At 47.1% G+C, this 58,289-nt stretch overlaps 1 protein-coding gene across 4 annotated transcripts; it reads left to right on the top strand.

The window, feature by feature from the left end:
* Positions 1 to 900: 900 nt before the first annotated feature.
* CCDC50 (coiled-coil domain containing 50) lies at positions 901 to 45,898 on the top strand. 4 transcript variants are annotated; one of them, XM_054205945.1, is made up of 12 exons: positions 901 to 1,106; positions 18,565 to 18,627; positions 19,937 to 20,066; positions 24,935 to 25,025; positions 28,016 to 28,133; positions 31,774 to 32,478; positions 35,527 to 35,633; positions 36,234 to 36,278; positions 36,770 to 36,874; positions 37,801 to 37,880; positions 38,910 to 39,007; positions 40,039 to 45,898. In XM_054205945.1, the coding sequence occupies exons 1-12, from the start codon at positions 1,058 to 1,060 to the stop codon at positions 40,056 to 40,058; spliced, it is 1,611 nt and encodes a 536-aa protein (XP_054061920.1). In that variant the 5' UTR covers positions 901 to 1,057; the 3' UTR covers positions 40,059 to 45,898. The 4 variants fall into 4 exon arrangements, with proteins under 4 accessions (XP_054061920.1, XP_054061923.1, XP_054061921.1 ...); XM_054205946.1 differs by lacking the exon at positions 901 to 1,106 and adding an exon at positions 2,894 to 3,437; XM_054205947.1 differs by lacking the exon at positions 901 to 1,106 and adding an exon at positions 16,379 to 18,198.
* Positions 45,899 to 58,289: the final 12,391 nt, after the last annotated feature.

Here is a 58,289-nt window from a genome sequence, read left to right as displayed (position 1 = left end):
AGCCTGTGAGAGAGGGGGAGAAGGAGATGGGCTCAGCCCCCCTTTCACCCCTGCTTCCCTGTACCCACCAGTGCCACAGGGGCCATGGGACATTAGAATAGAAGCTGGAGGCCACTCATTTCAAGTGTGCTAATAGTGACTTCATCCGCTGCTTGCATAGTCCTGAGATAGATGTTTATTTGTGATCAAAACGCTAAACAGTCATCATGAGTGACTGGCTGCGCTGAGCGCAGTCCAGAGAAGCTCAGACATCCCTAAACCCCAAATCCTCTTCCTCTTATCTCCTCCTCTTTGCCCAGAAGTCATCATCTCACACTGTTTCTTTTCTGCTGGAAAACAAAGGTGGACCACAGCTGTTAAGTCCTCCCTGTCTCTGCTGACCATATGTGGCAGAGTGCTGCTGGGGTTCAAAGGCCTCGCAAGGTGCTCCTTGGCCAGAAATCTCCTGATGACACTGCCTTGCTCGACATGTGCCCATCCCAACAGACAAACTCATCACACCCCGCCTTAGTGTGTGTCCCCCCCCCCCCCCCGTGAAGGGCAAGGTGCACCGTGCAGTGGCTGTGGCAGTTGTCTCCTTCGAGGCTCAGGGACACACGGAGGCACTGGGATGGGAGGGGGGTTAGGAGCAGAGGCACCGGGATCCGGCTCGGGGGAGCCGAGCTGTCCGGGCGCTTTGAAAAGCCGCTCGGGCGGCAGTAGGGGATCTCTAGGCCCCCCCCAAAAAAAACAAACAACAAACAAAAAAAAGTAAAATTAACTATAAAGAAACACGCCCGGGGGCTGCCCGCCTCTCTGAACAACACTGAAGAAGGGGAGAGGGAGGGTAAAACACGCCGGGACCCCCCCGCCCACCTGCGGGGGGTGCGGAGGGGCGGTGAGCGGCCGCCCCGCCCCGCCGCTTTCTGTCCCCTCTCCCGCGCCGTACGGCCGGGCGCGCGCCGGCTCCATCCGCTGGCAACTTTGTGGCGCGGGCGGCGGTGCCGCCGCGGCTCTGCCCTCAGCTGAGGCGGCAGCGGGGGGCGACGGTTGACCCCCCGCCCGGGCCCACCCCGCCATGGCCGGCATCGGCATCGACCATTCCAAGCTGCCCGGAGTCAAAGAAGGTAGCCGTCACCCCCACGGGGAGGGCGGCGTGGGGCGGGGGGGCGCGAAGCCCGGCCCCGGGCGTGGAGAGCTGGACGGGACGGGGCGGTTCGGGGTTGTGGTGGTGGTGGTGGTGGTGGGGGTGGTGGGAATTGCGGGAAGGAAGGGGAGAAACTCTTCTTTTAAACGAAAAATTGCAGCGCCGGGATGTGCCGGAGCCCTCCCCGCTTCCCCCTGCGTTGTCCCCGGCTGTGCGGGTTGGAAGGAGGGCAGGGGAGGGGAGGACAGGCCGGAGGGGGAGCAGCAGCCTCAGCTTGGCCGCCAGCCGCGGCCGCCCCTCCGAGCTCGGCCGAGGGCTCGGCTCCTCGGAGGCGGGGGGCGGCGGGGAAGCGCCGGTTTTCCCCGGGAGAAGGCGAGGAGAGGCGCTGGGGGAGGGGGACAGCCCTTTGTCTGCGCCGGGGCCGCTCCTGGCGCTTCTGCTCGGCTCCCCCCCACCCGCCCCTACTCCTCTCCCGGCTGGGGGGGCCGGGGAGGGCTCCCACGGCAGATGAGCCCTGCTGTGAAATAGCCCGGGGAGCCTTTGGGCTACTGACACGGAGGTGCGGCTCGGCTGGGTTCAGAGGCTCCGCTCGGGGCACTGGGAAAATGGGAGCGGAACTGTGAATATCCACAAATGTGGTGATTTGAGGGGACTGGCCCAGTTAAAAAATACTTCAGCCTACGGGTTGTTTTTTTGTTTGTTTGTTTGGGGTTTTTTTGTGTGAGGGCTTTGCCCTGCGCTGAGCTTTGGAGCACCAAGCAGCCTTCTCCGCTCTGCAGAATCCTTTGGGCACCCCAAGAACTCAGGGGAAGGGTGCCCTGCTCGCTTTCTGCAAAATCTCTGTGCGCCCCAAAAGTGCAGGGGAAGCGTCCCTGCTCACTTTCTGGGTGTCCAACTGCAGCAGCTGCCGCTGGCCACGGGTTTAGCCTGTGCTCAGTACACGGAGTCACCTTCAGTTGGGCCAGGTTGGCCTCGGCTTCCCTCCTAGCAGAGAGGATCTGCTTAACGTCTGTGCCTTTAAGCTTAATTAAAGGTGCCCTAGAGCTGCTTTGAGCTTGAAAAGCTTTGTACGAGGTAGAGTCTCTTCTTTCTGACACTGACATACATCTGTAGAAGCTCTGTCAAAATCAAATTGTTTCAGATTTATGCCGTAGTAATGAGAATACTGCATGCCTGTCTAAATGCAACCAAAATTCCTGAAACTTGTTTTCCTTGCTGCTGGCCATTTATTTTTCTTTTTTTAAATTTCAATTCTTGCAAAACAGCAAGTGTGAATTTGATGATTCAGCTAGGCAAGGGTAGAAGAGTCCACACAGGGAGCTGGAGGTTCCTTTGAACGTCTTGTCATCCTTTTGTGTTTCACTTCTTACTGCTACTGGAAGAAAAGTAATACCCGTGGGCTGAAGTTTTAGGGGTTAATGTTGGTCACATTAAGTCATTAGCAAAATTGTTATTGGTCATTTTAGTGTGGCCAAGATCTCATCCTTAGAGTCTGTCCAGACATGGTTACTTAAGAAAATTAATCCAATTAACCTTTCCAGTGGGTTGATTAAAGTGAATTAAATCCCTGTGTAGATGCTCTTACTCAGAATTTAAGTAGCCTTGATTTGATTTAGTTTGATTTGTTTTTGAAGTGAACTAACTGGACTAAGGTCACTTACATAGTGAATGAAAGTATGTTTATGGGGTTCTAATGAAGCTCAACCAGTCCTTGGTAAATTTGCACCTACAGTTACTGTGGATTAAGTTTCAAGAGTGTCCTGGTACGATGCTCTGTTGTTACCTGATAGCGATTGGATTAAAGCAACGTCCAAGGGCAGCTCCAACGTGCAAAGTACGTGAGGCCCGAGCCATGTTCTGCAAAGCCTCTGGCATGTTTCACGCTTTTAGTTTAGTGACATCATTTGTTTTTATTGTGCTAAGTGTTGAAACTGAGCTATGCTTTGGATTAGATCTTTTCATGCTTGGCGTTAATGCCAACCAAGGAAAGAAATGCATTGCCTTCCATACCTAGGGAAATATTTATTGTTCTGATACAGAAATCACTGTTGATCCTTCTGGAAAAACATTCCCTTTCTTCATTTCGGGGTAAAGGTCAGTTTAGTCATTCATTAACAATGAAAAACATTGTTTTGGTTTGGCTACTTTGTTCTTTACCAGCTGTCCACTGGGAGAAGAGGTGCTGTGTCCAGGTTCTCCCTTGCCACAGGGATTGCTGTGAGACAGTGTCATCCTCCTCTTCTGGTGGGGTCTCGGAAACTCTTCTACAAGCGAGGTCACTTCTGTGTAATGGTGGCAGAAAAAAAATCTGGTAACTGTAGCTTGGTGCTGCAGGAAGTCTTGCTTCTTGTGTTTACTTTCTTTTTTTATCTTTAAAAACATTTATATTAGCTGGAGGCCTGATACAGGTGGCATTTTGCTGGTGAAAACTGCTTCAGCCAGTACAGTTTATTTTGTAGGCAGGGGTTTACTGGTGTAAAATACACCCTCAAAACACTCTCTTTCTAGTATAAACTAGACCTTAGTGCTGCAGCCTGGTGTTACAGAGCCATTTTTCCATGGGCAGTAAAGTGGATGTTCTGACCACTGTGGTCAGTAAAGCTCTTGTAAGTTATTTACTGAAGGTTTTGGTGTTAGTTGCAATCTCTGGGCTGAGTTTCTCTCCCTGTGTTTCTATTCTCCTCTCAAGTGTCTGTGACATTTTCTCTTTTCACAAAGCAGCTTTTGCTGTGTGCTCTTTTGACTCGCCCCAGGGGATTGCTCGGCTCTGTGTGTGTAGATCTCTCTTACTTGAGGTCTCATTTGTGAGCCTTTTGGGAACAAAAGCATCCTGGAAATATTATTTTAATTAGTTACTTAAAAGCAAATAAAAGGGCTCTGCTTGATTTCTAACCATTTGTTTCTCATCTCTTGTGATCTGATGCTTTTTTGTTTTTATCAGCTAAAATTGGGAAGGGCTACACCCTCTCCCTGGCTGCCAGTTTTAAATGAGCTCTTCGGTGCAGCTCCCCCTGCCATGTCCAAGCTCTGGGTATTGCCTCTTGGACCTGGGAGCATCCCTGCCTGGGAGCTGCACGGGGCACGTTCCTGAGGAGGTATCTTAGAGCTGCGCAGACCTTGCCCCTCTCTGGAGGACGTACTTGTCCCTCTGCTGTTGCTGCCTTTGCCAAAGGGGTGAGGTCTGTGGCAATGGCTTTGTGAAGGGGATGCCTGTCTTCTAAGACTGAGGCTCAGTCCCTCATCCAGTGCAGACCCTGAGAGCCGTCAGTTGTTAGTGGTGGCAGGTAGAACCCAGGTATGGGCTTCCTCACCAGGGAATCCTGATCTTTGTGTCTGTTTGAATCCTCTGTGAGGAGAAAAAAGGGAGGGGTTGGGAGGAAGAGGGACCCTGTGCTCTGCTCCAGCAGTGTACTGCTCTTTGGAACTGTGGAAAATTGCAGTGGCTTAAGTGTTTTTGTTTAATCTTATTTTTAGTAGCACTATAAAGATGTATAAGGGCAGTATGTCTGTGCCAATTGTTGGAGCCAACCCTGCCACGCTGCTGTCTCTTGAGCTCTAGTCTTGACAAAGGTTGATTGTGCCACTTGTACTTGGAGAGGCACAGCAACAATGCTCGCACTATGGTTTCCACTCTTCATTAAGCATCTGATTTGACTTTCTGAAGCTCCTGATGTGTACATTCAAATGCTGCTAGTTGTAGTCTGCTGCCAGAGAGGCTACTTTCCCAAATGTGGCAGTAAAAGATAACCTCTGACTGTGGCCTTGGGGAAACAGGAAGGGCTTGAATCTTCATTTTCTGTCTTGGCAAGGCGTTCTCTGGGGCAGGCAGCCTGGCTGACTCTCTTTTGCCATAAATTGAATAAAAGTTTGCTGTAAGCATCGGTCTTCCTCCCAACCACAGCACCTTCCCTCTGACCTCTGCAGCTTGATGTGACCTGTGCTGAGACTCCTGCAATAAAAACCTCCTGGCTGCTGACACTCCCCAGGGGACAGGGGAAGGGGGTCAGCTCTGAGCTGCAGTGTCTCAGGGTCTCCTAGAACAGACTGATTGATGTTACCTGCTTATTTCAGGGCTTTTGGTGCCTGTGTGTGCTCAGCAACACGATGGTGGAGGAGGGGAACTTGCTGTCTGTCAAAGGTGGAAGCGGGTTCAGAAAGTGTTGATGGCTGGCATGATGTCTGTTGAGGAGGTTTGCTTTGGAATTTTTCAGGGACTGGTGTTGAGGGATGAGATGTCAGCTGTACTCATGTGAAGGAAGGGTTGGCCTTTAACTAGATTAATATAATCAGGGCAACAATGTTGAGAGCAGCTGGGGGTCAGCCAGGTCACTGTGAAGCCACCTGCACCATGCCCTTTGGCTCCAACTGAGATTTTTTCCTTGCAGCGTGATGTGCATTGTCACGGTTTTCTGCTTTGTGACTTCCTCGGAGAAGGGCTCTGAAAAATTCAGGCAAGCTGGATGGCTTGGGGGCAGTGAGGAGCTGGAGGGTGGTGGGACATAGATGCAGGCTTTTCTTTCTAGGTCACTGGTTCATGTCCAGCTCTTCTGAGTAATAGGAGGTCTGTTTTTCCAGCATGCATGAATTCAGTAGCTGAGGCTGTCGTACTCATTTCACTTCTGGTTAAAGCTGGGTGAAAGTTTTATTATGCATTCAGTTGTTCTGGGTCTGCAGTGCTTGGCAGAGGAGATGGGCAGGATTAGCATATTTCATGCTCTTGGCTCCAAAACACAACTGAGCAAGCAGGTCTGCCTCCTCCCAACCCTTAAATCCTTAGCACTGTCCTCTGCGAGCTGCCGTGGAGGTTGTACTGAGGCAAAAAGATTTCTCAAAAAGCAGTCTTTGGCAGAGAGGAGCTTCCAGACTCATGTTGATGCCTTCTACAGAGATGTTTCCTTAGTTACTGACAAATTTTTGGGCTGGGATAAGAGGGGGGACAGTCTGTTTTGCCTTGATTCCGGGGGGGTGGGGGTGGGGGGGGAGTTGGTGGCTTCCTCCATTTGTCATACTAGGACTCTGGCCATCACCCATTGCTCCTCTCCAAGTAATGATCCCAGCCAAGGGCTGTGTTGCAGACAGCATTGTGTTTGCTGTGACCATGGGCCCCTGTTTACTCTTCAATTTCCTGTGGCCATGAGCACTGTCAGAGGGTGTGTGTGTGCCAGGCAGGAGTTGGAGATGGCTGCTGCAAGGAGCAGGAGAGGCCAGTTGTGCTCTCTCTGGGCACAGGAAAAACCCCACTTGGAGAAGCAATGGGACATCCCTGGGGGCTGTGTGAAGCTTCTCTGTTTTGCTGGAAAAAGCTTTCTTTTTCTTGCTCAGAGACATCCAGTTCACATGATTTATAGATGAAGTGACATGTTCCCTCCCTGCTTCCTTGTCCACTTCCCAGAGTGTCCCCAGCTGGCTGGCTTCCCCCTCACTTGCTGCTGCTCCTCTGCATAGTGCTGGTTTGAAGGCTGAAGGACTGAGGAAGGGGGCCGATCTGTGGGTAAAACTGCCTTAAAACTCGAGAAGCTTAGGTCCAGTTTCTAGCGTGGCACTCACTGCTGGTTTGTCTTGTTTGTCTTTCTCCAAAAAGATGATAAAGATATTTGCCACTTTGCTGCTGCTGGCTTGCACTGCAGGAAGCAAAGGGCGTTTGCTGAGCATTTCCACTGGGAAAGCAGGGCTGCCATCTCCCCAGAGGCTGCTGTGTGTTGGGAATACTCCATGTTCACCTTACAGTGCTGGCTTCTCCACAGGACACAGGATGGGACCTTGTGGAAGTCCATTGACACTTCATTTGTATTTCCTTTTTAAAAATAGAAATTGGAGCTTTCCCACTGTGTTCTTTCTCAGTACCTGAAGATACCACACAGCTCGTTGAATGAGTGCTATATGGCCTTGGCACTGTATGGCAGCTGGGAGAGACTTTATCAGGGCTGGAAAGAGAGGTCCCACACAGATCCATAATCAAGGACAACTGAAATGACACATGAAGGAAACCATGATTAAACTAGGCTTTCATCTGCTCTGTTTCTTCATGTACCCTTACGGTATGATTCTGGCTCTGATAAATGATTGAGAAGTTGAAAAAGGAGAGTGCACCATCACACTATATGTATAACAGTTGCAAGGCAGGGCTGTCCTGAACTTTGCACTGAACAGAGGAGACCAGTTATGCCTGGGTGCTCATAAAATCTACGCTGTAACCCTGGGTGCCTTGTAAATTAGGCTTGCCAGGAGTGTTACTTTCCCTGGGAAGAAAGGTGTGGATGAAAGCCTGCTCAGAAGCTCGGCACAGCCTTTCTGCCCCTGCCCAAGGATTTTGTGTCAGGCTCCGGAAGCTCAACTGATGATTATTTTAATTGCACGCCAGCCCACGGTGCTACCGCTATGATGCTCTGTCAGCCAAATAAAAATAGTGAGATCTTTTTGACTGGGGCTGGTAGCGGCTTGGTCCGTGCGCTCTTCACAGCTCTGCCTGCGGTGAGTGCTGTTCAGGACAGAAAGTTGAAGTGGGTTTGCAGTTGAGTCACTCTTCTTCACTTCTCTTTTCAAAGGAGGTGTAAAAAGCTGCGTGCAGTAAAACTTTGAGTTCCTGTGTGCATGTGGGTATGATTTGCTCTCTTCCCAGTCCTGCTGAACCAGGACTGCGTGGCTGGAGGAATTGGCTTTAGAGGAAATGCTATGTGGGCTCAATACGTGGTGTTCATTAAGTGATGACAAAGGGGAAGAGGACATGAATGAGCAAATATTTGAAGGCACTGAGAGACAGGCATACCTTAAGGACACCGACAGGGCTGACCAAGAAGTAATGGGACAAAAGGGGGGAAGGAAGTTTATGAAAACAGGAATATTTCCTGGCAGTGAGAGGTGTATTTTTTTCTTTCTGCAGAAACCTCTCCAAATGATACAGTGCATATAGCTTTGTCCCTTTACAACCAGACAGACCAAAAGACTGGAGCATGCCCTGGCAGGGGATGTTCCTCACAGAGGAACTGTCACCACTGACCGGGCAGGTGGGCTGGGAAGGCGTTGGCCTGGCTCAGGGCAGCCTTCCCTGGTGTGGATGGAAAACTTCTGCCCTGTCCACTCATCAGAACAGCTCTGCACTGCAAAAGCATCTGAGCTTATTGTATATGTCTGTTATGGATATGGCAAACCTTACTTGTGAGGAGAAATTTTTTTTTCCTCCCTCTATTCTGAAGTTAGTTTTATTATTGGGTTGCTGGCTGGTGGAACAGGGAGGATTTATGTCTTAAATTCACCGACACCTCCTGGCTCGTTTGGTAGTACAGCTGGGGTGAGGTGATGGAGGGCAGCAGGGAAGGGCCTGGGAATTCTCCAAGCTGCCAGGGTGTTGGCTGTTTTGGTGGCACGCAGAGAGCACTGCTGTTCACAGGGCTGTGCTCTCCTGCAGGCGCGTCAGTCGGCGCCAGGTTTCTAAAGGAAGTTGGTGTTGGGAAGAGGCTGGGCTCTCCTGAGCTTGTTTGCAGTGCTGGAGAGACTGGTTCCTTGGCTAGGGCTGCATAGCCCTGCCTGCGTTCCTCACATCCCTGATGCTACAAGGCGGAAAAGGCAGGTTTGCCTCCAGCTCCGATTGCCGTGCTTAGTTACGTGGTACTCCAGGCTGTTGGCATTGCCCAGAGCATGAGCATCACCGAACAGGTGAACTTGTTAGGTCCTGATTTCTGTTGTCTTTTCTTTTACTTTGTTTAAAGCTATAAGTATACAATAACACCTAAGGGTGATTTAGCCCCCAAAGCAAAAATTTTACTTCTGACTGACTTGCAGCTCATTTTGTGCTTTCAGTGAGGAGGCATTTAAAAGGCTGCCAGCCTGCTTCTTCCTCGTGCTTGCCAACGCATGTGAGCTGTGGGCACAGCTGCCACAAAGCGGTTTGCTCCAGGTTGATGCTGGGAGTTCTGCCTCCCTGCCCATCTGGTCCCAGAGACCATAGACTTATTCGTACTCTCTTATGCCACTGTTTTAAATCTGTAGTTGTTCTAAGGGCAGTATGCCAACACAAGGCTGTGACAGGAAGGGCGACGTGTATAGCTGTAAGTCTACTGACTGGTGACTGTTATTAGATGGATGTGAAGGTTTGACTGATCTGGGGCCAGCTTTGGTACTTTGTGTTCTCCAGAGCTGACTAATAAACCTGGAGAACTTAAATGTGGGAAGCAAGGAGGGGAGAGGAGAGAGTACCCCCAAGGAACTGGCGGAGCAAAGAAAAGGGGATTTGAAACAAAGCAGAGCATCCTTGGTTGGTTTGGTAGAGGAAGGTTTTTCTCACGGAGCATATTTACAGTGCTGGCAGCAGCTGAACGGGTGGCAGACAGGAGTCCTCGCAGCCTAGCAGCCGCCTTTCTAGGAAAAAGGAAGCTGATAGGAATCTGTGCAAGAATCAGAGCTGATTGCAGGATCAGTTCAGACACCTACAGCTTTGAACGCAGCAGCTGGCCAGGTTTCCAGCAAGCCTGGGAGGCTGCCCTGAGGCCCACCCTGCTGGAGCTTTGCTTCTCGTGGTGTCTGATCTGGATGAATAGAACCTGGCTTGTTCTCCTGTGCACTGATGCTGTGGTCCCTCCTCCCAGCCGCAGCTCTGGTTTAGCTACAAGCCCCAGAGCAGTTTCAGGCTTGGCTCTAGTTACCTGAAGGGTGAGAAGAAAGTGGCATCTCTGAGGAAGTCTTTCTGCTACTTGTTCTCTCCAGAGATGCTTTTCCTCCATATGACTGTGGGTCCTTGTGGTGTAAAACCACACTGTGGGGTTTTGAGAGGAACTAGAACCTTTTTTTGGCACTTGGCACCTTCTGCGTAGGCGTCCTCAGTCAGCCTTGCGTAAACAGTCACCAAACAGAGTCACTGCATGAACTTGCACCAGAGAGGCACTGAGAGCTCCCTTTCTGAATCCTGTCTCGCTTGTATTTTGCTACATTATCTTTTAGGATTAAGCTGGAGGAGAAGCCTGTGAAAGCTGACACTTTGAATTATCTCCGCTCCCGGCTGCCTGCCTGCCTGCCTCTCTGGAGCTGCTGTGTGAGCTTATTCACCACAGCCTGAAACTGAGGGCATAGAAATGCTAGTGAAGCATCTGAGATTCAGGATGCCATGGCTCCTGAAAGGCACCCTGAACCACAAAGTGGACCTGCCAACTCTCCGCTGAGAAACTACTGAACTGAGCAAGGGATTTAGGCATGCATTTAGCAGAGAACAGAAGTTTTGCCTATCTGGGAAATGCAGCGTGTCCGTCCAAGAGTTTTGTATAGTATAAAATTGCCTAAAATGCTGAAATAAAAGCTGAAATAAACAGATCAAAGCAAAAGATGGTGATCACTGTTTAGATGGGTGTGGGGGAAGGGAGCATATATAGTGCAAATCTCTTGAGATGCAAACTCCATGCCTGAGCGGTTTTCTGAGTGGGTGTCTGTTTTGAGTTGTGCATGAAGGGAGACTGTTTTTCTTTTCCCCCTCCCTTACCCTAGTTTAAATGAGTGGTGTGGGGCATAAAACTAAAACTGCCATGACATCCTGTCTGCAAAAGAAACAAAAAAAAGAAACCCTCCAGAAAAGGGCAGTGTCATATGATCCATGGGGCACTGCTGAAGGCATGTTTTGCAACTACAGTAGTGCTTGTGGGGACATCTGTGTGAGCCAGGGATTTTGGCCTCTCCTGGTAAAGGTAACTCCTGTCCCACTCTCCACTGACCTGTGTGGTGGTTTGCCCTTGGGCAAAGTGAGGGTAAAACACAGCTGTTGGAGGTGGTGTTGTTTGTTTTGCTGTGATCCATGATTTGAGGCAGTGGTGAAAGTTGACTGCCAGGAAGACTTCTCCCTGTCTTTATTGTTGGTTGTTCATTTTGCACATGTGGTGTTAGCTGAGTCAACTGAAGCTGGAGAGGATGACTACAGGAGCAACTTTTGTTCTCATTGATGATTATGATTAACTTCCTTCATGCACAGACCCAGTTATGTCTCAAATATTGTGAGTGAAGTGTGTGTTTGGCTGCCTGGGATCTACTACTTGGCTGTGGTGTCAAACTAGCCAAACCATCCCTGACCAATATATCTACCTTGAGGTTTTTATACCTGTCCACCTGGATGTTACTGATGGGTCTACAGTGTGATGGCTGAGCGCACTGGTGACCTTTTGGGTCTGGGCAATCTTGTATGGGCTGATGGACACTGTGGCACACAAGAAAAAGCTACGGAGTCTGAGCCTGGCAGGTAATGGCTTACGTATTGTGGCTTACGTATTTGCTTTCTGCTTTAGAGTGGCAAAATACTGTATGCATTCAGCCCCTCAATGCACAAAATTTCTGGAATAGGAGGCAGCAGCTGTAGCAGCAATGTTGGCTATAGGACTGAGGGGTTTTGGAAAGTTCTTGTCACTCAGATTACTTCATGTCTGGGGACCCAGCTGGACCTGGCTGAAAAGGCTGAATTTTCAAAGCATGGCTGCCAGTACTCCTTAAGGCTCAATGCCATTTTCAGGTATGTCTGTATGTCCAACCTTGAAGTGCTTCAATTCAAAATTTTCTTCTGGAAGTCAAAGACGTGGTTTTTAACTCTTGACCTGTGGGTTGTGTTTTAAGCTTGGGGGATAAGTACAGTTGCTCTTATTTAGAAAGATTGCAGATGAAGTGATGCAGGGTGCAAATTATCCAATGATGGAAAAGATGGCAGCCTTCTGTAATAAAGGCAGAATGATAAATTTTATCAAATTTTGTGGCTGGGGCATGCTCTAGGATTACCTTTTAACTCCCTTGTGGTGCTATTTTTTTGTGATCCTGGGTACCTCCAGCTTCCTGTTTATACTGTGCAAGAACATCACCTTCTGCTTTGGAGTGTTCAGCAGATGCTCTCTCAGTTTGAGGACTGCTCTGCAGTACAGTTTGCAGGCATGCTTACAGAAGTGAGAACCCTAAACTAGTAGCCTCAGAGAAGGCATTTCGTGAATGCTGCTGATCTCTGTTTCAAGGAAGGTTAAAAAATAGACTTGTGTTCTGAGGATTTGGTTCCAAAATATATAGTCTTCCTTTTTAAAGCATTGTTGGGCAGGTGAGAGCTTGTTGTTGTTGAACAGTGCAAACAGAGCACAAACCTCTCATGGCCTTGACCTCAAAGCATTAGCTTAGAGCAGAGAGGATAACCTCCTTCCCAATCCCAAGCTCTTCTTAGCTTCCAGTCCAAGACTGCCAATAAAAAAAACCCACAAAACACCATGGTTCTTTGGCAATACTTTTTTATTTTGCATGTTTATGCTTTTAAGAATTAGGCTGAGACCCCTCAGTTTGGTTCCCCATGGGGCTGATCAGTCTCCTTGTGCTGCCTCGTAACTGCCAGCTACATGAGATGCTCTGGTGCTGTGGCTGAGAAGCAGGAATTGTTCCCTTCCCCAGGCTGCCCAGCCCTGCCCTCTGCCTGGGAGACAGAGTTTTCTAATGTCCTTGGCACTCATGGTGCCTGGTGAACAAGGCCCTAGGAATGCTGTCTGTGTAACTGCAGCTTCAGCAGTTGAGGTGTGTCCTGGCCAGCCTTCTTGGGTGCCCATGTGTGGTAGCAGGAGCTTAGGAATCTCCTGGTGCAATGGGAGAGGCAGGACAGAAATGAGAGGTGCTGAGGTCATGCCACGTATCTCGCAGAGCAGCTTTGGGGGTGAGAAGGAAATGTCCCAGTTGCACATTTCCTCTGGAAATTGCCCTCTGGGTAGTCTCTCACCTCCAGCTGGGTGGCTGCTTGGTCATGTTGACTTTGTTTCAAGGAAACAACCTGCAGATTTTGGAGGGTTTACCTGGCTTGGAGTGGCCCGGCCGGTCCCTGCTGCTAAGAGTCTCTATGAGGTCCTGGCTTGCTTTTTAATCTGTAGGGATCCCTATAACTCACTATCTTCCTGAGACTGCTGGCTTGTAACAGGCTGCACTTGCTGCTTGCCACTTAATTTGTCAGCTCTGTAAGCCTTAAAAAGTGATTTTTAGCTGATGAAACTGTTTTTTCCTGTGTCCCTTCTGTCTTTCCTCTCCCTCCTGTCCTTCAGTTCAGGATTCAAAAACTGCAGATGCTCTAAACTAAGCATGAGTCACACCTTCTAGTTTATTTTGTGAATTATCCAGCACATGATGCTGATGGGAAAATGTTGGGAGTGGAGGGGGTGGGGAGAAAGACATAGTTTTTAAGACTCAAAAGGAAATGCTTGGAGCACGCATGTGTGGTCCCTGGGTCATTGAACTGGCTGATATCCCAGAGCATGTCATATGGGCCACGTGAACCAAGGGGTCCCTTGGGCCCTTCAGCGGATGTCAAAACATGGTCTAAGACTTCAGGCAGAAGTGTGGGGTGTGTTTTGCTGTAAGCCTTGCTTGAGAAGCCAGTGGGGTTTGGCCTCTTGTAGAGCCAGTGCACATTCACGCTGCTCGTTCCCTGGATGTTAACTATCTCTTTGTCACACACCGAAGTATCACCAGAAACATCTAAGGCTGCCTTTGCTCCTCTGTTGTGGTTACCTCCCTCTCTTTGAAGCAGTTTGGTGTTAGAAATGCTGAGCTATGAAGCTGAGGTAATGCTGGAGAAAGCTAGTGAGGCAGATGTCAGAATATAAAAAGAAAAAGGTTATTTCATGAAATTTTACCAAGCTGTTGTACCTAGAGACGTTCTTATCTTGGCCATAAAGGCAGGGTTTGTGACCATGCTTCCAAGAGCCTCAGGTGCCGTGATGCTTAGAAAGGCATATTTTTGGGGTGAGCTTCTACCAGTAGAGACCTGTGCTTGGAACTTGCAGAGAGGGTCTTCAGGATCCCTCAACCAAGCGAGCTCCCTTTTTCATGCTGCTGCACGGATTTTGCAGCCCATCAGTGCTGCAAGGGATGATGCTTCCAGTGATACTTCTGCCCTTGTCCTCCTCTGCTGGCATCTCTGCTGGCTGTGGTTAGTGGCTGGGATTCCTGGGCTGGCATATTTTTCTTTCACAGCTGTGCCAGAAGTGCATATTCCAGGCCCACTCCCTGCTGTGCCAAGGCGGATTGGCTTAATCAGACTATGGTAAATCTGTTGTTAATGTTTCACGCTTCACTGGACTTGCCAATTGTAGCTGCTGTGATTGCACCCCTGCTGCTTGTTTGACTGTCTGATGGCTAGCAGCCAGGTCCAGGAGATGGGAAGTCAAGTTAATTCATAGCAGTGAACGTAACATTAATCTAACGTTTCATTTTTTGGATATACTAGTAGGGAATAAGGAAATAGATTTCTTTCTCCCTTAAATAGGAAGCCTCTTGGCGAGGAGGAATTGTGAGTCTGTGCGTTGTCATTGAGGCCATCCTATTTCTCAGCACAAACCCAGTGCACATAATACCTAGTAATGAGTGTGCTGGTGCCACGCTGAGACTGGGCAGGGCGTGAGGACTAGCACCAGTGAAGCATCATTTCAGACCATGCCTGGCTGGTCCACATCTCCAGTTATTTCTTCGTTGCCTCATTCTTGGATGCGTGTCTTCAAGGATGGAGGGTTGGTTTCCTTGGCCTCACTTGCAGCTGCGGTCATGCTTGACTTGGTGCCATGGGCAGTGGGTCTAGTCTTGAGGGAGTGCTCTGCACTTGCCATCGTACCCAGACTTGCTAGGGAATTGCAGGTGTCCCCATCTCTTGCCACCTGGCTGGTTGACAGCGCTTTGTTATTTTTGTAATGTGGTGTTCTCTTCCTTTGCATGTTGTTCTCAGGCTGATGGGACTTGGGAATAATGTGCTCTGATGAGCTGGAGGTGGTCAGCCCAGCCAAGTTTCTGACAGAGATGAAAGGTCTTGTGCCGTCTGCCCTGCCAGCAGCTTCAGCAAGCACAAAGCAAGGGCTGTGTGCTTGAGCCGGCCGTTTGCGGGTTTGTAAGAGCAGTTAATGGGAGTGTATATGCAGCCAAGTGGCTGCTTCAGCAGTGCATGAATGAATCCGAATGTGTGAGCAAACCCAAGGTTTGCTGGTGCCCCACCAGCCTGCCCCATACTGTCTCCTCTGCGAGACACGGGCACCATGGAGCCCAGAGCTTCCAGCATATCGTTAATAACCATCCAGCTTCCCTCTCTCTGTACTGAATCTTGATGTGATAATCATCACTGTTTTAAAACCTAGCCCCTGTATGCGCATCTGCAATTCGGTGGCTTGTCACAGAGTGTTGTCCCCACTTGCTTTGTCCCTGTGCACAGAGCTGGGCACAGCCTCAGGTCTGGTACTGCATGGGTGTGTTAGGGGTGGCCCTGGATCTGAGCTAGGCTGCTTCGGGTCATGAGCCTGTTGTGGTACCCTGGGCTGTGTGTGCTTCCTGGCCCAGGCACTGAGCTCCAAGTGGCACAGACCTGTCCTGCAGTGCCAGACCAACCCAGACAGGAGCCTTGGTCCCTGCTTTATGTCTCTGTCATCCAGCATCTTTCAGCTGTGGCCCATACAAAGTGAGTACCAGAGGAGTTTGCTTTGTTTTCCTTATTTTTTCTTGTTTGCTTAGTGATCTATGGACTACTTCAAACAGATCTCTGGAGAAGCAGCTAGAAGAAGCAAGCCCATCTATACAACACAACAGTATATGCACATGACCCTTTTATTTTGAGTCCATGCTTTCTTTAGAAAGTTTCTAGTGGCCTATCAATCCAAAAGGGTTAAAACAATCATTGCTCTATTGTAGGAAGGAAGCTTACCAGAGGAGATGAGACTTTTTTTGGATTGGTGCAAGACTGTTAAGAGAAGAGCAGCAGTGTTCTATTCTACCACGGCCTTCCCGCTTTCTCACCGGTACACGAGGCGTGTTTCTGTAAACGTGTTTTTTCCCCAACAAACAGAGAAGCGTGTCTGGGTGTGGGTACAATGGAGTGAAAAAAACTTAAAGTCCTCCTCTGCACGTGTGCCTCCGGGGAGGAAGGAGCAAAGGTCTGCCAGCACCATCAGCACCATGACTGATAAGGCAGAGCTCTTGAATTCCACAGGGATCAGAGCAGTGTATGAGCCTGTTCAGAAATGAGTTGAGAAAGGCTGGGATGCAGTTTCATAAGCATTTCTTACAGTAGCAACCTCTATGCAAAAAAATACACAGCTCTGAAATGTTCATCCTTGCTCCTATGCTGCCTACCTTGTGTTGCTAGTACAGCTGTTCAGGCAGCTGTGCAGTGGACTTGCTCAGAGACCTATTGTGTTTGAAAATAACACTTCCCTTCCCTTTTTTTTTTTTTTTTTTTTTTTAAACTGTCAGGAGCAACTCCTGCTTCTTGAATATGTGGTGGTAAAAACACAGCCCTAGACTTGGGTAAGCTGGTTGTGGCTCTGTATCAAGATGTCTTTGCTTAGCTCTGAACTTGATAGTAGGGGTCAAACCTTTGACTTGGAGGTGCTCTTCCAGCAGGCCAGATGATGTTTGTTGTAAGCATGCTGCAAAGCTGAATAGTATTAAAGTCCACAGAAATAAGGTCTCTTTGGGCAAGATCCCCATGTCCCATCCCATAAAAACACGTGTTCGTGACCACCAGGCACCCTGAGTATGTCACCTGGGAGTAGCAGTGCTGCCTGCTGCTCAGCTGTGGTTTTCCCAGTTCTGTGGCTGAAGGCAGCATTTCTTTATTTATACACAAATACCCATTGGAAGTGTTTCAGTGCTACTTAGTGTTTTGTATTCTCCTTCCTTTTTTAAAAGAAGTTGCAATAAAAAGAAAAAAAGCCATGAAAAAACTTTAATTGCACCGTCCAGAATTGTACATGCTTAAAGTGAGTCACTATGGGATCGTATAACCGTAATCTTTGTCCTCATCTCCACCCTGCTGCATGTCACTCTCCTTCCCTGAAGCGCTGCTCTGGCTTCTAGGAGCTTTTGTCATCTGTAAAACACTCTCCAATGCAGAAAGAGTCAACCAAAAATTCTATTGAATACCACAAATGCTTTATCCTTTATCTGACCTCTTAGTACTACAACTAGAAACTCTTCTAGATATTTTGTGAAGATACCTCAGTGCAGATCTTTATGCTTCTCTGTCGGAGCATGTGTGTCAATGTGAGAAGGGGGAGGGCTTGCGTGACTGTGGCTTGGGAAGATGCGGCTGCCTTCTCCTTTCCTTGTAGTATTTTCCATCCTTTGCGGTGGTGGAAATGCTTTATTTTCTCTGATTTTGAAACTTTCATAAATTCCCCTTGTAGTTTTGGTACATTCTGGGGGATTTGGAGTTATTTTCACTTTCTCTTCTAGGCTGTTGCTGTGCTCTGCTAAAGGTTTCTCCTGTGGAGTGCAGCAGCAGTGGCTTGTACCTCCCTCTGCAGCTTCTAAAGCACCTTGTAGTTCTGTGCTTTGTGTCGTACATTTCAAAGGGGAGAGATTCCCCTCTTGGGTCCTGTTAAGCTGCTTAGCTTGTCACATTCAGGAAAAACAAGTGACAGACCTCCCTAGTCTTAATTTTGCAGTGCCCCTGTCTTAAACTCCTCTTCCAGCAGATGTGAACCCTGTGTATGGCAGGTGTACGGATCGGGGCCCTGTAGCCTGTACGGCAGTTTGGGGACACAGGTCAGTTTGTCCTTGGTTCACGGGGAAGCTGATGTGTATCTACCACCAAAAGACTGAACCTGATGGTGTCTGTGGGTCCCTGTCCCAATATGTGTGTGACTTTTGTGTTTTGATGCCCCGCTGCCTATCATAACAAGTTAAAAATAAACCTTGGTGTTATTCTACAGTGTGGGTAGAGCATTCCTTTGAAAGTTCAAGTGCGAAAGTGATAGGCATTGGCAAAAATCTGCCACCTTCAGACTGGTGCCAGAGGGAGCTCATCCCCTTCTCATTTAGCTTGTCTCCAGGTTTTTTTCAGTGTCTTTTTAGGAAGCTGTGCTTATCCCTGCTGGTAATGCTGTGGCTGATCCTGTGTCTGAGTTCTAGGTACATAGCCAGCATCTGCACTTGAAAAAGTCATTGGAGCTTACAGGAGACAACTGTAAAATGATCTCTGAGCCAGTAGAAATGCCTTGGAGCAAGAGCTGTGAAGCTCAGTCTGCTCAGCTCTGTGGAGGTCACAGTGCGTATGTCTTTGTGCGGAGAAAATACTACTCGGAGTCTTTAACTTCCCAAAGAGAGTCATAGTAAGCACGAATGCTTGACCTTGGTTTTTGTTTAACACACACAGCATGGGCATTGGTACGAATCTGGGTGAAACACAGTTTTGTATGCGAGGTCTGATCCAGCGATGGTGTGGGCAGCTCTGTTCTTAAACTAAAAAAGTGGAGGTGGAGGGGAGAGTGGAGAAGGTGTGTTATGCAAACAGGGACAAAGAAGTGAGTCCGTGTAGAAATAGCCACAGGTGCAAAAGGAGGAGAAAACCACAAGGCCACACCTTGGCTGATAGAAAGCAAATGTGTCAGAATTCTCTGTGTATTTATGCTCCCACAACCCCCATATCTCTTTTTTGGTCCTAATGCTAACTCTCTTGGCTCTGTTTCCCTGTCCAGTGTGTCGAGACTTTGCTGTTCTGGAAGATCATACCTTGGCCCATAACTTGCAGGAGCAAGAGAGTAAGTAGCAATGATCTTTGGAACAACCTGAAGCAATTTTGTCCCAACAGATACCTGGTTCTGGTTTTGCTGAGAAAAACTCTCCCTACTTTTATTTAATTTTTTATTCTTTTTAATGGAATATGGGTTATTATTACTGTCTTCACAGTCCTCTAACACTGCTCTGCATTCTGCCCCACCTCACCTTGTGCCCTAGAGATAGATGCATTTCATGTTTCAATTTTGTGCCTCTTTTAGAGTTGTTTATGCTATTTATGATAAAACTGCATGTGGGAGTGCACTTGAGGTTTTGTTGCTGTGCAAGGTTTTTAGAAATGACTAGCAATTTTGGAAGCTTCCAGTTTTATAGGCTGACCTGAGGTGCAACCAGAATTCTTTTACTTATTTCAAAATTGCTAGTGCCTGCCTTTTGAAAGGAGGTTTCTTTTTAAGACATTTTGAGGTAGGGCAGCTGTACACTACAAGGGTTTGAAAAGGAGAAAAAAAGTACAGCTAGGAACTTCAAAATGACTGTTGGGGTTTTTTTTTGTTTTAATTTTTTTTTACATGCTTATCTGCTACTTGGGGTATGTTTGCATTGCAGTTTCAGGTGTGGTGGCGCCTCTAATCTGCTTTGCTGGGTGCCAAGACCATTGGTATCTACCAGTACTAGGTGCTAATACTCTGCCAAACGTGCAGCTCGTGCTGAAGTTGTGCCCTTGCTGCTGGAACCTGAGACCATTGAATTAAAGCTGGCTCTCAGCTGCAGCTCATGTAGCCATCTTTTCTTGCAGACAGCATCCATGTATGGTAAAGGACTCACTGTAGTATTCAGTTGCTAAATATAAAGGTAGTGAGATTCTGGAACCAATTATGTTGAGAGCGAGAGAAGTTTCCTCTTCTGGAGGTTCTTGAGAACAGATTAGGGAAGTGTCCATCAGAAGTGGTTTAGGTTCAGCTCATCCTCACTGGTCTCTGTTGGTCCCTTCCAGCCCTTTATTAATCTAGGGTAATTTCCTGTGGCCAAACAATGAAATTCAAAGCCTAAAAAGCATTCCCTATAAATCTGGATGCGATTAAGATATGCAGATCTTGTTTTGGTAACAGATGTACATATACAGCCCCCTCAGTGTTGAAATGAGGCAATCTCAAGCTGCTAGCGGAATTCAGTTCAGGACTTCCCCACCTTTAGAGATAATACATGATTTTTTTTCCCTGCCAAGAGCTGTCTTCCTTTCTGGCCCGGAATGTCCCTCACACTTGGTTTGTCTTGTTTACACCGTGAAGTTCTGCAGGCTGACTTGAGGTTCTTGTCTCTGTTTATTTCCAGTTGAGCATCACTTGGCAACAAATGTTCAGCGTAATCGTCTGGTGCAACATGACTTGCGAGTGGCCAAGCAACTGCAAGAAGAGGAAGATCTGAAAGCACGGGCTCAAATCCAGAAACACCGAAAAGACTTGTGAGTTTGGGATGGAGCTGTTGAAATGCTAGTCCCATTTGGTCAGAGCACTGAAATTGGCTGCTTTGGTTTGAGTTGACTGACAGTACGTGGGGTTCCGGTTGATCAGCCTTTTGCTGTTGTTTCCTTTTACCTTTGGCTATCTGTTGCAATAGAAGTATTGATACTGGGCTCTGGCATGGAGCAATGAGAACAGGGTGCGAGTAGGTGGTCCTGGGGCCCATCCTGGCTTAGATTTTGTTGCCTGACCATGGGAAGGAGCCTTCCTGTTCTGCTGCCTGTTGGCAAAGTGAGGTAACTTGGCTACTTGCATTAACCTTGTTCCTGGCTAAAATCTGAAAAAGAAGAAATCACACCAACGAAATACACAGTGTTACAGTGAATTCTCTTGTGGCAATTGCAGATATCAGCGTGTTTACATTGTGCCTGATGAGTGCTTTTAAGGAGCTGGGTGCGATGCTTTTTCGTGTCCTGCTGCACCAAACAGCTGAAAGCCCTTGCTTTTGCGTTTGCAGATACTCCAGTGTGAAGTGACCTGGGAAGAGGAGCTGCTGCCCCAGGGTCACTTGGTGGAGATGGGTGTTGGAGGACAGGTCTTCTCTTGCAGTCAGTTCTGCAGCAGCTGTGGGAGGATGTTTAATGACTGATCCAGTTTGGTCTGCAGGTTTGCTCAGGCCCCACACACTAGATCTAACCCCGTGGGCTGTGATTTGGCTTTCTGTGTGCCATGGCTCTTAGGCTGTGGAGCTGGTGTAGAAATGAAACATGGCAGGGCAGGGCACACCAAACCGGCCTTTCCAATCTAGAGTTGAGACTGGTGCTTCCTCCCCTGAAACGCACACACTTAGTCCCTTGCAATGTATGAGATGTAACAAAAGGGTTGTGTGAGAGGGCTCAGTCGGATCCCAATGATGAGAGACAGGAGCTTGCTTTCGAATGGGGCTCCCTACAAATGCAGGGTCTGCAGGGCAGAGTGCACCTCCCAGCGTCTACGCTGCCTCCCAGCTTGCCTCTTGCTCCGTGATGCCACCCACCAGGTACAGTTGGTGGTGGATCACAGACCTTGGGTGGCTCATCCAGCAGAGACAGCGATGGAGTAGAAGAGCTCTGTGTTGCAGATGTGAGTTATAGGACTGGCTTCAAAGGAGATGCTCATAAAAGATTAGAAGCTGGGGTGTGACAAATCATCTGCTGTTTTCGATGTTCCCAGCATACTCAGGCGGCACTAGGAAGATACATGTGTATCTCTCAAGTCTGTGCTTTCTTTCAATAGTTTTGTCTTCATTACCAATTAGAGATGTAAGTATGTAAATGACAACATAAAAATTAATTTTGTATGGCAGAGATTGTTACTTGCTGGGAACTGCAAACAACTTCCTTGTTGTAGGACTGTGTAAAATGGGATTTACAAACTTTGTGAGCCAAGTTGCAGGCAGAACTGCTGATGCAAAATGTTGTGTCAGCAGCAGTTCTGCTCCTGAAAGCTTGAGCTCTTCTGCAAGAATAGTAAAAAAAAAAAAAAGTTGGAGGCATCCTTTTGTAATTTGATCTTTTTCTTCCTTAATTCCTTGTACGTTCCCATTGTCTCTTCCTTGTGCAAGATCAGCGTGTTCTGGCAACAAAATTATCCTCCCTGTTACTGCTTTCTGTATGGTTTAGGACATTTTGACACCGCAAGGTGACGGGAGGAGTAAAGGGGCAGAACTGAGTGCTCTTTAGAAACAGGGAATGTAAAAAAGCTCTTCAAATTTATGCAATTTCCTCTGTCTTTCGAATCCTAGATTCTCTCAGGCTTTCTGATGATAAATGAGAGAATAGAAGTAACTTCTCTTCTTAAGAATTCGGGGAAGCATCAAACCTTATTTTCTTGCTTCTTTAAAAGCATCTCTCACATCTAGCTGAGCAGCTTGCACACTGCTAAGCATAGTAGCAAGGTTGCTAAAATAACTGTTGGAAATACTGTGAAAATATGCTCTTTCCTCATTTTGCTCCCAGTGCTGTGGTGGTTCTTTTACACTAATGTGAGCAGTTCCTTTGAATGATTCCCTTAAACCCTTTTTTTTTTTTTATTTTTCCTCCCCTCATCTGGCAACAATTAGTTGCTACAGCCAGTGTGAATGGGAGCTTTCTGATCACACTGACTTTTTCCCCCCCACCCCCTCTTTTTCATAAACTGTTGTAGAGTTTCCCTGACACTCTTGACACTCCTGGCTGCCCAGGATTGAAGGATTCTTTGGCGTGATATTTGGGGATGATGAGGTGTATGTTGCTCTGGCTGATTTCTGGGAACTGATGGGCGCTTGAACTTAGATTAAAGAAAACGAAGGGCAAGAAGAGCCGTCAAATTTCTTTAACCTGTTTTCTTATGATCAGTCAAGCTGTAACACCAGCTTATGTTAAGTAACTAATAAAGTCTCAGCATTTAATTACCACTGAGCAATAAAACAGAACATCTAATTCTCTGTTGCTGTTCAGTGGTTCTTAGAGATTGATACGGTGTATTCCAAGATGTGTGTCATCAGGAACAAGAAAATGCTGCGTCTTTTGCATTACTTCTACTGTTCTTTGCTGTGAATGGGAAGCCAATGACCTTGTTGCCTTGGCTCAGAAACAGCTAATCGTCTTTCAGTCTCCTGTTTGTCTGCGATAAGATGTATTTTAAGCATTTAGCAAGTCAGTTGGTGCTGGTGAACTTGGCACCTTAGCTCAGTTCACAAGTGCTGGGGGAACCGGAGACGTGCAATGCCTTGATATGTCTGACCTTTCTAACTTATTTTCTACCTGGACTCATGTCTTCTGAGACTGGGGTCATAAGGGATCCACTGTCTTAAGCCCACTGACAGCCTGCTCCCCAGGATTTGCACATTCAGCTGTGGTTTTGCTGGGGACTCTGGTTCCCTCCTGGTACCATGTTTGCCATGGTCCAATTTTATTTGCCAGGTTCAAGAACTAGATTTGCTGCTGTGTGAGTTCGTGTGTCTTTGAACAGATCTCTCCTTGGAGTCAAGTGAAACGCACACAGGAACACACAAAAAAATGCCAGGTTTTATTACCTGGATGAAAGAAACTGATGTCTGAAGATGTTTGACCTATTGATAACTCCCGCCCTACCAACACTGAAATACATGAGTGCCTGCCAGGGTGTCTCTAGATGTGGGTCAGTTTAGGGATACGCACAAGTGTTTGCAAGTATGGTGGTCTGGGAAAGGGAAGGAAATGTCATGTTGTGCCAATGACTTGGGGTTCATGTGTGTTTGGGGTGGGGGATATAAATAACATGCAATACCCAATTGCATGTCTGCTTCCAAGGAGCAGTTGACAGAAATAAAGAAGCTTATTTTCCCTCCTCCTGCATGTTCCTTTTCATTCCCTATAACAGATTAGTTGTTTCTTGGTGGCATTTGTCCTCTAAGTCCTCTTCTTGTTGCAGTGTCCTTCTTCCCCACCCTAAGCCACATATCCACTCTTTCCTCTTCTCTCATTCTTCTTCACTTCCTAAAAAAGCAGGCTGTGTGGTGCCACTGACTGCTCTGGCCGTGCCACTGTTCTCTGTTTTGCTACCAAAAGTGCTTGTCTGCATTTACTGTTTTAATTTCCTCCACTCACATCCTAGATCCTCTTCCAGTCCTTTGCCTCCAAGTTCGCTAGGTTATTTATGCCCTGATCCTTGCTCAAGCCTAGAACTAGTTGCTCCAGCCCACATATCACAACTTTGACACAGCTGAACCTGCTTCTCTTGAAATATTTGCTTGACTTCTGTAATAACGCTCTTGGTAGTCCTCCCATCACCTATCTGATCATTGCCAGCATATTCTTCAAAAGATTGGATTCTAATAAAGCAAGCTCTGCCTGTTGCTGTTCCCATTCTCATCTCCTTCTGTGCCTTGCCTTTCAGTAGGCTCAATTGCAAAGATAGCTCAGATTGATTTTTCTGACCTGTTCAGAGCTAATCTTTGGCTCAATTTCAACAGCACTCAAATAGAGAGCTCTTAATCTTTTTTCACAAATCCCCCAGCCCTTTTCTGGGCTGCCCTAAGGAACCCCTGGCCATCGTTCCAGCCTGTTTGCTGGGCATCAGAGCACAACACTGGGTATGGCAGAATTCTTGCAGATGCTTTCAGTATGACGTCCCTGAAATACAGCCTTCCCTGTCTGTCTGCACAGACGAAACTCTCATTTCGTGTCTCAGTTACTCTGGTATCTCTCTGTCCCCAGTTAATGCAATCTTGTGTCGTTACCGCATTCGCGTTGGCATTGTGATGATGGCTTCTCGCCCCTTGTTTTGACGCATGTCGCTCTCTTGCATCTTGGCACTGATTCTGCTTTTTTGTCTTGTCCCACCTCAGCAGCATTTCTCATTCATTGCTGAACTGCCACCTCCAGCCTCTGCTTGGCCTACTTACTGCATTTTGCTATCAGCATTTCTGCACTTTCTCCTTCTTGGCTTTCATGTGAAAATCACTTTTCAGAAATGCCTGCATTAACTGGACCCCTAAGCGCCTCCTTTGGCACCACATGTACAACAATTCCTTGGCAGAATTGGACTGTTTGCAGAGACTCCTATGTACTACGTTGGCCTGTCCAATCTTGTGGTACCTACCTCCTTTCTTAGTAAACTGACTATGAATCTGTTTTCTCTTGCTTTATTCTCTGATTCTGAACGTTTGGGGACCTATTTTCTAAATTTGGCTAGCAGTAAGTACAGGAAGTCTTGGTCCCTGGTGAGGCTTCATAGGCTCTGCACTAATACTGAGTAATAATTCTTCTGTGTACATCAGATGGGTTCTTGAGCCCTTTTATCCCTTTCTGCAGGCTGACTGATGCCTGTGACTTTAGCTGCCTATAATCCTTGTCTCCTTGCCTTCTAGAGAACGACAGGACTGCGAGATCGCTCAGGAAATCCAAGTGAAGCTGGTATTTGAAGCAGAGCAGCGCCGCAGGCAAGAGGAGAAAGACGAGGTAACCTTTAAAGCTGCAGGGATGGCAGGGCTATTTGTAGCAGCCCTTTGAGTGCAGGAATTTCTCAGTCCTTAGCCACAGGAGTTGGCTTGCATGGTGTCAGTCCCCTCACAGGTCTCGGTATGCACAGAGATTTTGGGGAGTCCTGTTACAGGAGTAAAACAGTCATAGTCCTCATGCTCAAGGGTCACAGGGGTTGTTGATGCCAGTAGCCTTGCTAATGAAGAGGGCAAGTAACAGATGAGTCTTGTTGAGGTGTTCATTGCCCTGGTGTAGGAAGTTGTAATTGTTTATGCACTTTCAGATCTGCTTGCTTTCTCAAATGCAAGATGACAAGTACTATGTTTGTGAGAAGCCTGGGTTGTGATTTCTTCATCTTTGGTGCAAAGACTTCAGCAGAACCCTCAGCACAGTCTTCAGTCTCTGGCTTCTCCATTATCTTCTTGCATCTTCACAGCCTGAATACTCTGATGCAGTTTCTTGCTTGCAGATTCCTTTTGTTATTGCAAAATATTGCTCCGCTGCTGTTTGCTGGCGAGTGGGCAGTGTGGTCTGTCCATGGCTTTCAAAGGATTTTGCTTGTTGATTACTTTATTGTGTCAGCCTGTCAGACTGGGCATTCAAGAAAGCCACAGAATGGAGCAATACTTGTATGAGCCTGGAATGTGGCCCCACTTTCAATTACAGATAGTTCCCTGAGAAGTATGAGTAGTCTAAAGATGCTCAAGAGGCACCCTGTGGCACTTTCTCTGTAAGAAGAGCTTAAACACAAGGCTGTGTTTCCTAGAAGATCCTCAAATAAGAATCTGTCCTTACCTGACAGGTGCGTCGCTCTGGTTGTGCAAGACTTCATTTTCTTCTTATACCATTAAGTCCAAGCAAGTACTGAAAGGCTGCCCTGGCAGACAGGGAGGGGCTTACAAGAGAAGCTTGTGGTAATGGGGCTGGGAGGAGCACTAGTAAAGGATTTCTGCTATAAATGTGACCATCTTATTTTTGGGAAGGTGAAGGGGATGCAGTACAACTCATGCTGGCTGTGGGAATCGCACCTTTCCTTCCTGCTTTCTGTAGAGAGCTGCTGGGATGTCAGCAGTCTGACAACAGATCCCTGCAATCTGTCAAACCTGCCTGCTGACCATCTTGTGCTGTCGGGAGCAATCTTCAAATGAATGTGGCTCAAAGCAAAGGGGAGAAGTCATAAATGCTCTTTCCCTTCCTGCTAGTATGTGAGAAATTCCCAAGTGTGGCTGAAATGTAGCTGTGGACTGAGTTAGGCTGCAGCTAGTACCAGAGTGTGGCACTGCTGCCTCTCCTTGCAGTGGGTTTTCTGGAGTGCTTGAATTGATACTGCTTTCCTTCTAAGGTCCCTGCCAGCATTATTTCATTTGGGTGGGCTCCTGTGCTGATGCAGAGCCTGAGCGGCATGAGTGAGGCTGCACAGTGCCCCAGAGAGTTATCAGCTGGCAGTGACAAACATCAGAGCCCCTTCTGTAGCTCTCAGCACAGCACTTGCAGGTTGCTCTGTATTACGCCAGTACTGGCCGCAGGCCGGGCTAGTCATGTATTTGTCACACGTGAGGGTGTAGCAGCTGCCCAACGTTCGCGATAGCTCCCTGGTATCAGTAGTGACTACCAGTGCTGTGCCACAGCTCTGCGTGAGGCAGATCCAGTCTGGTGCGCAGGGCACTTAAATGAAGTGCTAAGCCTGCCTACTTACAAGTCCAGTTTGGAAGAAATGGTTTGTGTGGATTTGCAAGTCCTGAGCTGTTTCAGTCGTGGAGATAATGTGCTTAAGCCCATATATTTATAGACTTACTGTACTTGCTAGAAGAGGTTAACCTTGTCAGGAGAAAGGAAGTGGGGATTTTTGGGGTGGTGTTTTGTTTTCTTTTTGGTAAAGATCCTGTGGTATCCCCAGGTCCTCCACAAAGCTGGTTACTGAGCAAATCCAATCTGAATCCTGAAATAATAGTTTGTACTTGAACACCTATCCAATGTCCTCCAGTGCTGGCTTTGCTCTGGAGCGTGTTGGCTCTTAGTTTGCATTTCAGTAATGCCTTTCCTGTCTGCAATGTACACTTTACATGCGTGGCTCTATAAAGGTCCTGAGGATTAGGGAGGCTTAAATATAGCATCCAAAGGGATAGCATACCCTGCTGGTATCTTCCAGCTTCTCTTTCTAGCTTCAGAATACCTCCGCTGACTTGCAAGTGTCTGGGCCTCAAATGAGCCCCAGGGAGCTGTTTGCTGTTGTTGGGCCTTGTTGATCCATTAGTCAATCTTGAAGGAAAACCAATTAGAAAAATGGAGTGCTATTGTCTTTGATGGCATATCTACCAAAACTGCGACAGAAGATAAACGGCTGCAGTCCCTGCAGCGCTCCTGCCTTGTGCCTGCTCCTCTCTTCCTAACGTCCCTTTCGATTTTCTTTTCCTTCAGCCTCTTGTCTGTCAAATTGATGCATTTCCCTGCCTGGCATCCTACAGTCCCTGTAAATTACCACTAGTTTGAAGCGAGTTCATAGTTGCTCTGTTGAACTCCTTGCAGTCCAAAGTGCCTTCAGCTGGAGACAGTCTTTGCCTCTGTTTTTTTTCTTTCCCTAGTGGAGTTCAGGGGGCATTTCCAGCCCACTCGTGTGAGCAGGTGTACGCTTGTGTGACTTCCAAACCCTTGCTGAAAGTCTGAAGTTGCACACACAGTCCCCTTCTGCTGTGCTATGGCCATTAGGGCTTTACAGGCTTGTGTGCAGGTGAAATGGCAACCTGTGAGTCTGCCACGGGGTTGGAAGGTCAGCGGTGGCCCTTGTGTCAACCACTAAGTTGGAAGCCCCATCCAGCCCAGGGGTTGAATTTGAGAGTAACCCTGTCATTGCCATGTCTGACAAATTAAACTATCAGGATTTTTATAATTGAATAAAGAATTTGAATAAAAGAACCTGGAGATATTTTTTTGGGGGGAGAGGTAATGTCTATTTTCTTCCATCTCTGCAGGACATTGCCCGTCTCCTACAACAAAAAGAACTGCAGGAAGAAAAAAGGCGCAAGAAGCACTACACAGAATCCCAGGGACACACAGTCTATGAAGACAGCTATTACGCAGAAAATGGAGGTGCGTGTCTGATAGGTAAAGGATCCAAGATCATGGCATATAGGTGAACCTGATGATCTGGCAACTCCGTTCAGGAGATTTCCCTTATACTACAGTCCTGCATTCAGCACTGTAGCATTGCATCAGTTTCCAGCGTTAGGATCGGACTTTATTCTAGAATCAGGAAATATTTGCGGGGGAAAAAAAAAAGAAGAAAAAGAAAAAAGTGGAGTAGGCAATTTTATAATTTTTGATTAAAGATCTAGAAGATGGCCGAAAAGACAGGGATAGGGTCTGTGGTGTGTGTATGTGCAAGCACAGCCATGCATGCATGTTTTGAAAGGGCTTGTGGAAAAGACCGTAGCTGATGGTACTGATAAGCCACAGTTACTTCTGTGTGACACCAGGGGAGAGAAGTAGATGTAATTCCATGCTTGAATTTGAAAAGAAACAGTTACGTGTTCTTGTCTGCGATGCTATGCTGGCACAGCTACGAGCATAAAGGAATAAATGCTGGTTCATAGAACGGCCTTTCAAAAATAACTCCTTACAGGTATGTATCCAAGCATTAAAATTAGCACAGCCGCTCTGAATGACTTACTGAATAACAAGGTCATCTCCACAGAATGCTTCTGCTGTGATTATCATCTGGGACTGTACATTGTAGAAAAGATGTGACCCACAGCGCTGTGTTGCTTTCTCTTGGTTGGCTTCTGTGATTAAATACAGACCTTCTTTAAATTGGGAGGAGAGAATCAGGGTGTGTTTAATTATGGAGCAATCTGGGGATGGCTTTGGTGTGCATTGGTGGTGGTTCTTGTGTTCTTTCTTCAAAAAAAATGTGAGAAAGAGACGGGCTGCTTTTAATTAACAGATTGTGAAGATGAAGATCAAACCTCTTATCTCTCATTGTAACATCAATGGCATTGGTGACTTTAAATGTCTTTATTTGAACTTACACAAAGAATTTTAGTTTCGATTGGGAAGTTCAAGGACGGCCAAGAAAACACAAAACACAAAGTGCAAAACAGTAACCAAGTGGAAACTTCATGACCACAAGTCTTGCTACGTGTACAGACCTGGGAAAGACTTTGGTCTTGGAGTCTTATGGCCAACCGATACTTCAGTTTTTCAGAATTAAATGGGACAAGTCCCTGAAAAACTACAATATAGGGTAATAGTGTTGTCATGCAGAGATGGTAGGACAGGTGGATTTCTATAATAGAAATCAGCTGACAGAAGCCTGTGACTCTCTGAACTGAGACTGTGGTGTGGATTTGGAGAGCAGGATGTCTTGTGGATCTGACTTTTCTTTCTGCAAGAATCTGTAGTCTTGGAGGTGAGGTGGAAGGTGTTTTGCCTGACCATTCATAGTGCTGCTCTTCATCCTCATTCTTTAAAAACTAGAAAGAACTGGAGTGGATTATGATGCCTGGATCATCTAGTCCATTGATCTGGAATCTCTTAAATACTTGGGTGCCATTTGATTAGGCTTTAGCATCTTCATTTTGCATCGTCCTCATTACTTGTGAACTTTAAGAGAAAAAGCCCTGCTTTGTTTGGGTTTTAGTCTGTCTTGAGACTGAATAAAAACTTATCCACATTCAGGAGGAGTGTGGATTAGGGCTATTGCTCCAGAGCAATCTGAGCTCTTAAAAAGTGGAAAAATAAACATGAAAAAACTTCCTTCCAGAAGTGTCTGTGCCATGAAAAACATTTCTGTATTCACTCAGTTACTTGCTGCTTGAGAGAGTAACTCCAGGACCTAAAGAGTGTTTACACAGCCCCTGCAGAAATTGCTGCAGGAATCGGTGCCTGCTGAGGAGTTAGTCGCCCTGAAATACTCCAAAACCAAATCTTCTGCTCGGGCTGTCTGGCATGACTGCATTACCTGCGCCAATCCTGTCCCAGCACAGCCACGCTTTACTCTTTCTTGATCTCATGCTTAATCTCCTGCTCTCTGCTGCTGTATCTATTGAGCTTTCCTTGATAAGAAAATTGAACTAATTTTTAGACCCTTGTTATAGTTCAAAAATTGACTCTTGCTTTCGGGCTCTGGTCTCCGTTGTTCAGTAAGTCACATAGATTGTTTCACGGAACATTTGTTTTCTGTAAGTCATGTGAACGGTCTAAAACTGAATGGAAAAACCCACCAATTAACAAGAACTGCTGTGGTTGCTCTTACAGTTCTTGGATTTTTAAAAACGTACCTGTTCTGGATAAAAGTCACATAGATTTGTTTTCAAGGTAGATTTTTCTGTAGGCTGTGTTTTTGCTGGCTCTGAAAAAGTTTTTTCTGAATAGAATGACTTGCAGGGAACATTCAGTTTTGGTGTGTTTTTCATTGTTTCCCCCCTGAAATCTAGATGATTGTAAGGAAGTCAGAGCTATTTATTAAAACAGAATGCAGTTTGTGTGCAGTGAAATCTATTTTAAATATTATTAGATACTGTAAAAGAACTCGGCAGTGGAGAAGGAAAGTCTTACACTGCTGGCTTTTTTTTTTTGTATAGTTTTAGTTCAAATCAGCTTCTGCTTCAAGGAAATTTTTTTTTTTCTTCAGAAATACGCCTTCATTCTGAAAAGCTGTTGTAGAGATAACAGTTTACTCAGTGCAATGATTTTCCTTAGCAAATAGGTTGATTGGAAAATAAGTCTATCGGCAGATTGTAGGCAGACTGCTGCATCCTCATAGCTGTGTCAGGTTTATTGCTGAAATTAAAAGCAAAGAAAATTTCCACCTGCTTTCTGGAAAGCACGGAGGAAACAACTCGCCAAGCTGCCGAGTAAGCAGCTTTTACAGCTACATTGCTGAGGTCAGGAGCCTGGGCTTTGTGAAGTCTTCTCCTGCTCTTAAATTTCCTGTAGCCCTCTCTGCAGTCAGAGCCTAAACTTTTATTTAGGCAATGAATAAGTCTGGGCCCTGAAACTTCTGGATCTGCAAGAGAAACCTGACAGTCTGTGGTGGAAGATGTTTGGATGCTGCAGCCATCCATCATCTTGTTCTTGCTTTTTTTTTTTTAAAAAAAAAATAATTAAATAATCCCATCCCACTTGACTCTCTCTTCTGCTTTATGCGGGTCTTTGCCCTCTATAGGTAAGGCTGTTTTCTGATGAAAAACCTTGTGCCCAAAGCCAGGGCAAGGTACCGGTGCTCGTAAACCAGGATCCAACTTGATCCTCTGCTTGGCCCCTCGTGACCTTAGGCCTCCCACCCCCACCCCTTTGCCTCCCAGCCTCACCTGCATCATGTGCCCTCCTTTGCAACCCTTTCTCTGGTGCTTTCAGTATTCTGCAGCAGTGACACGTCACCGGGAGATGAGCTGCTCTGCTGGCTGTTTTTCAGCCCCAATGGCATCATTAAAAGCCCTCCATCTCCATAGTGGCTTGTCCTTGTCTTAGGAGGTGCTCAGACACACTTTTTGGCTGGACCAGTGCTTTCTGCTCCCTGTTGCCTCCCATGCTGCGCTGCTGGTAGCCAGGCTGCCATTTCACTCTGTTCCCTGTTATTTTTCCTTCTGATCCTGCCACGCTTTGCCTGCATTTTCAACTTCTCCTTGCCTCAAGCTCCCTCATCTGCATGCTGTGAGTCTGACCTCACTGAACCACCATTAACCCCCGCACCACTAACCCGCTCCTCGTTTGTCCCCGTGTTGCTCAGAGCACCCCTGGGGTGACCCCAGACAGCAGGTTTCTGAGCCTCGCAGGGCACCCAGTGGTGACAGGCGCATGCACCGGCGGAGAGAGCACCAAGAAGCGCCCTCACCCTTGTCCAACGGCACCTCCAAACACAGGCATTCCCCCTTGGAGCATCGTCGGAGGTCTCCTCAACCAAGCGAGGCTGGCAATGGCCATCAGCAGGAGTGGAAATCAGCCAGCCAGGGAAGGTCCAGGAGACCTCCAAGCCTTGACCTGGAAAGAGAGGCTGAGCGCGGTGCCCGTGACCACAGCAATAGCTGGGAGCCACGGGAGAGGAGAGCACCTGGCAGGGAGAAGGATTGGAGACCTCTCAGTCTTGACCTGGAGTCAGAGCATGGACTCACAGACCAGCCACGGCACAGCAGAAAGCCAACAAGGCAAGACAGAGAAAGGCACCTTCCTCTTCTTGATGTGGAACTGGAGGCTGAGCAGGAGACCTGGCATCAGGGTGGCAACCAGGTGGTGCGCCCTGAAAAACACAAATCTCATCATCGGGGCCACTCGTCACATGGGACAGTGCATGACGAGAAGCTCCATGATGCTGAATCTAGAGGTGATCATAAGAGGGGTGAGGAGAGAGACTGCAAAAGGGCAGGACACAGGAGATGTTCCTCCTCCCCACACGCTGTGACCCAGGGGAAGGTTGGAGACTGCCAGCGATACTCAGGTAACCAAGTGATGGGGAAGGCATATGTACGTGTGGGGATGGACCTTTGTGTGCCCCATCCTGGTGTCTGAAATCTGCCTTGTTTTCTTTGAAGATGCTTATCTCCAATATTCACCTGCAATGTGTACACGGTGAATCCTGGCCAAGTTTCTCCCTTATTTAGTGAGATTCTTCTTACCCATTAATGTTCTTGCTCTGTTTATTTTCTGACATGTTGCATGGCATCAGAGAGGATGAGTAAGCAGGTATTGTTGGAAATAGTGCTCTTGGTATCCTGTGTTTAAGAAATAAAACACAGAAAACCCCCAATCAAACAAACAACAGCCAGCTGTAATTTTCATGATATATTTTGTGCTGTGGTCTCCTTGCACAGGAGAAAAAAAGGAAACCTAACAAAAAACCTAAATGTTAGGATTACATTTGTATTTCGTTGATTTGGGATGTAGGGCTGTAAGTGAGGACAGTTTGCTTAAGCATTAGCAAGCCAGCAATTTCCATTTGCTTTTACTGAAAAGCCTGCTGGCAGCATAATCAATTCACTTTGGGTAAAATTCAGTAGTGTCACTAGGTGTCTGACGGGGCTCTGTTTGTAAGATGGGGTTCTTGTCAAATTCTGTACAAGTGGATTTTTCTAGGAAATGGTTACCTGTGTGGTAAAGATCCAGATCCATCTTTCTGCTTTTAAAACCACACTGGGGGTGGGGGTGACATATCTCTTAGTGAGGAGAAGGCTCCAGGAAGACCTTATAGCCCCTTCCAGTATTTAAAGGGGGCCTACAGGAAAGATGGGGAGGGACCCTTTATCAGGGAGTGTAGCAATAGGAGGAAGGGTAATGGTTTTAAACTGAAAGAAGGTAGATTTAGATTAGATACTAGGAAGAAATTCTTTACTGTGAGGGTGGTGAGACATTGTCACAGGTTGCCCAGAGAAGCTGTGGCTGCCCCATCCCTGGAAGTGTTCAAGGCCAGGCTGGATGGGGCTTTGAGCAGCCTGGTCTAGTGGGAGGTGTCCCGGCCCACGGCAGGGGGTTGGAACCAGGTGATCTTTACGGTCCCTTCCAACCCAAACCATTCTGTGATTCTATGAAACTAGGAGTTCAGAGACTTGGATCTATGTCTGTCACAGCATGGGAAACTCCTGCTTTAAGCCATCTAACTGGTTTTCACTTGGATAAGGTGGGGATGATAATGCGTGTCTGTCTCTGGAGATGTTGGGAGAGGTATTCTTTGCCTTCATGGTGCAAAGGTTTTATCTGGGGAAGTGGAAGGTGTTAATCAGGTCTTTATATAATTGCTAGGTTGTGATTTGCCCTAATACAGTGTGGACCTGAGTGACTCCCATCCCATTGAATCAAAATAGCCAGAAGCTCACATCCTCTTCCTGTGGGCCGTGGTCATGGTGGGCTTTGTGCTCCCCTGAGCGTGGGCAGAAGTGACGTGGAAGTAAAGTTTATTGTTGTCTTCTGAGCAAATGAAGCCTGGCACTGATCAGTATGTGAAGAAAGCTCAGCCTCGGGCTGGCCAGCAAACAATTCCTGGAAATTCACTTTTTTTCTTCATAGAGTCAATGGCGTACAGGAGCCTGTCGACCACACTGTTGTTCATTCCAGCATGATAAAACTGTGTTTGCCATGGCCTTAGAAGCACTCTGAATAATTTAACTCTGACCAAACTGGTGCTTTTTGCCAGCGTTTCTGTGCTGGCTGGAGACTGCAGCTCTTCACAGCCTGGATTGATCACACAGTGCAGGGAAAGGCCAGGACATACATTTAACCATAACATGCCAGAGCTGAAGTTTTCTCTTTTTATGCTAAGATAATTTGTAAGAGGGGTGTTAATTGCTTAAGATTGTTGATCAGTTGACTCAAAACAAAAAGCAAAAAAAACCCCACACCTCCTATAATACCTGAAGACAAGGTGGTTTCTTATTACACAGTTTTATTCTGTGTTGACACATGAGTTCTCTGGCCTGATGCAGTTTGAAGTCTTCAGGATGCTTGGTGGAGAGTGATGGGAGTTTGTCAATAAATGCACAGAAAGTTTTTTTTGAGGTTAGTTGGTTACTTCCTTTTTTTTTTTTCCCCCTTTGATCTTACCTGATGGGAGGGAAACTGCTCTCTGGCCCTGTAAGCTGTAACAGGTATTTATAATAAATGTGTAAATGGTGTAGCTGGAGGCATGAAAGTTTCGAGTGAAACTTATTTTCTCCACTTGGGGTGGAAGACAGACGGACATCTGGAATATTTGTGTACTTCGTACATAAAGCAGAAAGCTCCTTTTGAAGTTTGAGGTGTCTGAACAATACAGTTCAGACTGCAGATGGAAGGAGAAGGCATTCATTGTATGTGAGTGAAGTCATGCATTTTATAACGGGGATACAGTGAGATTCCTTTGATGGCCTGGTGCAAATAGACTGTGGAGAGACTTTCAAAATGCAACATTTTAAATCACTTGGAGATGGTTTAATTTTAAAATGAACAAACAAATAAAACTAAACTCAAAACAAGAACTGAACCTTATATGAACTTCAGAAATGTTTACTTGGCTGTTTTCTCATTGTAAAATTCATGGTTCAGCCCTAGGAAGAAATTGTCTGAAACATCATGTAAGTCTGTCCCAGGCAACTTTTGCAGCCTGTGCTGCCCCAGCAGTGTTCACAGACTGCTGCACTCCTAAAAGACATTGGACTGCTCTCTGCTGCCCAATTTTGCCAGTGTGTCTCTATCAATGCAGAGTGAAAAATTATGATTCTTTTGCTAGCACCACTGTGTCAGCAAAGACTACTTCAAGGGACATGGCCTCTTTGGCCATATAGTTGCATTTGTCATATAAGGCATGGTGTATCAGATATTTCTATAGGCATAGCAAAACAACCCTAAGGTGCGTGCTGCACCTTGGCTAAAGGTACTCTCAAACCAGCTGTGTGGCAGGTACGCTGTTATGGTCTGCTCACCTTGAGTGGGGCTTTTGCAGAGGAGATGGTGGGGATTTCCTTACCCAGAGCATTTGGACAATGGATGAGTTGATTGTTTTCTCTCAATTCCGTAGGCACTAAGTTGAGAGGGACGCAGCAAGCCATGTATGACACACCCCAGAGGGAACAGGAGTTGTCTGATGCAGAGATTGCTCGGAAGCTGCAGGAGGAAGAGCTCCTGGTAAGTGGAGAGGGTGCATTAGTCAACTCAAAGGTAGCTAGCAATGACAACTTCAATTAGCAAAGCTTCTATATGTGATAGTGACTGAGACCTAAGGTCTTGCTATTGCGCATTCTGATAGTTACCTTTGTCTCCCATATACACACGTATGGAGTGACAGCTGGCATCCAGCCAGCAGAGCCCTATTTCCTGAAATAAACACCCAAAAATTAAGTTTTCAAAGCAGAGTGATATTAAATAAACACTTCCAGGCAGGTAAAGATAGCCTGTAGTAAGTGTGGTCAGCTCAGAAGTGAGACAGGCCAGTGCCCATCTTTGAGAGAGAAGGCAGCATGATGGGCAATGCTTTGTGGTGTGGCCTGGCAGATAGGTGAGGGCAAAAATCAGCTGATAAGCTGAAATGACAGTTTGGTGCCGTGTTGTGAGTTGAAGTATTGAGCTAGCTAAGTGTATTTGGAGAGGATGGTAGCATATTGGTATGGGCACCTCCTGCCTTGCTCAGTAGGTTAACGGGTATGAATAATTCAGAAGTGTTACTCTTTTGTCTCTTTTGTTTCTGTTTTTTCTCCCCTCCTCCTCCCCCCTTTTTTTTTTTCCCAGGCTAATGAGGAAGATCAGAAGGCAGCTCAAGTAGCCCAGGATGAGGTGAGCAAGAACTCAAATGTTTGCAGCTACACCCCCTTGTCCCCTCTGACCCTCTGGGTGTTCATTTCCCTCCTTGGAGGGGAAGCTCAGGGCTCCAGTGGGGTTTGCTACTAGCTGATTTTCATGTATATGTTCAGGCTGGCCAAGCAGGGAGTTGCACTGCCTGTTGTAACCATAGCAGAGGAAGGAAGTTCATGGCTATGTAAGCATATCCTGTAACTGAGCCCCAAGGGAGACTTATCAGAGATGCTGTGAGATGAACCCCCCCATTGAAAGAAAAGGGATAAAGGGCAGAAAGGCTCTGTCAGTTCTGGCATGCCAGGCATACTGCATGTAGTCAGTCTTAATTCTGCTCTGTCACTTGATTTCTGATCACAGATGGGTGAAATCCTGGCTTTGCACCCTTCCCATTCAGCAGCTGTCCATAGGAAAGGGTTTAAATAACTCAAATCCACAAAAACAGTTAAAAACATCTGTATTTTCCCTTCTAGGAGATTGCCCGACTCTTGATGGCCGAGGAGAAAAAGGCTTTCAAGAAAGGGAAGGAGAGAGAAAAGTCTTCCTTTGAAAGGAGGAGGCATGATCAAGACTGGAAGGTATGTCGAGCTTCAGCAGATGCCACAAATGAAGTGCTATAATGTTATTCCCATTTCTAGGGGGAGGTTAGGGTGTGTGGTGAGAACAGAAGGAATGATGCAGACTCTTGCATCCAAAGGGTCTTGCTGCTTCCCAAGCCTTTTGGAGCCACCTCCTTGGTTAGATGCTCTTTGGCTTTGGGCTCTGGTCTTGGAGGTGGGCACTGGATGTCACAGCACCTTGTGGCCTCCCTCAACCACTGTGAGTTCTCCTGCTGCACGACCTTTCCTCTGCTGAAATTCTGACTGTAGTAATAAAAGCAGTAGTTGGTTCAGTTCTGTTTGTGCACCGCAGGTACAAGGACAGCACAGCTGCTCCAGTTATCCCTCTGCTTCATAATAAAATTGACTCTATAATGAAAGTATTGAGTGTATCAAGCCTAGGTTTTTGTATGAGTAATACTATAGAGGCTTGGCTAGCCAATGTGCAATGGAAGGTGATAGGAAACAGATTTCATGGTCTGTGCTGGTAAGGTGCTAAAGGGGGTGTTGTGTTAATCTTAGGGCCAGTTGGAGGTAGCTCTGATGTTTTCAGCTTCCTTACTGTGTTTGAGTGGTTGCCGGAGCACAGCTGCATGCAGCTGGTCCCTCGTGCTCAGCCCAGCCGTGTGCACAGTCATTACACACTGACTGCGTTCGATCCCAGCTTCGGGACGGTCCCCCAGCACTGTCTCATATTTAGAGCAAAAATTGAGTTTGGCTCAGCAAGGCTGAGTTTCATTTGCTGGAAAGTAGTTGTGATACTGCCGTTTGCATGTGTCTGGCTGTAGCTAGTTGTGTGTATAAACTGATGCACGAAAGGACTGCATGGAGCTGGGGGAGCCTCTGCACACTGGCTGGTGTCTTGCAAGGCACGCAGATGAACTGCTTTCTCTTCTTCCCATCAGCATGATGCAAGCGAGTCCACGCGCTCAAGGTCAAGAGAAGGGCCTGATACTCAGCGACACAAAAGCGACAGGTCTTCAAGGTGAGCTTGAACCGGCTAGTAAAAAATGGGGAAATGCAGCTGAGGAGCTGCTCAGAAGCTGAGTCCTAAGGAGGAGTTGTGGGGCGACCAGCCTGACCAACCCACAAGGGGCTTGGTAAAGAGCAGAGGTTTTAGCACTGAAAGGAGATGGAGGGCACAGACCTCGTGAGGTGTTTGGTGAAATGCGTCACTTGCTGCGCTCGTGGCATTTGTCCATATTGGTCTTCGTGCCTGGTGCTGGCAGAGATTGATGAGCTTGTGCAGTGACATTTGTTAAATGGCAGAGAAGCATCGAGAGGGTTAAAGAGCTTGTGGGGATGTGAAACCAAATGTCATCTCTGGGCAGGAAGGAGCAATTTTGATGCATTTGCACAGCTGCTCCCTTGGGTTCCTGCTCCCCAGTTAAGCCCCGTACGCTGCTCCCGCTGCTGTGTGTGGACACCCCTCTTCAACCACGTTGTGTTTTGGGGTACCTCATCCCAGAGCTGATGGGAACGTGCTGTAGCCCAGTGCTGCTTCTAAAACACTCAGTACCCTTGCCTGATGCTCTTCATAAGGGACTGAGCCCTGGATATGACCGTCTTGGCTTTGATTTGCAGTCCAGATATGAGCCTAAAAATTCTTGTTGAATTTGCAAAAGAAAAAACAAGAGGTGTGCTGGTGGAGACTGAGGAAGATATTCGTAAAATATTCTGGGGTTAAAACTGGGCAAGCATTAAACACTTTAAAATGTTGCCCTTTTGAGTGAGATTTGCATCAAGCTTCATAATGAAAATTCTGTGTTTCCTGACAGCTCGAAACCATTATTAAATTAAGCAGTCTATGAGAAGTAGTAAATGCTGTGCATTTCTTACCACAGTAACAGGCTGTGGTCAGAGGAGCTGGGCTGCAGGTAGAAAGTCTGGGCCAGACACAGTTTGCATCAAACTGACAGGGACAGACCAGGCAGCTGAGCTGTTGCTTTTGCTGCACCGTTATACCTTTGAGGTTTTTTCCTAACACTTTTTTTTTTTCCTCTGTGCTTGGCAGGTCACAGCCTCTCCTCGATGACTTTGAACATGCTCGATATTACACAAGCCAGCCCAGCCCCTTGCGCCAGACCCCCAAACCTGAGCACTCTCCTAAAGGTAGGGTCAAGTCCACGGCTGCCCCACATTTGGGTTATTTTGGGCTGTTTTCCTCAAATAATCAGCCTGCAGGACAGGATGTTTGAAAGAGGGGTTTTAATAGAGAGGAGGAATGGATATTATTGTCCTAGCAGGCAGGTGATGCTATTCAGTGTTCAAATTGTACTTGCTGAGCATGTTGCAGGCTGAGAGACTAAGAAGCTGAATGAGTTTGCCTTGAGTTTGTCAAACTGCTCTCTGCTGTCCTCTGTGATCTCTTAATGATGAATGACTGTAAATCCAGGCAGCAAATGAAGGAGAAAAAACACAAAGACAATGACATGATGGATTTTAGATGACTCACTAGTATCAAGCAATCCAAGACGAGACAAAACCTCACAGTATCACCTGTCTGGCAGGCGAATGGGATGATCAGATAGAAGCTTGTTCTGAGAACAGGCTTGTTTTGTTCCTGTAGCATCTTAACGCTGCTTTGTTGGCTTGTTTCCTGAAATCACTAGGCACAAGACCCTAACCACAAGAGTGTGGGTAGGGTTGCCTTCTCCATTTTTTTTTAAATCCGAATGCCAATTGTCTGAGTGATCTGTAGAGTCTCTGGGGGAGGAAAGGGATGGCTGGAGTTTGACTCAGTTGCTCAGATTTCTTCCAGCTTCGCTGCTTGTGACTGAAATGTGGACAGTTTACTTCCCAAAATTTAAAGTTTGGGAAGATTTTGCATTCTGTCTTCATCAAACAAGCTGGAAAGTTGATACAGTCTCTAAGCCCAACACTGGTTTTCTTCAGTGGGACTGTGAAATGTGGCTGCAGTGCTGTTCACAGCCTAGAAGAAATGCAGACGTCTGCCTGTCTTGTGGACCTGTCCTTCCTTTTGCTTGCATAAAGTAATGGGTGGTTCCCGTTTTGGCATTCCAGTATCCTGGAAGTCATGCAGGCATCTAAGAGGGCAGAACAAGTAAAAGATGATAGCAGGCAGTATTTTCTTCACCAGGATCTATCCTTACGGACTTTTTTCTTTCTGTTTTGTTTTCCAGGTTCCCGTAGGAAGCAGTAAGCTAGCCTTTGCTTTGGTACTGACTCTTCTGTAGCAAACATTACTGGAATTGCCAGGCAACTTTCTCGACTCCTTACCCAATGGGAGGTACACCCTCCACTCCCAGGATCTCCTCTTTAAGTGTCATCATATTAATAAGGAACACTTGTTCGTTTCAATTTCTTACTCATGTGATGAGTGCAGTATAATCTAGCCGCCACTGAGCTGTGTGAATCAACTGATTTACAGCTGATTTTAACAGCTCCCTCTTGTATTGTTTTCAGGCTTTCCTTTTATTTTTAAGCTTTGGCTGGAGCTTTGACAGCTAGAGGTGCACATACGACAGGGAGGAAAATCCAAGAAATGGGTTGGGTTATTGCAATGCAGCAGAATGTCAGAAATACAAGTCCTTTCTGTATTAGGGTGACTTAACAAAGAGAGTTATAAGAGGAGACGTGTTTCTTCCTGTGCTGGATAAGACAGCTGAGCCAACCTGACAGGGTCATGCTAGCTTGCAGAAAGGAGAGAGTGTCTTCATAATGTACACCAGCAAAAGTCAGAACCTGGGACTAGTCAGGAAGAAGTTGCCTATGTAACAAGGTTTCTTAACTGCTGTATTTCTTTCTAGGGTTTCCAGCAATTTGGGTAGAGTGTGTAACCAGGCATTTAGCTCCAGGATATTGTTAAGAGGAAATACAATTTCAACTGAAATTAGACCTTGTGTGCACAACTTTTAAGACATGCCAGGGAGTTGATGAAGCTGTGAGTTGTGGATTGGGAAGAATCACACAAACAGATTTAAATGCCTGAAGGGACCTCTGTGGTCACCTGCTTTGAGCTTCAGCGTGGTAGAAGCCAAGGAATTTTCACTGAAGCCAAGTAGGAACTACTGTAATTCCCAGCTCAGTTGCTTATGCACTTGAGTACAGTAACTTGTGTCTGAACCTGCATGTGTCTTGGAAACTTGGGACTGAAGGAGAGCCATATGGGCACTGAGCATTGTGTCCAAAATCTATGGTTACAGGCAACTTTGAGCTAGACACAGAATGCTGAACAGTCCACGCAGTGTCTGTGCTGACTGCCTCCCCTCTACACTGCTCCTGTCCAGCACCCCAGGCAGACTCCACTCCGGACAAAACTCTGGGGTGTAGCAGGGTCTGCAAGAATTAAGTTGTCTGTATAGATTTGCTCATGCAGTGATATTTTTTCTTTTTTTTCTTTCAATGGCTTGTTTTCCCTCCACACTTTGAAAATCGTTCTTCTCTTTTGCAAACAAGTAGCCTTTTCCCTTGGCCTCCTCTCGTTTCAATTCTTTTGTCTTTTTAATCTTTTTTTTTTTTTGCTGGTTTTAAGTGCATTTTTAAACTGCCAAACTGAGCATCTGGACAGTGGCTTGGAGTCTTTTTCATCCAGTACAGGCTAGTTATTAATTCGGCAGTCTAGTTCATGGCAGCAAAGGCTGGCCGCGTTGCCCCTGCAGCCCAGCTTCCTTATTGCCCGACCCTGAGTCTGTCCTACCATGCTCTTCATCTTCTGATAGCAGCTGCAATTCTGCTGTTGGATTTGCGGAGAGAGGGGGTTAGAGCCATGACTATACTCACCCTCATCACCATCTGCTTGAGAAAGGAGCCAGACACCTCTGCAGAGCTTTGTGGAGAGCACGTGCTGGTGTGGAGCACTGATAAGAAATCGGAAGAGATCATGACTCTCTGCTCTTGCACTAATGCACAGTTCAAGCTCCAAGGCAGCTGTAAGGCTTTACCCTTGGCTGTTGTCCTTGGTCAGGATAGTTACTGAGGCAAATCACTAGGAAGACAAGGCAACTCCTTCACCTAAGCTGCAAGGGAATGTTTAATACCACAGCATGAGCCCTTGCCTTGCCTTGACCAACAACTCAAGAAACCCATCTCCTACCCCTACTGGTGTGTTGGCAGCAGTTGTGCTGTGAAGAACTAGTTAACCCCCAGTAGACCTCTGCTCCAGGCATACCAATAGCCAAAAATGTTGTAACATAGGACTTTGTGTATTGGCAGCATCCCATTAGCTGCATACCCTTGCTTCCAGACCATGAGCTTGGTCACCTGCATGAGCCCTTAAAAGACTCGCAAGCTATTGCTTGCTGCCGCTTCTCAGGAAATATCCCAGTCAGCAGCTAGATTATACTGTCCTTTCCTTGTTCCCTCTTCTAGTTCCATCTCTGTCCATTCAGAAGTGTTAATGTTATTTTAAACGATCCAGAAAAAGAACACCATAGACCGTGTTTTTTCCTTTTTCTATTTGGTAACTTGGGCCAATGTGGCCACCTCATCTGCAATGACTTTATTTTGTAAAAATTTATTTTTGTATTTCACGTAACAGTCAAAACTTCTACTGCTGAAAATGCCTTTTTTTTTTTTCTGTGGATTTTTCCCCTCCATTGCCATGAGTATTTATTGTTGTGAAATGGATGCCTGGTGGGGTTTTATGGACTGATATTTTCTACAAATACCCCAGTCCAGGCCCTGCTGCTTGTATCATCTGGTGCACTTGTGAAAACTGGATGGGGAAAAATCCTGCCAAATCAGAAAGTGGTTGTGCTTTGTGTTTGCTGTGCATGGGGAAAAATGGTGAACCTTTGTACAAGGCAAGGGGAAATCACCAACTAGGAATTCAGCCCTCCCTGGGCCTCTGTACCTGGCTGTGATGGGCTTTCTTGCACTGCAGTTGACTGTTGTAACTTCTGTCTTCCCCTAATCAGAAAAAGTCATGAAGGCCCTGAGCCTGCTGACATTTGAAGAACCTATTAATTCAGGAGGGGTGCTTGGGAGTATCCAAGTTGTTGACTTCAGTGGGAGTGAGTGGAAATGATATGAGAGAAAACTCCAGGTGATTTTTATTTGGAAGCTGGGTATAGTCTGAAGAACACCTCAGTGCCTACTCTGGGGAGCTGTAGGATCTCCTTAATGGCCTCCTTGGGCCAGCCAGCTCTCCAGCTGTGGCACCAAGAGACGAGAGTCCAAAGGAAAAATCCCAGGAGCATCTCCTGCTTCCTTGGATGCTTTCAGGGAGTGCTGAATGCTTTATGGGCTGCTTTGGTCTATATCCTCCCTTAGTTCTTACCTTTTTATTCATTTGCACTCCCTTGTAAGTGTTTCTCCTGGTTTATTTTTCCATAGCCCTTGTGAAAAGGGTGGGCCCTGAGGTTTTGTTAGAAGGGGCTGACATCTATCGAGAGAGAAATGCTAGGAATGGTAGCTGAGATAAGCGTCTAGTAAATGGGGTATAAAACAGAGCAATTATTCATCTAATATAGCTTGTGGGCCTCATGCAGGTTAGAGACTTCCTGAGGCAAAGGTTACAACCGGACTTGCATGTTTAGTAACCACTTTTGGAAGGAGATTCCACGGTCCCATTGAAGTCAACAAGAGTTGAGTTAAGATCATGGATGAACAAGGAGCTGAGTCATCTTGGGGCTCAGCAGCCATGGTTCTGCTGAGACTCAAGAAGATACAACTTGTAGGAGAGATGCAAAATCTGCACCTTGCATGTGTGTCCCTGGAAAAGAGGCACAATGAAGTTGATCTTCTTAAAAGAAACAATCAGAGCAATATTTTCTTTCTATGACAGAAAAATGTTTAAGCAACTCTATTTTTCCTTTGTCTTCCGTTGCCAAGTTCTAGTAGCTTTGCCTATGGTTTTGCTCTGGATGTAATAGCATGTCGGAGCCTTGCTGGGACCCCAGCCCCGGTCATTCAGGTCTTGCATCCCTTTCTGACTTTGTGCATTAACAAGGCAACAGACACCATGTGGAAAATTCATCATCGTGAAATCCTGGCACTTCCTAATCTCCATAGTAGGCACGTCTCGCCAGCAAGAGCTCTCGCCGCCACCTCACCTCCGTCCAAAGCACAACGGTCTGCAGAAGAGAGGTCGGGCGAACCCGAGTGATCGTGCCTTACATGCAGGGATACTCGATGTCTTCAGCAATCTGATCTGAGTCACCTTGCTATGAAACACTGTCTTAACGTGGACTGTACAACTTCCAGCAGTGAGAAGCGGTTGTCGTCATGTGGATAGATCCAAGAGGTCAATCTCATCTTTTTTTAAAGAACTTCATGGTTTTGAACTTAGTGGGGCGGGAAAATATCAGTTGTTAGGGGACAGATGAAGTCTCATTGCTGAATTTCTCCTCTTGAGGAGGAAGGACAGAAGTTACAAATGCTGCAGTTTGCTTCACTCTGTAAAAGGGATCTTGTATGTACAGTATTTTTATATCTCTGCATTCCCACCTGTCAGGATTTGAATCAGGATTAATAACATTCTCTTACTTAAGGGGGGGGGAAAAAAAGGATTTTTATTTTTACAGTGCTAGACCTTCGTGTGTTTTGGAGTGTTTTTTTGTGCCAAATTACAGCCACTGTTACATCTAGTGTTTTCATTCAGTTTATTGCTATTGATCAATGTGTATATTATATATTTTTATTATCAAGGTTTTTTATTTTAATTCATATTAACCTGTATGCAAACTAACTGTGGATTGCTAATTTATATATAAAGGGGAGCACTTGAAGAAAGTGTGAGGATTCCCCTCCTTAGGTTACACTCTTGTAGTCTAGTGCAGCCAGTCCATGGAACTCATCCATCACTTCTTACACAGAATGGTCTCCTGGGTGTCTGTCACCCCGAGCAGGTTGCTCCTGCCATTCCTCTGGGCTCTGCAAGTCTGTGTGAGATGGAATAGGAAACGAAGCGCAGCTCTTAGCGTGCACGGACTGATGATGGGTGACTGAGCTCTCTGCTGTCCTGCTCCTGGCAATGGTGCCAGGGAGGATGCTGCAGCAGGAATTCCCACCTGGGGGTGACTTTGAGGGTTACTCTGCCCTATATCCGTGCCCAGCTGATGGATGGTTTTGGTTTTGCCCCACTCTCTCAAGATTTTCAGTGCTCAGTTTTGCAGTTGCTCTGGGAGGTGGGTGTGGGATATAGCGCTGAGGCACAGCAGTGCCCCTCACAGGAAGTATACCACAGGCAGCTTGTCTTTTTTTTTGTTATTGTTGTGAAGGACAGGCATAAACCTACTGAGGTCCATCCTGGCTTACTGTAGTCTTTACAATAGGAGCCGTAGCAGACTTCTGGCTGTGCAGCACTGCCGTGGGGGCTCTGGCTGTGGTGCACGCAAGAGCCGCTAGCACTGCTCCGCCCAGGACAAGCTGCGGGACGCAAGTTTTGTGTTGAGAAGCTGCACTGCCCTCAGCTTCTGGGCTGGAGATATCATCGGCCGCCTCCTCCCCATGGGTAGCACAGGGCAAGGCTCAGCTGTGCAGTTTGGGCTCTTCCAGGAGAGTCCCAGAGAGGACAGTGGCACACACAAATGAGCATTTTCTACTTCATGGTAAACAACTTCCACTGTATCAGTGTTCACTCTGTGTAGACTCCACGGTGTGTCTCCAGTTGCATCTGTGCACTGCAATATAGTTAATTGCCTCAGAGAAATAACTGCAGTTGTCTCATTTAGCTCTTCCGGGTAAACTTTCAGCCTGTTGAATCTAAATATTAGCCACACAATGAGATGAATTAATCAGAAAGCTTAAATTCTTCAGAGCTGCAAGCGTACCCTGTGTTGCAACAGCTAATCCTTAAATATAAATTGGGCACTGACAATAATCCGTCTATGCAAGCCTAGGTTTTTTCTTATTTTTGACTGTTCACTCTCTAATTTTATCAGGTTTGGCATAGAACTTCTGAATGACATTTAACCAAAGTATCATGTCCGTGTGTGTAGCATGTTTTGCTTCATTCTCCTGAATTCTCATTGAATGTAAAGGGAACATTGCCTTGCCCCGTTTTGTTCAATAAACCGCTGTATTTTGTTATCTACCACATCCTTCTGTCCCTCTGTGTGCTTTCCTGGGAACACCGAAGGGGGTTACACGAGAGCAGGAGAAAACAGTGCTTCATTCCACCCTTGGCTGCTGGAGCTAAGCTGCTTCTACCAGTAATTATGTTCTTCCAATGTAATAGATGTAGCAAAACAACAAACTTGTATTTAATTTGATTATTTTGTGGCCAGAGAGATGGGAAAAAAAAAACCCAACTGTGTAGTATCTTGGAAAGGATCTGGACTGTTTCATTTCCTGAGACTGTGATACAGAAAAATAAAGCAGTGTAATGATTTGCAAGGGTAGGATACTTTTTTCTTTTTCGTTAACATGGCTTTTTGGTCTGCAAAAAGCTTGCTTGAAGCTTCCCAAGGACAACTTAGACCAGCAGTGATGGGAGGGAAGGCAAGAAGGAAACGGGGCGAACGCCCTGTGACTGACTGATGTCTTCAAAGGCATCAGCTGAGGATGCAGCCTCGTGCAGCTCAAACATGAGCAGACACAAAGCCTTTTCCGTGTCATGAATTCAGTTGGTGACTCAACATGTTAAATAAAGGGGAGGTTACTAAATATTGAACAGTGGATCCTGAGTCCAAACTGTAAACCTTTCTTAAATGTTTATTTACTCATTTCCCTCTAAGTCCCAAGTATAAGGATTGCACAGGGGAGCAGGGAGCCCTTGCACACCCCCCCACAGGGTGCACCAGGCTGTCCCTGCATGGGCCGGGGGCTTTTCTTCCCCAGGGGATTGGGTCTGTGCGGGAGCGGGGGCTCTGACTCCGGCCAAGTGCAGTTTTGGGCTTGATTAGGGGCTGTGTCACAGCACTACCCCAGTGCTTTCAAATGTCTTTACGTCGTCCTTACCTCCTGCCACCTTCCATCTCAAAGTCCCTCAGGCATTAGCAGTGAGCAGAGGTAGGGACCAGCAAAATAGAAAAATAAATTTACTAGGACAGGGCTCTAGCAGTGGAAGAGCCTTGTAGAATCAGGGCACTCGGAAGTGCCAAGAGCTCTGCCAACTTACAATTTATTGCAGCCTCTTGTCTGAAGTGACTGGGTTGGTCTGTTTGCTTTGAAAGGCTTCTTTCATGCCAGCCTTGGCGCTTGGTTAAGCATCAGGCTGTGCTGGGAGAGGGCGGCAGCTGGAGCCCTGAGCAGCGTCTTTCACCTGCTGCAGGGATGCGCACCCAGGACTGTATGTGGGGACCACAAAAGGAACATTGACGACCCCTTGGGGAATTTTTTTTTAACCTTCTTTTTTTGCTGTATCAGCAGAATTGCTTATCTCTGGCTTGCCAAGTCACATGCAGCTCTGAAACTGTATGGATGTGGGTGGTGATCCATTGTGCCTTTGGTGATGGATCCAGGTATCCTCCAACTGTGAGAGCAGGTAAGCTGTTAGAGACTGCTTGAAGTCAGCATTGCTCAGTACCCGGCAGCATGACTGCACACGTGGCTGCTCCAGCCTGCACTGCAGGGTAGGAGTTGCAGGTGGCAGCTGCCATCTCCCACCTGTGCATGTGTCTGGATGCTCATCTTTCACCCGGGTCCGTGCTGTGTAACTGGGGGCTCTTGCCCAGAAAGACTTCGGTGGGTGTTGCTCCTGGCTTAGGAGGGCTGAGCCCTGCTTAGATGCTGCCTGTGGAAGGAACTGCAGGGCTGGGCGTGCTCACAGGCAGCAGGCAAATGGCTTTTCACGTCTGGATGGACGGCCAGGGCTAAACTGAGCTGTTGTGTGTTGGCTCACACTTTGAATTGGGAGCAGATGCTGGTGGAGTACCGTGATTCTCTTACCTGGAACTGATGCTCCTCTTGTTCATGATGCAAACTGTGGCTGCAGAGCGACCCAAAGCCTAAACAAGCTGGGGTAGCTGAGACACGAATGACTGAGTCTACTACACATGGTACGTAAGTACCATTCTCAGTTCATTTCCTGGAGACCTGGCAGGTTACAGTTTCCCTGGAGGCGGAGAGCGTCCTTCTGCCATGTGAGACCCTGCGTTTTGCCTGAGACTATTCCTTCTCAATCTCAATATTGAGCAAAACCAGGCCCTACATCCCAATCCTTTGTGCCATCCTGCCAGCAAGCGTCAGCTCCTGGCACCAATCAGTTATCTCAGGTCAGAGGTGCTCGTGTCCATCACCATGATTTGTTCTTTCAGAGACAGCGACCCTTGAACAGCACCCTGAGTCCATCGGTTTAACCTGCCTCACCCTGGCCGGGCTTCCTGCCACAGTTAATGGCAAAACAGATTTAGCATCGACTGTAAACCAAGTGTAAAACAAGTACAGAACTTGAGTCTAGCAGCTGGGAATTTCTGGAATGTCAGTGCATCTCTGACCCCAGAGAGCCCAAAACAAGCACCCAAGCGGCTGTGCCAAAACCTGCTCCTGTTTCATACTGGTGGTGGTGTGCAGCAGCTCTGAGCACTGGCACCTTGGTTTTTGCAAAGTCTCTTTTCCCCTGGTGCTGCTTTTGCCTTAGTAATAGTTCCCCTGTCCTGCCCTTCCCCCCAAAACACACATCCTAACTCCACCTCCGTGACTCACTTTGTGGCCTTTTGAGGCCAGGCTTCAAACACTGACCCAACTAGCCCCTAGCTGGTGCTGGGGGCTCCAGGACCACCATGTGATTTCTATTTATGTATAAACAGCGTAATGCCACATCACAGGACAATTTTTTCCTGGCTATTTTACATTTGGATGCTGTTCCATTTTTATTAAAACACGGTTGACATATGCAGCACCTAATTCTGAGCCAGAGGAACACACGCTTGTCATGCTAATAGGGTTTATGCCCAGATGAGGGGTGCAGAAGAACACCAGCGTCCCCTTCCCTGGGCTAAGCATGGAGCTGGGACGGGCACTTACCCAAAGGCTGCTCCATGCCGTGGCCCTCCTTCCACCTTCATCCTCCTCAGGTACAGGCAGTGCCCAGAGGGTGATGACACAGCCACACACGCGCGTGTCACCAGAGGGTACTTGGGGAACACGAGCTTTGTCCCAGCAAGGCTGGAAAAGAGCTGATTTGTAGTTTTAACAGTTACTGATACAACAGTTGGAGGTTTACCAGGGGAGGGTGGTGGTTGGGGAGTGGATGAGATGTCTGCCTACACAAGGTTTATTCCCACCGCTGGCTGCCAGCTGCCACTCTGCACGCTGTCCCGAGAAGTTGCTCTTGGCCTGTCAAGGGACACACAAACCTCACTTGAGCACTTCACTTACGTATTTTTATTTACCCGTCAATTACTCACAACTGATGAGCTACTGAAGGCCAGCCTGAGGGTGCGTGCTAACGTCCAGGAACATCCCTACCATAAAGTGTGCAGGCAGGTCCGGAGGAAGAGATTGCTTGCAGTCTCCTCTCCAAAGGCAAAGGGAGGCATCAAGAACAAGGGTTTCTCTGTGAATTTTCTAGTCTGCCAGCAAACCCAGGCAGCTTGTCCTACTGGAAAAGTCCTCAGCTGTAGGAAATGAGTCCTGCGCACAGACAGGACTGCTCTCGTTGCCACAAGGAGCCTGGGAGGGTCGGTGCAGAGCATCCCACAGGAGAAAGGGATGCATCATTGCAGCCCCTGAGGCAGAGAGGACCCACAGCTGCCCCAAGTATGGCCATGATTGCAGATCTGACAGCAGCTGTGTCCTGTTGACACCCCACCACACACACACCAGGGCATAAGAGGGACCCAAAGCAGCAGTACAGGCAACTGGGATGGACAGGTCTCTGACAGGGAGAGCTGTAATAGCCCAACAGCAGCAGAAGACGACCAGGTCCTCCTGGTGTTTGCCCCTCTGTGAACCAAAGCCATCTCTCCTGATGCCAGGAGTTAATTCAGCTGTGCAAAGGTGCAAGTTAATGCCAGCTTGCCCCATCCCTAAGGATGCTGAAACAGCTGGCCAAAGCTGATCCCTCCTAGCCCTGGTGTTCTTGGTCTTCTGCACTTCAAGCTGGGAAGGGACTAGTGCCCTTGTGGATTCTGGGTGACAGCAACAGCTCCCGTCAAAAGCAGGTAGGCCAAGAAGGGATAGCTTTTCTTCTCCGTGGGACAGGCTGATCTCAGGAAGATGTCTGCTTGAAATCAGGGTGTGCTGCTTGGACCAGTCGCTGGAATTTGGAAGTCACTTTCTGCTCAGCTGAAAACACTTTGTTTTCTCTCAATATTCTTCCAATTTGCTGAGTTGCAGGTGTGTGACTAGTTAGTTAGTCTGTCTACGCCTTCTCCTCCCAGCCTGCTCTCCCTTGGGAAATGAAGAGCAAATTAAAAACGCAAGCTTGAAAATAAACTTGGATTAATAAAGATAAATTATAATAATCCTTAAAAAAAAAAAGAAGGTAGAAAAATGCTTTATTTTCCTTTTAAGTGATTTTTTTTTTTTTTTTTTTTTTCACTGATGACAGTTCCAGTGCTGCGTGCTGGGCCCGGAGCAGCACGTTCTATACCATGGCTCTCTCTAGTGGCCAGACCACAGACAAGAAAAGCACTGTGTGGCTGCTCAGTGGCAGAGCTGCAGCTGCATCTCAAGGCAGACAGGTGTATCTGCAGCAAGGGAGCTGGGTTTGGGGGTGCTGACACCCCACCCCACCGCAGGGGAGCTGTAGGCTCCCCTCTTGCAGGTGTGCCTCCTGCATGGACTGATCAGGCCACAGGAGCAACAGGCAAATGCAGCCCTAATCCCACCTGCGAGGTGTGCCAATGGAGGAATCAAGTCTCAGAGAGATGTATTGATGGTGCTTCAGCCCTACAAAGCCCTCAGGGTGAAAAAGTTTGAGGGGGCTGCATTGGATGAAGCCATTCGAAGCCCTCCAGAAGTCAAAATACCTGATAGAGACCTTATAGCAGCCTTCCAGTACCTAAAGGGGGCCTACAGGAAAGATGGGGAGGGACTCTTGGTCAGGGAGTCTAGCAATAGGAGGAGGGGTAACGGCTTTAAACTTAAAAAGGGAAGACTTAGATTAGCTATTAGGAAGAAATTCTTTACTGTGAGAGTGGTGAGACACTGGCCCAGGTTGCCCAGGGAAGCTGTGACTGCCCCATCCCTGGAAGTGTTCAAGGCCAGGCTGGATGGGGCTTTGAGCAGCCTGGTCTAGTGGGAGGTGTCCCTGCCCATGGCAAGGGGTTGGAACTAGATGATCTTTAAGGTCCCTTCCAACCCGAACCCTCCTATGATTCTGTAACTAGCTGGGGTCAGTTATTCACACTACAGCCGTATCCTATTCCTTGCAGACAGATCTCACGCTTTGAGAGGAGCGTTGCCTTGCTCCTTTCAGCACACGGCAGCTGGGAACTGACAGCAGAGAGGATTCCTCCTCTAGGTTGGCCAGAGGTCTTTGGAGGCTTCTCTTCGTTTGGCTTTTTAATTTCATTTGACAGTGTGGTTGGCAATAACCATTGGCACCTAAACTATTGATCGCTTGCAGGGTAATATTTGGGCAGTCTTCTTATTGACGGTACTGCACATCTTGTGTTCATTTTATTGTAGAAATTGTGTGCCAAAAACATGGATCTAAATGACGTCAATTACATGGCAAAGCCAAACACTGAAAAATTTAGGAAAGACCAGAACTGAAATAGTAAAGAGAATGTTAATTTAGCCCCATTGCCAGTACACAGTGTAAGCCTGATAAGAGCAGGGTCAGTATTTTTCCCTGGGCTCTTACGTCAGCCGCGGCGCAAGCTCGCTGGGTGATGAGCTGTGACCAGTGCTGCTTACTGCCATCACCTCAAAATAAAGCCAAAGTTCCCCAAAGAACAGGGAGTTCTGCTTCTTGACAAATAATGTAACTGTCCACCCCCACCCCACCCCCACCAGGAGTCAGCGCCTCCACCACCTTCTTCTGTAAGTCCTTAATGCCCTGAAGGAAGGGACTCCTCTTATAGCCAGGCTTTCCCATCTTGCTCTTCTGGGAAGAGGCCCTTTCATGCATAGAAAGATGCTTTTCCCCATCCTTCTGATGGATTTAAACTTCTCTCCGCTTCTGTTGTGAGTATTTTGTTTTACTTTTTTCTCATTAGAGGATTGAAAATTGACTCTGTACATGCTAAAACGAATTCCCTAGCTTAACCCCCTCCCCCATGACTCTTGTAGCCATTGGTGTGAAATATTTCAGCCTGTGGCTCAAAGGGAGCGAATGCTTTTCTTTGGCTTGCAGTGCTTTGCTGTGTTTGGGAGAATCTCGTTTTATGGTGGCGTGAGCACAATCCCAGTGAAACCTGTGGCTGCTGCTTTGCAAAGAAGTCTGCAGTGACTTTTTGATGTGCAGCACTTCTAGGAAGCTATGCCGGTTACCCGGGCGTCAAGAAACCCGCCTGAAACCTTGGCCTTGCAGCCTCCCCTCCAGAGGGAACTGGTGTGGGTGGCACCTGGTGGGGATGTGGTGGGGGCTGGTCTAGAGCACCGCCCCCGGCCCTGCAGCCCAGCTGCTGGAGCGAACTGCCAGTAACTATTTTAAAACTAATATTGAGTCTCCGTAACTTGTGAAAGAATTCTGTATCAAAGCTACCGCTTAGTGCTGTGAAATGGGGCGGGGGGGGGGGGAAGCACTTAAGGAACTGCTTCCTCCTGCTAATTAGTTCCCTTTTCTGCTGTGCGTGAAGGTAGGAAAAGCATCACTAGGAACTTCATTGCCGGAGTTACCCACTTACCACTACATTGGTGCTGTACCAACCTGCAACGGAAAAAACAATCCTTACCCTAAATTGCTTGAGGCGCACAGTTAAGCGAGAGGCAGCCGGGCTATAAGAATAGCAACTCACTGATACTGCCTTTTTTTGCTGTTCCTGCTACTTCAATGATTTTTTTTTTTTTTCCCTACTTCAGAAGCACAGCTGTATGTATTTTCCTGAATCCCATGGACTTAGGCATATCACTGCGCTTGTATCTGGTCCTCCTTCCTTTTTTGTGGTATTTACCCTTTACGGCTTAATTGGGTTCTGCATTACTGAAGGCTGCTTGCTACTCAAAGGGCATTAGAGAGTTGCATTGAAATATTTATGTCCAGTGCATTACTTCATTAAGGAAATGATCTAAAATGAATGGAGATTGAATTATGCCCAAAATGCCCTATGAAACTGGATGCTGACTGATTACTTAATGGTTCTCCTGATACATGATGCATTAGATGTCTATGTTGCCTTTAATTTTTCATGGGCTGAACTGTGTCTTACAGCAGCCCCAGACTGTTGGTTAATGGCATTTCCTTGTAACTGAGTATTGGTTTTTTGTTGTTTTTTTTTTTTTTCCCCCCCCTTGACATACGTGGCGTTTTCATGCTATATGAATTGAGGTGTTGAAGTATGTTTTGTGCTTGAGAATCTAATGGAGATCACTAAACGGATTGCTCCCGTTTTGGTGCTAGGAAGGAAACCTGTTCAGAAAGCACACCTGCAGCTCAGGAGGGCCCTTGGGATGCGTTTTGCCTTTAGCCAGGCACACGTAGAGCTGTCTCGCAAGCTACCAGCCTGTGGTAAGAGAATGGTTCTGTGGTAAGACTGAAAGAGCTTAATTTGGTGCTAACCACTCAACTGAATGTTCAGACAGCAGAGTGCTTTTACCAAACTTCTTAGTTTTCAGGGCTTTTAGCAAGCTTAATTTGATCTTCAGTAACAGAGAACGAATTCTTCCAGCTGGGACCAGCTAATGCAAATACTAATACAAATGTTACAGGATGCAAAGGAACACTGCGATAGGTCTTTCAGATACTGCTGTCCTTACTCCCAAGCATGTGGTGGTGCACGTGCCTTTCTCTTCTGGAGTCGTCGTCTTTTTTTTTTTTTTTTTTTATTCCCCAGGAAAATTGCTATGTGTTCCTGGGCTGGAGAAGCTCCAGCCTGTGCGGACTGGCCAGGGCTCAGAGTGAATCTGGGGACAGCAGAGCCTGCAATAGTGAACAGGGACCTGGCACGTCTGCGTTGCTTGTAACACTCTCGCAGCAGCATTCCTGCTGCTCATGGCATGCAGGACCAGCCTGGAGAAAACTTGTTTTCCGAGACCTGTGGCAGTGCCTGCTTCGATGCCTGGGAGAGATCTCAGTGTTGTCCTGGCATTCTGCAGCACGGGAGTTCTTTGAACCTTGATTTATACAAAGCAAAATGCCTAGGATTTAGCAGAAGTGCCTCTTTATAACAGAAATGTCAGCTCGTTTTCCCTTTTGGCCTGTCCCTTAATCTCACCATCTCATGCACTAGGGAAATCCAATCCTTGCAAAGTTAATTTTATTAATTGATGCTTATTGGATTATCTTTAAAATCGAATGAGTTTTAGCTGGGTGAGATGGAAAATAAAGAGCATGCAGGGACTTAAAGGAGATTCAATTCAGTAGAATCCCTTTGCTAGTAAAAAGTAGCTCCTGCGGAGCCTGATTTCCTGAAACACTGGGCATTCCTGCACTGCAAGGGACTGTTGTGGCATAAAATGCAAGACTGGGAGTCAGGAGAGCTGGGTCCATCTTCCAGGTCAGTGCAAAACTCCCAGTGCAGCATTGGTGGCGTTGAGGGTACCAGTGAAGGACTTGAGCTCTGCAGCAGGTGCCCAGCAAGGAATACAAAATGCCTCGCTGGCACCAGACCGCTCCTGGGGAAAGCTGGTGTTCTGGAAGTATGATTTAGGAGCTCAATATATTGACACACGGAAATGCGATGTGTGCGGGGGTGACATCTGCTGTCGCGGCTTGCGGAGACTCAGATACTGCAGTGGATGCTGCCTGGAGGGTAGCATATCGTTTTCTGCATCCCAAAGGTAGGTAGTTAGCCAGTTGAAAATCCAGGTTTTATTCCAGCTGTTCACTGAGACACAAAGCCATGTCTCTGCTGTGCCAGGAGAGTGTGCTGGCTACACAAGTTTAGGCTGATAAGACTCTGCTCTCCCATCCCTGGTGCTCAAACTCTGCTGCTCTGTGATGAACTGAGCTCCCAGGGCCAAGCCATCAGTGCAAGGGGGAGCCTTAGGTGTCCCTCAAAAAGAGGGGACCGCTGGATCAGTCTTGTTTCTGAAGCGATTTAGGCATTTCACACTGTCCTTGGATTAAATCCTGAAATACCCTTGCTGTAGGGAGCCAAGCTGGGCACTTGCAGGGTGCACAGTGCTGGGGCAGCCTCACCTGGGCTGGGTGGATGGAGTTGGTGTTTCTGTGGCTTCCAAGGCTTGTTGCTGGATGTGCTCAGAGGCTCTTCTGGGCATTGTGTCCCTCTGGGTGATGGCCAGCAGCGAGCCTGGGAGCCAAATGGCTAGTGTGTACGTAGCAGGCAGACAACAAGCAACCGCGTGGAAAATAGTTGGAGGGAGACATAGGGGAGACAGGATTATTGCGGAGGGGTGGACAAAAAGGACACAAATGCAAAAGAAAACAGATTAGCATTTTTATTGTGTTTCTTCTAGAACACACTGGGGGCTTTGCCTTGCCTTCCTGGGGAAAAGGGAATATCTACTCCCTGCCTCTCAATGCAATGAAAACCCAAAGCAAATCATCTGACTCCTGACAGCTTGAGGTTCTTAACACAGTAAATAAGGCAACATGTTTTTTTCAAAGTCAAAAAAGGACCTGGGGTTTGTGACAAAAGTTATTAATAAAAAGTGTTCTCTTGGGCAGTGAATTCATAGGTTGCCTCATCAGACAGTAATTACCAGCCCAGCACCACCGTTCCTGAGACAATTGAAATTTAGCCTCCTGACAAAAAATTGATTTTGAAGATTAATTGTCCCCTGTAGCACAGTTTTAGACCAATCTGAAATACAGAGAGGACAATTGTCCTTTGGGTTTAATAGAGCTGTCTCTTTGATATTCACGGAGCTGGAGCTATATGCGGTTTTGTCCTGACTTAAAGCTGGTATGAGGGAGGCAGTTTGCAGAGAGGCGCTGCTGTCGGAAAGGGAACAACCACAGGTGACATCTGTTGGCGCTGCACTCCTGTCTCCTGTGCTGGACCAAGGGTAACATAAAAACAAACTTTGGATTTAAAAAGCGGAATTGCCTCGTACATCTCTAACTGCAGCTGTATCAGTGCAATGCGCTCCACTTTTAAACCTCCGCTGGAAAGACAGTGCTAGCTGGAAGAGTTCATCTTGATGTTCTTTTCAAATTTGTGTGAAAGGGCACTGCTCAGAGCCCTGGGGAGCTCAGGTCTCCCCAGAGAGGACTTTTAAAGTGCAGTAACACGTGCTTTGTTCTCTAACGTAGCTGTTGTCTAGCTACTGAGGTGTTGGTTTGAGCTGGGGAAACTGTTTTGGCTGGAAAATCTTTTGGGACATATCTTTTTTTTTTTTTTTTTCCTTGCCCAGCTACCTGTAGTTTGAGCTGAAACTCTGTCAGCGCTCCTCTAACCTTTGAACCTATAGATTAGTTCCGGTGAAATTAGCCAGAGGCATCCTAGGTATTACAGCAGGTGTTCAACTAATTAGCCACTAGAGAATCCACACTGGCGGTTTCTGAAGGAAAACGGGATTCGTATGTTCTGCTGCTCAGGAGGGAACTTGGATTTGGTTCTGCCCGGGAGCCACGTGGCCGATGTCCTGAGGTGCTGTGTGAAGCGCGCTGAATTTGAGTTGGACATAGAACCTCCAGGGGCAGCAGTGGGATGCTGGGAGAAGGAAAAAAGGAGAAGCTGGGTGTCAGGAGGAAATGTGGCATGATTCATCGGTTCAGGAGAGCCAAAGCTGCTGGCTCAAATGGGCGCCTGAACCTCAATGTGAAACGTTGGTCTCTTCGCAGGTTTAATACAGGTTTTCTGTACCAACCCCTGTCTGCATCCCACCACATGTGCTTTCCTTTTGCAGTGGCAAACTTATAGCAGGGTGACCGAAAGCTGAATTACACCACATGCTCAGTGGCTCCTGGTGCCCAGCCTGTCCTCTCTGCTGTGGCTGGTGCAAGGTTTCTTCATGTTTTTGGCTCGGCCTCTCCATTCAGGTGTCCATAGTTTCTGTCCCAGGACTCTTCCTTCTTGTTCCTTCTAGGGAACTGAAAACGTGAAGAGTTACGTGCTCTAAGGAGCAGGAGCTGACCATGTATCTAATTAAGATGATACCTGGGGAAACTGCAGACCTGAAGGCGCAGGGTCTTGTCTTCACACCTACCGGTAGAGCTCTGTGCGTGCACTCAGCTCTTCTGCAGACTGTGATGGGAAGCGCTTGGGAGTGGAAAAGCAAAGGTCTCTTCTGGAATAGCTCTGCAGGGAGCAGTGAGGTATGGGACTGCTTTCTGCTTCAGTATTTAACAGTTGAATCACAGGAAACCTGTAAGCCTGGTTTGCAAAACTGTAACTGTCCTTCATCTCTTAAGACCTGCAAAAAACGTTTGACCCGTAATTCCTCACCTTCTTAGCTTCTGGTGTGAGAGAACCCCCCTCTGAATCAACTTATTTCATACAAGATTTAGTAAGTTGATTCCCATAAGGTATTGCCACACTCCTGACAGCATTATCAGCTGGGGATGGTACCTACCGGCATCCCCGGGGCTCCTGGGCTTGCTGCCGAGCTCCCCAGCCACAGTCCCTTGTTGTCAGAGGGGAAGGTGTGGGAAGAAGGAGGAGCGCGGCTGATGGGAGATTTGGGCTGGGATTAGCTTTGAAATGTTTTTCAGTGCTCTGAGAGAAAGACTTCTCCCCATGGTACTGACAATAGCAAATGATTTTCAGCTTTTCCAGGCTTTCTTCCATTCTTTGTCTTGCTGATAACCTTACAGCAGGGATTCGGGGTGGGGGGGAAGAAAGAAAGCAGTGCTGATTTAGTTTATACAGGGAGAAGGAGAGAAAGGGCAAAATCAAGGAAATAAGTTGCACAACCTGTTTATTTAGTTTGAGGTCTCTCTTGCCTGAACACAGGCTCCAGTGCCTGCATCTCCTTTAGCAGACTGTGGTGTGCGGGGGCTTTGTCATACACCCCTCTGCAGGGACAGTGTCTGTGTGGAGTGGGGGATACACACGAACCAGTCAGTCCTCGGGGATCATCTAGTTTATTTTCTGTTTGTATTTTTTTGGCCTTGTTTTTGCTGGGCTTATAATCAAGAGAGGGAAAGGAAGACTAAAATGAAATAACATTCAGAAAAGACACAGAGACAAAACTTCTTGCTGGACTGTGAATAGCCCAACTCTGCTTAGGCTGAGATGCCCCACTGTCCTCCCAAACCTTCCTCAGCAAAATCTGGTCTGTATATGTGCAATTAGACTATTCGGCCACTTGATGTCTCTGTGGATTGTGGAGACGGTGGGTAAATAGAGGTCAGGCTGGAACTGGAGATGGGTGGAAGCAGCAGCGGCGACTGGCTTGCCCCTCAGAGATGAGGTTTGATGGAGCGGCATGCCAATCGCCCTGCCTCTCTTGTTACTTTTAATAAGCTTCAGATTTTCAAAGCTCCTTATGAATTGGAAAGCCAAGGAAGATTTGGGTAACCAGCGTCCAA

Source organism: Rissa tridactyla, chromosome 6 (genome assembly GCF_028500815.1).
Source record: "Rissa tridactyla isolate bRisTri1 chromosome 6, bRisTri1.patW.cur.20221130, whole genome shotgun sequence".
Classification (NCBI taxonomy): domain Eukaryota; kingdom Metazoa; phylum Chordata; class Aves; order Charadriiformes; family Laridae; genus Rissa; species Rissa tridactyla.
Note: the sequence above shows the minus strand (reverse complement) of the source record. Positions and strands in the feature narration are given on the sequence as shown.

Coding starts and splice junctions, on each gene's coding strand:
- CCDC50 (XM_054205945.1), top strand. CDS start 1,058: ATGGCCGGCATCGGCATCGACCATTCCAAGCTGCCCGGAGTCAAAGAA. Junction 28,134..31,773: donor CTATTACGCAGAAAATGGAG/GTGCGTGTCTGA, acceptor CGTGTTGCTCAG/AGCACCCCTGGGGTGACCCC. Junction 39,008..40,038: donor ACCTGAGCACTCTCCTAAAG/GTAGGGTCAAGT, acceptor TTTGTTTTCCAG/GTTCCCGTAGGAAGCAGTAA.